Genomic DNA, 72,089 nt, shown 5'->3' on the forward strand with positions numbered 1-72,089 from the left:
CGTTGCTGGTGGCAGAGAGGAACATGTGCCCTCAGGCCAGGACATTTTCATTAATGTAGTGCAAGGCACTGATGTAAAGGTGAGCTTTGTGTCCAAATGGAATAAGGATTCATATACCAGCAGTAACATCCTGAAATTTAAAGGGTAATTGTATACTGTAAATAATTAGTACAACATTTTTCATTAATTTACAGGAATCCAGACATAATAACACTCTGCTCACTTGCTTTGGAAATCAACTTGTTAGTGCAAATGCTCCCCCACTTTACCTTGTATCAAAGACAAAAGCACTGATTGATATAAAATAAATGTATGTTCAAATCCCTTCACATTGAGGATTCAATTTAAGCCACATTTCTTCATCTGTAAAGTGAAGGTCATAATTGCTCCCATCCCAGAGTTCGTCAAGAAAATGTTGATAGTAAAGGATATCACTTCAGTGTTAATGTTTGCTGACAGATTTCAAGCCCTGCTACTACTCCTTCCCCTTCTTCCTACATGTGTGGGCAAGCTGATAAGAGCACCTGAGTATTCCCTCCTTTTTTATGTCTATTTTTTATTAGTTATTATTTAGCATTTTGTGTACATGGATTATGCATTCATTGTGGAATATATTTCCCAATTCCTCCCTCTTATTACAACTTTTTTTAATACATATCAATTCTTTTTCAAATTCTTTCCCCATTTAGGTTGTAACATAACATTGAACAGTTTCCTGTGCTATACAGTAGGTCCTTGTTGGTTATCTATTTTAAATATAGCAGTGTTTACATGTCCATCCAAAACTTTTAGTCTATCTCTCCCCTATCCTTCCCCCTTGGTAAGCATAAATTCATTCTTTAAGTCTGTGAGTCTGTTTCTGTTTTGTAAATAAGTTCCTTTGTATCATTTTTTTAATATTCTGCATACAAGCAATATACAATATTTGTCTTTCTCTTTCTGACTTACTTCACTCAGTATGACAATCTCTAGGTCCATCCATATTGCTGTAAATGGCATTATTTCATTATTTTTTATTGCTGAGTAATATTCCATTGTATATATGGACTATATCATCTTAAAGAAGATTTGGGACACATATTCCCTCCTTTGATGCAAGCCAGAAGCTCAAACCATGCCAGCCTCATCCAGTGGTAGCAAAATCCCTCACTCCAGCTCCATCTCCTAGGCCCAATAAAGCCCCAAAGTCAATTTTCTTTCCATGTTCACTCAAGCCATTTTCAGATCTGCCTGCGGAGGCTGCCCCGTTCTCTCGAGAAAGCCTCAATACATGAGTAGTAATCCTGTTGTTGCTGCTGCTGCTAAGTCGCTTCAGTCGTGTTCGACTCTGTGCAACCCCATAGACGGCAGCCCACCAGGCTCCCCCGTCCCTGGGATTCTCCAGGCAAGAACACTGGAGTGGGTTGCCATTTCCTTCTCCAATGCATGCAAGTGAAAAGTGAAAGTGAAGTCGCTCAGTCATGTCTGACCCTCAGTGACGCCATGGACTGCAGCCTTCCAAGCTCTTCTGTCCGTGGGATTTGCCAGGCAAGAGTACTGGAGTGGGGTGCCATTGCCTCACTAGTGCTTTAATGCATATGTGGCATCATCAGTCTTGATATCTAAACCAAATTTGGGGTTGATCAGGATAGAGTGGACCCTGGAAGTATCTAGTAACTATTCAAAAAACAAAATATTGGATGGTGAGGAGGACAAAAAATTAAAATAGAGGTCCATAGTTTTATCCAATTTGAAATCTAAAATTTACTAAAAGAATTTTTATTCAACGAAAGATTAAATTATACTAATTGGTTTTTGTTCACAAGAAACGCTGGGCTGGAAGAAGCACAAGTTGGAATCAAGATTGCTGGGAGAAATATCAATAACCTCAGATATGCAGATGATACCACCCTTATGGCAGAAAACGAAGGAACTAAAGAGCCTCTTGATGAAAGTGAAACAGGAGAGTGAAAAAGTTGGCTTAAAGATCAACATTCAGAAAACGAAGATTATGGCATCTGGTCCCATCACTTCATGGGAAATAGATGGGGAAACAGTGGAAACAGAGTCAGACTTTATTTTTGGGGCCTCCAAAATCACTGCAGATGGTGATTCCAGCCATGAAATTAAAAGACGCTTACTCCTTGGAAGGAAAGTTATGACCAAACTAGATAGCATATTCAAAAGCAGAGACATTACTTTGCCAACAAAGGTTTGTCTAGTCAAGGCTATGGTTTTTCCAGTGGTCATGTATGGATGTGAGAGTTGGACTGTGAAGAAAGCTGAGCGCTGAAGAATTGATGCTTTTGAACTGTGGTGTTGGAGAAGACTCTTGAGAGTCCTTGGACTGCAAGGAGGTCCAACCAGTCCATCCTAAAGGAGATCAGTCCTGGGTGTTCATTGTAAGGACTGATGCTAAAGCTGAAACTCCAATACTTTGGCCACCTCATGCAAAGAGTTGACTTATTGGAAAAGAGTCTGATGCTGGGAGGGATTGGGGGCAGGAGAAGGGGACGACAGAGGATAAGATGGCTGGATGGCATGACCGACTCGATGGACATGAGTTTGAGTAGGCTCTGGGAGTTGGTGATGGACAGGGAGGCCTGGCGTGCTGACATGACTGAGTGACTGAACTGAACTGAATTGGCTTTTGTACCCTTACAATATAGGTTCTAAATTAACTTTAGGATCTGTTCATATGCACCAATTGGCAAAGCTTCATAGCCTTAATCAGCACCAGGCTTAGGAAACAGTCATACCTGGGAGTCTTCACTAAATTTTAAAAGGGAACCTATTATACTCTTAGGAGAGAGTTACCAAACACAAAAATAGAGGACAAAAACTATGCCCCACTGTAACCATCAGAACTGTTGCCTTGCATAAATTCCCCCATAGCCCATTACCCTAAAATATGCTCTGATTTAATGAAAAATAAAGTCTTTGACACAATTGGCTCTATGAAATGGAAGAACCTGAATCTTCAATCCCACATAAAATAGTTAATACAGTCCAATACGAATTAAAACAGGGTGTTGTGGATTGAATTTCCACCCCCGCCTCACCAAAATATGTGGAAATGCTGACCCTCTGTGTCTGTAATTTCCTGCCAGTTGTGTACAGTCATGTGCAAATTATAAGTTAAATGTACAAGGACATAAGTGTACCTTGCCCTGGGATCATCCTCACACACAGTTATCAGAATGAGCCATTATGCAGACCCAGAGCTCCTAGAATGCCAGGGCCACCTGAGGAAAGGAACTTTTACAGCTTTTGTGAAGCCTCCTAATGGTCTGCCCCCAAATTCAACTGAGTACATTGACTAGCAACCGTGCAATGAAAGGGAAGACAGAAGCAAAAGTTTCAGAGACTGTGGTACTAGGTGTGACCCAACAATGATGACTGGAATTAATCAGTTTGATCACATTAATTTCTTTTTAAGTAAAAGTCTAAATGCATATTTAACACAAAGGAAAATATTAGTGTTCCTTTGGTAAGTATAATCGAGTCTAATATTTCTTAAAATATTAGTTATAACTTAAAATTTTAGAACAAGCTTATTTCATATTGGAGAGATGTTGTTGCAAAGGAAAGCACTAACGAAATCAGTATCGTTCAGTCATTAGAGGATATACCTTTTGGAGATGCTTTCCAGGCATAGTAAATATTACATATGATCAATTAATTAACATGCAATTAGAAGTTTCTTACCTATTACCTTTTTCTTCTCTGCCTTCTTTACAATTGGTCTTATAGTGGATTTCACAAGGCCTGGAATATGGCCCACCCCGATCTACCTGATATTTATCTACTTAAAATCTGCATTTTTAAACAGACCTTAATCATCAAAGTAATTCCTTCTTTGATTATGCAAACTATTTGTGTTCATGGATTGAAAGATTTATTGATAGAATGACAATACTACACAAAGCAATCTATAAACTCAATATGATCTCTATCAAAATTTCAACAGCCCTTTTTGCAGAAACAGAAAAGCCAACCCTAAAATTCCTATGGAATTGCAAGACATGCCGATAATCAAAGCAACATGGAAAAGGAGGAACAATATTGGAGGACCCCCACTTTCTGATTTTTTCAAAATTTGTCATAAAGCTATAGTAATCAAATCAGTATGGTACTGGCATAAAGACAGACATATAGACAAATGAAATAAAATTGAGAGTTCAGAAACAAGCCCATACATCTACTGTCAAATGATTCTTGACAAGGGTGTCAGAATCATTCGATGAGGAAAAGTAGGCTCTTCAAAAAATAGTGTTGGGACAATTGTATATCCACATGAAAAAGTCTGAAGTTGGACCCCTACCTTACAATACAACCAAAAATTAACTCGAAATGGATCAAAGACCTAAATGCTAGAGCTAAAACATAAAAGTTCTGAGGAAAACAAAAGTCAAATCTTCATGACCTTGTGTTTGACAATGGTTTTTAGATATAGCACCAAAATTATAAGCAATTAAAGAAAAAAATAGGACTTCATGAAAGTAAAAACTTTTGTGCAAGAAAGTGATGCATTTCCCCAGAATGGGAGAAAATATTTGCAAATGACATATAGGATAAGGTTCAAGCATCCAGAATATATAAATAACTATTATTTATTATATATAGAATATATAAAAGTAACTATTACATATAATAATAGATAACAGAATATATAAATAATAAACAGAATGTATAAATAACAAACTGCAAAAAGACAAACAACTCAATTAAAAATTGGCAAAGGGCTTAAACAGACATTTCTTCAAAGAATATATACATATGGCCAACAAGCACATGAAAAGATGCTCAATTATTAGTCATTGGGGAAATCTAATCAAAACCACAATGATATGTACAACCTCACATCCACAAGAATGGCTATAATGAAAAGTAAATGGACATTAACAAGACTTGGTGAAGATGTGGAGAAATTGGAACCCTTGTACTTGGATGGTGAGAATATAAAATGGTGCATATGCTGTGGAAAACTATTTGGAGTTTGCTCAGAAAGTTAAACATACAACTACCATGTGGCCAAGAAATTCTATTCTTAGGTATATACCTAAAAGAATTGGTATTTTCAATTATTTTGAGGAGCCTGCCAGCCTCCTCTGTCTGTGGGATTCTCCAGGCAAGAATATTGGAGTGGGTAGCCATTCCTTTCTCGAGGGGATTTTCCAGACCCAGGGATCAAACCCGGGTCTCCTTCATTGCAACCTGATTCTTTACCATCTGAGCCACTAGGGAATCCCTATTTTGAAAAGAGGCATCCAAACAAATACGTGTACATGAATCTTCATATGGTACTATTCCCAATAGCCAAAAGATCAAAATACCCCTAATGCCCTTCAGTGAAAGAATGGATACAAACTATGCCTATCTATTCAATGGAATCTAATCCAGCTATAAAAAGAAATGAAGAACTGACACATGCTACAACACTGATGGACCTCAAAAAGTGGACCTCAAAAAATGCTACAGTTTAGTAGCACTTAGTACATTCACTATGCTGTCCATCCATGACATCTGTCAACTTTGAAAACACTCTCATCAACCCAAACTCCAGCCTCCTCAGCCTCTGGAAAATTTATCTGCTTTCTGTCTCTATGGGTTTACCTCTACTGGGTACTTCAAGTAAGTGGAATCATATGTGACCTTTGGTGCCTGACTTATTTAGCATATTGGTTTTTGAAGTTCATTCATATTATACATTGGAGAAGGCAATGGCACCCCACTCTAGTACTCTTGCCTGGAAAATCCCATGGACGGAGGAGCCTGGTGGGCTGCCGTCTCTGGGGTCGCACAGAGTCGGACACAACTGAACTGACTTAGCAGCAGCAGCAGCATATTATACATGTGTCAATATTTCATTCTTTTTTTGGCTAGATAATTATCCATTGAATTAAATAAAATAATTGAACTTGTAAATGAAAACATGGGAAAATATCTTCATGACCTTGGGGCAGGTGATTTCTTCACCAAGATTCCAACAGCACTAATAAAGAGGCTTATTTGGCTCCTCAAACACTTTTCACTCTGGGGTGGGGTGCCATGGTGAGGTCAGGGCAGGGGAGGGTGGTGGCAGGCTTGAGGAGAAGGGAAGGTGGGAGCGGAATACCGTCCTTTGGGTCTCCCCAGATCAGTGTTAGGAAGAAAAAGATATGAAACTAAGGATTTGGAAATAGATTATTTTATATATTTATTTTTGGTCGCAATAGGCGAACTCTTAGTTCCCTATTCAGGTATCGAATCTTCACCCCCTGCATTAGGAGTGCAGAGTCTTGACCACTGGACCACCAGGGAGGCCCCAGAAATAGATTCCTTTAAAACTATCTGTGCTCCAGTCTCCCTTGGGCAGTCTTTGGGTGCCCCCCACGCATAAGTGAACCTTGGTTTGAAGCCTGTTGGACTAAAGGACTCATCAGAGGTAGCTCCTCAGAAAGCATCTCTAAGAGGCCTCTCTGGGCCTCGAGCACCCAGGCTTCTGCTGACTGGCAGGGGCTAGGGAACTGCAGCACCCCCAACTTCTGGAGAGTGCTCTCCTTTATCAGAGGATTTTGGACCTGCCTGTGCAAGGATATTGTTGCTGTTTAGTCACTGAGCTGTGTCCGAGTCTTTGCAACCCCATGGGTTTTATCCCACCAGGCTCCTTTGTCCATGGGATTTCCCAAGCAATAATACTGGAGTGGGTTGCCATGCCCCCCTTCAGGGGATCTTCCTGACCCAGGGATCGAACCTGTGTCTCTTATGTCTCCTTCATTGGCAGGCAGATTCTTTACCACTGAGCCACCTGGGTGGCTACAACAAAACAGACCATCGCTAAAAACAAATTCCTAGTCCCATGGGAGATAGCCAAGCGATCACCTTTTGAAAGTGATGACACTTCCTGAGATGCCACTGCCAGGGTGAAGGTACTGTGATGTGTGGAGAGAGGGACCTTAGTCTCAAGGCTTGGGTCTTGGGAGATTCTATTCCAATCCCCCCTCTGTCTCAAAACCCTGGAAAGGAAACCATCTAAGCTCCAGTTTCCTATTCTGTAAAACCAGGGATTGGTCTCCCTAGCTTTTCCAAGGGCCCTTCAGCCCTAATGCACTACAAGACTTGAGGAGTCAGGGACACAGCTTTAAGTAACTGCAGCAGTAATTGTGCCTAAAGGCTCAGGGGTCACAAAGACTTTCAATAACCCCAACAAGTTACCACATAGCTTCTCAGAGAAATGCCCACATACTCAGAATTTTGAAAGTCCTTTGAACTCATCCATGGACCACAGATAAGGAAGCCTTGCTTCCCAGACTTGTCAAAGACCACTGATGGGAAGATATATTGTTTTCGTGCTGATCTATCCCGTGGGGATGCCAGCTCCCAGAGGGGCCCTGGCCAGCACAATGGGCAGAAAGGCTTTGGCAAGGGAGGGGCGAGTCTTTGTACAAGGACCATTAGGAGCCTGGGCCCGGGTAGGCCTGTGTCCACCGAGCCTGAAGACCTGAGAATTTTTTCCCTTGTGAATTTTCAGAAAGCTTTCACCCGCTGTCAGGATCTGTGGGAGTAAGGGCTGGACAAAGCAGAATATGAGCCACATAGACTGCCCCCTGCTGTTACATTTCTCTCAGCTCACATACCTGCTTACCTGTTTTAAGAAAGGCCTTTTTTTAACTTTTGTTTTGGGGTATAGTTCCAGGTGCATAGCCCAGGGACTCAGCCATATGTATACACATGTATCTATTCTCCCCCAAACTTCCCTGCCATCCAGGCTGCCACACAACATTGAGTAGAGTTCCCTGTGCTCTACAGTTGGTTATCCATTTTAAATACAGCAGTGTGTACATGTCCATCCCAAACTCCCTATTTCTTAAAAGCAAACAATAGACAGAGTTAAGATGGCTATTTTTCAGTCTTCTAAGGGATTAGATGTTTCCCTTTAGGTTTACTTTTCACATACACACACACAATGAGCAGACAGCTTGTGCCTGTACCACCTCAACTTTATGTGAGAACCTGCACTGGCTCCAGCATGGGGAATGCCCAAAAAATACGGTGCTGACACTTCAGTGAGTGGGGCATAAGGTTAAGAAGAAAACCCACAATAACACCCATTAGGGAAGCTAAGGGCCTCCCCAAGGGAGGCCTGGGGATGGCAGATATATGGGTACTACCTGAAAAGAGAACACTCTCAGCCATGAGATCTGTCACCAAACTCAAGTTCCTCTGAGGTGTCTGCAGCCCAGAGGTTGGAGTCAGTTCTTTCCTGTCACCCCCGGTCACACATCAGAGCCTAAGGATGGATGAGGGAAACCTCTCTTGGCGTTTCCTGGCTCTTTCTCTCTGCTGCTGCTGCTAAGTCACTTCAGTCGTGTCCGACTCTGTGCAACCCCATAGACAGCAGCCCACCAGGCTCCCTCATCCCTGGGATTCTCCAGGCAAGAACACTGGAGTGGGTTGCCATTTCCTTCTTTGTCTTTCTCTCTACTTCACCTGAAATGCCAACCCTGGAGCAGAACTGCTTCCCAGAGCTGGCCTGGCCTTCTCCCTCCCTCCTTCCCCCAGGTGGTCTGGAAGATCAAGAGGTGACAGGTGCTCACCACCACTCCTCCTCACGTGCTCATGACTGTTGATCCTCAGTAGGATGGCCCTCCCTCCCCTTCACTTTGTCCACAGCTACATCCCTCGCCTGGCCTATGACGGTAGGAAGGAGCAGGTGGCACAGAGGGAGGGAAGAAGGCAAAGACAGTGACAGGAATGGACGGCCTTCACAGCCACTATGTCTGGCCACTCAGCCTGGGACAGGATTTTGTAGGGAATCCCCTCCCTATTAGGAGTAGCTTCCCTCCATCCCACCCCAACAGGGTCATCATGATGACCAACAACCTAACATCTCATGTTTTTCAAAAACTAGAGGGAAGAGGTAGCAAAGAGAGCATTTGAATCTGACAACGACAAGACCATAATTTCATTTTTCTTTTCTCCCTGCCCATTCTCAGTCACTGTGCCCATTCCCCTGGGGACAGAGGGACAGTTTACACTCACAATTGGTGGTGGCTGAAGCGGGCATGGCCATGGCCAAGGGAGCAAGGCAGTGATGGAGGAAGAGGCTGCTGGGATGGGAGAAGGGCTGGAAAGGACGCCCCACAGGCTCTTTGGTAGCAGCCATGTCACTGTTTTCTGGGCAGAAGTTGAAGAGACATGTCTTGCATGAACTGGCCTGCACGTGAGGACAGGTGGTGGTACCTTGGTCACAGTGGGCAGTGGCACTCTGCTCCCTGAGCCCTTGACTCCCAACCTCAGGCATCACAGAGATTGGAGGGCAAAAGACCACTGCCTGCTGCTCTCCTGGCTCCATTCTCAGCCCATCTTTTCCCTGATATCCTTCACTTGCTGTGAGTCGGAGCACAGTGGTGGGAAGAGAGGAGCCCACAGCCCTCACCCCTGGCTCTGGTCATCTTTCGTCTCTTCAGTGCCATCTCTGCCTGTGGGATCTTAAGTGGCCTCTCCATTTTGTCCCCTGAATGAATATCCAGCCTGCATCTCCAGTCCCCTGGATTTTGTATGATGTCTCCGTTGTCCTCAGAAAAGCATCGGAGTTCTTGCCTCTTTAGCCACATGCCAGGGAGGTGGCTAGCGAGTATGAAGCAGAATCTCTCTCCTTCATTTCATCCTGCCATTTCTTCCCTTAGTGCCCACTTCTGAGATGGTGAGGGCTGATATGAGTGGTCAAGATGCATGGGGAAGGGGGCCCTGTGAGGCCATGGCAGAGGGTTGAAAGGGAAGAACAGGTACTAATGAGTCAGCCAGGAGACCCAACTACTACATTGTTTCACTACAAGAATGTCCTTTCTTCCCGGAGCAGTGGAGTATCTGAACTTGGAACCAGGCATTCCCAATACTTTTCCTGTTTCTCTTTACATCTAAAAGGTCTTCCTGCCATTTATGCCTTAAAAAAAAAAAAAAAAACTCGATCTCTATAGCAGGTGAGAAGTTGCTGTTCTGTATAGCATCCGTGATGCTGTATAGCATCACAGGCAGGTGCTCTGTGATAACCTAGAGGGGAGGGATTGGGGAGGGGATGGAAGCTCAAGAGGGAGGTGAAATATGTATACTTATGGCTGATTTGCATTGTTGTACAGCTGAAACCAATATAACATTGTAAAGCAATTTTCCTCCAATTAAAAAAAAAATCTCTAAAAGAAGACCCATGTTTCCTGTTTTTAACCTCTCCTGGGAATGTCAGTATAGATGAGAACTTGCAGAACTCTGAAGCTACAAGTGTTGTGAGTGGGGACAGCAGCTTTGGGAAGATGGAGTGCCCCTTTGCCAACCTGTTCTCAGGAACTTTGGTGAATGGGCAATAACTACTGGCTCCATCTGCACAATACTTCCTTCAATTTTTGAGTCCATCTGTTCTTTCTAAATGCTACACATGGATTCTCCTGGCTGTCCAGTGGTTAGGACTCCATGCTTCTACTGCAGGGGGCACAGGTTTGATCCCTGGTCCGGGAACTAAAATCCCAACATGAACAAACCAGTTTCTGTCTGACCTGGCTTTCACTTTTAAGTCACAGGCCTTACCCTGCTCTGACTGCACATTCCCTCCTAGCATCCAATGTTCACTGAGTCTACAAGACCATGAGGCCACAGGACTCTCCTTACCATTCTGAATAAATCAGTTTGCAAAATCTCCAGATCTTCCTGCAAAGCATCCATACATATGAAGCAATGCCTGAACAGCCATACAAGTTGGCCTCCTGTTAGGTCCTGGAGCAGGGTGGCATCAACGTGAAAGTCTTCTAGTCCATATAATGAAAGTTTAAAAAAAAAAAAAAAGGCCACTCACATGCCCTATGCCTTCTACAGAGATAAGTACTCAGATGAGAGCCCAGGCTGCCTCCTTCATCATTTCAGTCTAAATACCTAAGTGTCGAAGGCTCAGCAGGAAGAAAGGTACCAAGTGCTTCCAAGGCCCCTAGGCCTTTGCTTAATGCTAGAATTCCTTGACAGAAAACACTGCAGTAGTGGGTGCTCAGGGGAGAGGCAACTAGAATGGGGGTACTTCTCCCAGGGCAAACACTGAAACTTCTCTTCCTGTTTCAGGATACAGTTCTCTGAACCCTGGGCTTAGGTTGTTCATGTAGATAGGGTGATAGCCACAGATACTGCCTCAAACTTAGTAATTCATTCTGAGCTCCCTTCAGAGAAACTGTATACTCTTATGATCCATCTCTCATGAGAAAGAATAGGAGTAGGATTCCTCACCATCATATATTTACTGAGTATTTGATACCTGAAGAATTTAGATCATGGAGGATGGGGAGGCTGAGTAACCAGACAGATACAAACAGGTAACTTCAGATATAAAAGAATGATTCCACTCTTTTATTTATAAAGAATTTTCCAGGTATTGCTGGTAGGCACTGAAAATACAAAGCTAAAAGATACAAGCATAAAACAGAGAGTTTAGATTCCTTTTTGTGAAACATCCCATGTGCCCCTCCTAAAAACACTGTTACTGGCCATCTCAACATTATGCACTCTCATCACATCCAGGATCTAGCTCTAAATGGTGACTTTCCTCAGACTGGAGACACTGGACATGATTCCCTTCTCTTGTGGAGTTTCTGGTGTCTAAGAAGGCTTGAACGCCTGCTAAAATTTCTGTTGCATATGCTACAGGTATAAGGCTGCTCACCTGTGTGGGTTCTCTGGTGTTTAATAAGGTGGGAGTTCTGAATGAATCTTTTCCCACATTCATAACATTTAAAGGGCTTCTCTCCAGTGTGAATTCTTAGGTGTGTGTGTAGATTTGTGTTATGACTAAAGCTTTTTCCACACCATGAGCATCTATATGGTTTAATTCCTTGGTGTGCCATTAAGTGCTTATTAAGATCTGAACTCCATCTAAACTGCTTATCACATTGTTCACATTTATAGGGTCTCTCTTCGGTATGAACCCTCTGATGTTTAATAAGGTCAGAGCTAACTCTGAAGCTTTTTCCACATTCCTGACATTTAAAAGGTTTCTCTCCCTCACAGCCTTTCCCATGAACATCAACAGGTTTTGGAAGCTCTTGTTTACAAGTTTTAAGTTTCTTTCTTTTCCTTCCTGGAAAAGCACGAGGTCGTTTCCATACCCTGCATGTACCACCATGATTTACATCGCCCATTGTTGTCTCAGCATCTTTCATTGTGGCCTTTCTTAATACTTCGCATCCTGATGGTTGTATCTCTAATGTAGGAAGAGATACAGGTGGGTCATTTCCAGTGTCATTTTTGAGCTTTAACCCTGTTGGAATAAACAGAAGAATCAACCATCTGTTTCCCAGAACAAGAAAACTGTAGGCATGGAAGAAAAATCAATACTGACAGCTTTTTAAAAATACAGAACAAGGGATTTTTGGTCCAATCTGGACAAAATGGCACAGACCCATTTTTCCCTGGTCTTCCTTTCTGGGCACAACTACAAATCCGTTCAAGAATGCAAGATACAATGAACAGAGAATTCTATAAAGTGGTAAGAGGAAGGCAAAATGGTTTGGGACTCCAGGACTAGAAGAGTAACACAGTAGGTATCTTACATCCCCACATCCCAAAATGTAGGCAACCCAGATCTCGTGTTTTCCAAATCTCAACCGAGCAACAGAAGGCTACCTGAATAGGCTCAGTCCATCCGCAATCGGAAACGGGAAACCGTCTGACAACATCAGAACTCCAATCGGAGACGTAAGATTGGTCATGCAGAACTAGCAAGATGGACCTAGCTAACCAGCCACTAGCAGCCGGCCCCAGGAAGCCTCTTCATCCCTACGGGTCAGAGATTCCCACTGAGAGACACTCTAGCCTAAGTAAAGATTTTCCTCATTCCTCACTCTCGGGCAGCATGAGCAGGAGCACATGGGAATCCCAGCAGTACCACATAAATCGAGGAGACCAAAATAATACCATAAAGGCTCTGAAAATTAAGCTGTCACTAGACACATATTCCACAAAGTAGAAAAGAACTTACATGCTAAACTAAAACAGAGTGACTGCCCATTAAAATATTTAAATAGGACTCAGACTCTCCTAACATAATAGACAAAATGATCAGGATACAAAAAAATAAATCACACGGCACACGTAGAACCAAACAAAAACAAAAACAAAAAAAACACAACTTGAGTGTGAAAAGGCAATCTGACGAAAATGGAATCAGATTGGTAATCAAAACCAGAAAGGCAACAGAAAAATTTTAAATATATGGGAACAAATGGAAATATACTTCTAAATAATCCATGATTCAAAGAGAAAGTCTCAAGGGAAATTTAAAAATACATACTTAAATGAAAATGAAATTATATAATATAATCAAAATATGTGGAATGCAGCTATAGGAATGCTCAGAGGAAAATGTATAGCCCTAAAGGCACACAACAGAAAAGAGGAAAGCTCTCAAATAAATAATCTATGTTTCTACCTCAAGAAACTAGAATAAAAGGAAAATAAAAATTGAAGGAATAATAAAGATCACAGCAAAAATTAAACAAAAAACTTGCTCCTCAAAAAATTAATAGAACTGATAAACCTGTATTAACTTAGGCAAAAATGAAAGAAGATGCAAACCATCCATATCAGGAAGGAACTGGGTCTATCACTACACGTTCTGCAGCAATTAAAGAGATAATAAGGGAATACTATCAGCAACTTATGTTCACAAATGTTAAAAGTTAGGGGAAAATGGGTAAATTTCTCAAAATCTACAAACTACCAGAATTCAACCAGTGTGAAATAGATAATCTGAACAGCAGTCTGAAAATTAAAACTTGAATTCATAATTAAAAAGCTGCCAAAACAGACATCTCCAGATTCATATAGTGTTACTGGAGCATTCTACAAAATATCTATACAATTAACACCACTTTTATATCATCTCTTCCAGAAAACAAGAACTATTACCCAAATCATTTCATAAGGCCAGTAATTACCCTGATAACAAAATCACACAAAGACAGTACTCAGAAGGAAAACTACAGACTAACATCTCCCATGAACTTCAACACGAAAATCCTCAACAAAATACTGGCAAGCTGAATGTAACAATATGTAAGCATTATATACCGTGATCAAGTAGGATTTCCATATTTGAAATCAACCAACATAACCCACCATATATCAACAAGCTTTGAAAGATCATAATCCCATTGACTGACACGGAAAAGTATTTGACAAACCCTACATCCATTAATGATAAAAAAAACTCAAGAGGGACTTCCCTGGTGGACCAGTGGCGAAGACTCCACATTCCCAATACAAGCGGCCCAGGTTCAATTCCTGGTCAGGGAACTAGATACCGAAAGGACGCAATGAAGAATTTGTATGCCACAACTAAGTGTTCACACACTTCAACTAAAGAGATCCCGAGTGCTGCAATGAAGACCCAGCACAGCCAAAAATAAATAAATAAAACCCTAGGAAAGTTAGGAATTATTATCAACCTGATAAAGTATCAATAAAAACCCTGCACTAACATCATATGTAAAGGTGAAAGACATAACGTTTCCATGATAAAATTGGGAAGAAGGCCAGGATGTTTGCTCTCACCATTTGTATTCAACATTGTACCAGAAGTTGGACCTACTGCAACAAGGCAACAAATAAAGAAAGAAATAAAAAAGCACTGTAGATCATGTGACTATGTATAAAAACCCCAAGAAATTTACCAAAAAAAACCTTCTTAGAACTCATGAGCAAGTTCAGTAGGGTCACAGGATAAAAGAAGAAAACATAAAATTAGAGGCAGACCTATGTAAAAACACTGAACATTTGTTTTAACAAAAATTTAAAATAATACTATTTACAGTTGTGCCAAGGAAAATTAAATGCTCCTGCATATACTTGGCAAACATGTAGAGGATCTGCACACTGAAAATTATAAAAAGTAGATGAACAACTATACTCCAACAAAAACATAGATAAAATAAATTTTTTTCTCTATCAAAAAGCTGGTGATGGGACTTCCCTGGTGGTCCAGTGGTTAAGAATCCACCTTCCAATGCAGGGGACTCAGGTCTGATCCCTGGTTGGGGAACTAAAATCCCACATGCCCCAAGGCAATGAAGCTAGCACCCTGAAACTAGAGAGAGCCCTCGAGCTCTAACTAGGGAAGCCTGCACACCACAGTAAAGACCCAGTGTAGCCAAAATAGATAAGTAGATAACATTTTTTAAATGATGAAAGAAATCAAAAAAACTTGAAAAACATACTGTGTTCATTGTTTGGAAAAATCAACACAGTAAAGAGATCATTCCTCCTCAAACTCACATATAGTTTAATGTTATTTCTAGCAAAATTCCAAAAAAGTTTCTTATAGATAAGCGTATTCTAAACTTTACATGTAAAGGCACAGGCCCTAGCATAGCTTAAAATAAAATTTAACTTGACAAAAGAATAAAGTGGGAAGAAAGACTATTTGATTTGGGCTTTCTATATTGTATAGCTACAGTAATCAAGACAGTGCAATATTGGCAGAGGGATAGACACATAACTCGATGGAACAAAACAGATACACAAGTATGCCCAACTGATTTTGACCAAAGTGCAAAAGCAATTCAATGGAGGAAGGCTTTTTCAATAAACAAGGCTGAAGCAACTGGACCTACACAAGCAAAAACACAAATGAGCTTCAATCTAAATTTCGTATCTTATATAGAATCTACTCAATATGAATCACAGACTTAAATGCAAACTTAAAAAACTTTTAGGAAAAACATAGAAAATTTTAGGGATCCATGGCTAGCCCTGATAGCAAAGATACAACCGGTAAAAAGAAAAGTGAAAAACTGGGCATCAAAATAAAAAACTTACTCTGTGGAAACCCATGGGAAGAGGATAAAAGGAAAAATATACAGACTTGGGGAAACTACTTGCAAACCATATACGCTAGAAAGCACTACAATCTATACAAGAACTCTCAAAATTCAACAGTTAAAAAACAACCAAATGAAAACCATGGCAAAGGCCATTTCACTGAAGATAATATAAAGATGGCAAATAAGCACATGAAAAACTACATCATCATCAGCTATTAGCGAAATGCAAGTCCAAGCCACAATGAGATAACATTACATACTTAACAGAAAGCCAAAAAATTTTTAAGTGGTAATACTATTAAACAATGGCAAGAATGTGGAGAAACGATCGCATCCATTGCTGGCTAGGAAGGTCAAATGATGCAGCCACTCTGAAAACCAGTTTAGCATTCAACATCTGATTACCATATGAAACGGCAATTTCACTCTTTCACTCTCTATCCCAGAGAAACGAAAACTTATCATCTCTACACAAAATTCTGTACAGGAATGTTCATGGCAGCTTTATTCACAATAGCCCAAGACTGAAGACAGCAAAAATATCTTTCAATGGTTTATCAATATTACGGAACACTTCTCAGCAGTAAAAATGAATGAACTACTGATACACACAATAACTTAGATGAATTTCCAGGGAATTATTGTGAAGGAGAAAAGTTAATCTCCCAAAGCGGTATTTTTGAAAGGACAAAATTTTTAAAAACTGTAAGCAGATCAGTGGTTGGCACAGGTTGGTGACGAGGTAGGGTGTGGGAGGGAAGGGTGTGTTGTTGTATTGATAAAAGGGCAACAGGAAAGATCCTTGTGGTAATGGATCTGCATTGGGGTGGTGAATATACAAACCTCCACGTGATCAAATCTTATATAACTAAATACATACACACCCACCAATGAATACAAGAAAAATGAAAATATGAATAAGGTCAGTGGACTGTACCCACTTTATTATCCTGGTTGTGACATCATGTACGTTTGCAAAAGTTATCACTGAGGAAAATGGGTAAAGTGTATATGGGTTCTTTGTGTTACGTTTTAAATATGCATGTGAATCTACAAGTCAGTCAATAAAGAGGTTAATTTTTAAAAATATAGAGGAACAAAATCTTAAAATTGTTAAGCCTTTATAAAGGCTCCTATTAAGGAATTTTCTCCTCTTCCTATATGTACGTTTACCTCAAAGAGACTCTCCAAGAATGTCCTCGAACTCTTAGGGACGTTGGGTCTATGGTTCTTGCCCTTGTGCTAAACAGATCACTTTAAGTTTAGGGTGCAATGATAACACTCTGAGAATAAAACTTGGAGGTCATGGACTGCCATCTAAATTCCAGACTATTTTCAGAAAAAGTGAATAACTCTCTATACTTTTATTTACTCTAAACATTTAAATGGGCAGAATCTTAAACTCAGTATCTTCTTTATATTCTACCGTGGCTGTGGCTGGATGTGCAATGAGGAAGCTAGGAACTAACCCTAAGGACACATGGAAACGTCGTGGGACAGGAGTCTTGTGGTATTCCAGCAGACCTGGTTAGAGATGAGGCGGCGGAGACCAGGATGGTAAGAGCAGAAGAGGTTGAGACATGGTTGTATTCAGGACCTATTTTGAAGACAGAGTTAAGAGTACTTGCTCCCTGATTGGCTGGGGGGTAGGGATAACCAAAGGACTAGAAAAAAGGATAACTGAGAGTTTTGGGGCCTGAACAACTGGGTAAACTGTGCTTTCTACTGACATGGAAAAGATCTGGCAAGAGTGGGCTTGCAGGGTAGGGCAAGAGTATGATAGATCAAGCAGTCTACTTAGGAGAAAGAGGTGTATTTGTAAAAAGCTCTCCAGGTGATCTGGATCTGCCTTCCCTCTCCCCTCACACCATCAAGCTGAGAACCAACCCACTGCTGGGACACTCTCACAGGTGTGCATTTTCCATGACCTGAGGATGTAACAGATTGCTCAATTGCTGTACAAAGGAAAGGAAGACTCTTTACCTACAGAGGCGACATCCTCATAGAGTTCCTGCATTACATCAAGGTAGAGGGTCTTCTCATCAGGGGTCATTATTTTCCATTCTTCCTTGGAAAAATACAAGGCCACATCTTCAAATGTCAATGGACTCTAGAGAAGAGAGTAAGTTGTAGTTCAGTACTCGCTACAACAGAAGCCGTCCTATCACTCATTTCTGAATTACATGGGAGGCCAGTTACCAAAAAAGTTAAGAGAAGATTCAAGGGAAAAGGAGTGAGATGACAGGAAAGGTGCCCAAGAGATCAGTACACAGCTTGGGAGGTGCCCAATCCCACAGTGCCAATCCTAGTTGCCTAGGGAACACCCGGGGCTAATGTGCCTCAGAGAATCTGTTGTGTAAGGCAGGATCATGGGCAGCAGAGAAAAGCAGACAAGGCCACATTCAGGCTGCCTGAAAATACTTGTAAAGTACAGCTCACCAGGGACTGAGGCCAGGTGAGCTCAGATGCCATGTTCCAGCTTGGGGTGATTTTCTGTTTAGAAAAAGTTGGACTCTCTTCAGCAGGCACAGCTGTGGGGAAGAAGCCAGAAAAAAATATATATTTTCTGTTTATGAATACCCCAAACCAACTTCTACAGTTTAGGACTCCCTCAGTAAAGACAGCTCACCTTCACATGTGTGTGTGCACACGCAAGCTGACACATGTGCACCACAAGTGGCCTTCTCATAAATTAGAACCAAAAAGCCACCACTCCATAGAACTGGTTCCCAGTTTTCATTAAATGAAAGGAAATCCACTGCTTTTCCTCTCATTAAAGAAAATGTTCACTGAGCTAGGCAAGCATTAGAGGTGTTTGAAAATTAAAACCTTGGTGGGAAACATGGGAGATTTCTTTTATCACTTTTTTCCTGGTGTACAATTCTCTTCCCATTCTGCCACTGACAGCCCACTTCTGATCCCAATTTCTCCTCTAACTTCTAATGGTGAGATGACCCCACCCCACCCCCCGGCCTTGTCCCTGCTCTACCTTCTTCTCCCCTCTCAAATTTCTGTAGAGAAAGGTCCACATTGTGAATACCAGGGTTCTGTGGTTTGGATGCTTCTGTACCCCAGAATGGCCTTCACCTTCACCCACCACGGACCTACTGTACTCCCACTAGACAGTCATCCTAACTGAAAGCATGACTGGGCACCTGGAAAATTCCCATGGAATGCTCCCTGAACCAATTACTATCACAGCTCCCAGGAGAAGATAATTATGATGAAACTCCTCACCTCCTTCATCCACAGGCTGGCTTTCTTTGTGAGTATTCCAGCCCAGCTCCTGCAGTACCTGGTATATGTTCGAACATTCTTCCTGGAACACACCCATTGGTTGGGGCTCTGCTGGCTTCCACTTAAAGCCTGGGGCCACTGCTGTTCCTCCCAAGAGCGCTGTGTCATTTCCCAGTTCACGGGCTGTGACCTAAAAATAACCCATCCTCATTAGAAAAGAGCTTTTGTTTTTGGGGTGGTGATGGAAGAACAAACAAGAGTAGAGTCCAGGTTTGGGGAGTGTGTAAGGAAATTTTTAAAAATGAAGAGATATTGCGCCATGATTTTCTCACAAGGAACTGTACACATGATCTGGGAAAATCAGATTAAAATGAGAGAAGCTATGACTTGCTTGCCTCCACACCTCCTTGGACAGCCACAGCTCAGGCCAAGAGCAGGGTAGGGGTAGGCTGCCTGTTCTCTCACTGCCTCCAATCTCTTGCTTTCTAGATTTGGATCCTTGCTTTAGTGGACTTTTATTTTCTAGTTTCCTCTAAAGAACAACAAAATGAATAAAAGAGGGTTTTCTGTCAGTTGGATTTTCCAATCCTCCCACGTCCAGGAACAATTTCATGGAGAAAGGGGATGCAGCGCAGGAAAAAATGGAGGAAGAGCTGGATTCAACTTTCCGCCATACACTTCAGGTGTATAAGACACTTGTGCTCCTCAAGGCGGGGCTCTCAAGGAGAAGTAGGCTGCCATCTCCCCAGGGCAGACCTGGTTACCTACTCACCAGCAAAGCCAAGGCAAAGCATGAAGGCAGGCCACGGAGACACTTTTCTCCTGGCCCTGAGATGTGTGTTCCCAGCCCAGAGAGCACCACACCTCAGCATTCAGATTTTCTCCATTTTACTGTTAGCTTTTTTCTTCTTTCTGATCCTTGTTTCCCTTTTCTCCTTCCATTTCTTCTCTTTCTTTGCAGTCTCCCCAGAAAGGTTTGATTTATACTTTGGCTGCTACCCTCTCCTGCCTTTGAGCTTTAAAATCCTGCATTCGGAGGTTTTTTTCTCCCTTCCTAGCATTTTCTTGCCTTTTATTTCTTGGCTGCTAAGTCCTGTCTCCTTGGCCATGCTAGGCCAGGCCCACCACCTTCAATTCACCCTGGCCCTAAAGAGGGCAAAGTGCATTTCTTTTTCTAAGGCCAGGAAAAGACTCTCAGGAACTCCCCAACCTGGAAGCTGTCACTGCAAGCCTGTGATTTCAGATTGCACTTAGTTATTCTAAAGGAACAACAGAAGAGTGACTTAATCCATCTCATTCTCCAATTATTGACCCCACTTTCACCCTCTTTCACAGTGACATGTAAGGAATCTTTCTGCTCACCTCATTGCTTATTCCACCAGATTCTCTCTGAAAGCGGTCTACCAGGGCCACAGCCTCTTTGACGTTCTGTGGATGATACTTCTGCACCCAGTTCTGGATATGACTGGGCAGAACGTCCAGGAACTGCTCCAGCACCAGCAACTCCAAGATTTGCTCTTTTGAGTGGATCTCTGGCCTCAGCCACTGAGAGCATAATTCCTGCAGGTGGCTGACAGCCTCATACGGTCCAGGTGTGTCATGGTAACAGAATCTCCGGAAGTGCTGGCGAGCACTCTCAGGATGAAGACTGCCCATCTGTGGGCTGGATTTCTTACTCTTATTGGAACTCTCTTTCACAGACCTCTTAGTCCCCTGTAAAACCTCCACATGTGGGTACAAGCATGCAGGCGCCTTCACAGGGCTCATCATTATTTGCTCTGGGAACAGCTTTTCTCCTACTTGTGACATCCTCCTGGGCCACCTGATAACTGAGGCCTTGTCAGCTTTGGTACAAAACCAATGAGTGGATCTTCTCCCCAAGGGCACTGAGAGAGGGGAGGAAAAAAAAAGTACACATCAAGAAGAAAGCCACATGACGCACATTTACTTACTTATCAGAGAAGAAGAACAGAAAGTTATCAGAAAAGGAGGAACAGAAAGTAACCGTTCTGCCTCCTCTTTAAAATTAACTGCCACTCGTGAAGGCTCAAGACTCAGGACATGTTTTCAACCTTTCCTCTGTTACCCAACTTTGAAACAAATATACAACTCTGGAAAGACAAATGTTAGTTCATCACTTTTTCTTTAAGGTTGAGGAATAAAAAACTTACATGCATTTGCTAAAAGGAGCTTTGATGTTATCCAATACTTAATCTGTGCACTTCCTGTCCCACCTTTATAAACAGGGGTATTTGACTTTCTCTACATTTTAATAGATCATTCCAGTTTCTTATCCTCACTGAGATGAGGGACAACTGCTCTGTCCCTTCATCTTCTTATGCAGACTGATTCCTTTGCTTCATGGAACATCTAGATTATCTTTTTCAGCATATTAATACTTGAAGGGAAACTGAGACACCCAGATCAGAAAAAAATTAGAGAAAGTGTAACCTTATTCCTATCAGCAAGTTTCGCACACTAAGCTATTAGATGGCATTAACACTGCTTCTTTGGCACCTCCTGGGAACACATATGAATGTCACTGTACCCCTTTTTCAGAGAAGGCAAAGGCACCCCACTCCAGTACTCTTGCCTGGAGAATCCCAGGGAGTGGGGAGCTTGGTGGGTTGCCATCTATGGGGTCGCACAGAGTTGGACACGACTGAAGCGACTTAGCAGCAGCAGCCCCTTTCTACCTATGTATGAAAATTTCTGCTCACTTTACCAGAAAAACTGACAGCTGGCTTTGTTTACAAGATATCCAAACGTCACACTCTTAAAAAAAACAAACAAACAAACGGAGAAACAGTGACGATTAAGGTTCTTCGGAAACAAGAAAGGTCCTAGAAAAGGTAACCCTTGTCTTGACTTGACATTTCCTCAGGGTCATAGAGATTTTTAAGCAAGGCTGACGATGGCCTTGAGAGTCTGATTTTCTCAGAGGGGACCCAAGAGAAACAACAACAAAGCTCTTTCAAGGAACCCACAGGTATTCTAAGAAATGGTTGGTTCTTGATGCCTATCTAGGTCGAGAAGTACAGGGACACTTCCTGCATTTCTCTGTCAGCAGAAACTAATGTCTTGGAGGCTGAAATGACATCTTTCTCGGAGCTTCCCTGATAGCTCAGTTTTAGTAAAGAATCCGCCTGCAATGCAGGAGACCCCAGTTGGATTCCTAGGCCGGGAAGATCTGCTGGAGAAGGGATAGGCTACCCACTCCAGTATTCTTGGACTTCCCTTGTGGCTCAGGTGGTAAAGAATCTGCCCACAATGTGGGAGACCTAGGTTCGACCCCTGGGTTGGGAAGATCCCCTGGAGACGGGAAACGCTATCCACTCCAGTATTCTGGCCTGGAGAATTCCATGGACTGTATTCGAAAAGAGTTGGACGCAACTGAGCGACTTTCAAATTCACCAGTAATATGCTCATAAGCCAGCAGAAACGGGCAAGTTTCGCTGGGTGCACTGGTAGGCCTTTCCGCCCTATGGCCCACCTACACCTTCTGGGTCCAAAGTACCAAAAGCTCTCCACACACCAGCAGCCTCTGAGTCTACTTCAGCAGCAACCCTGGGTTTGTCTCCACACAGTGTACAAAAGTTTGCTTCCGGAGGTTAGGTATGACTGTAGGTGCCTGCCTGAGTACCGGCCTCCTCGAGAAGAGGTATCGCCGGGTCTCAGACCCGCCCGCCGCCCGGCAAAGAAGCCACAGCGAAAACGAAAAGGCCGAGCCCCGGCTAACTTCCGCCCTTCCCCCCACCCCCGCTCACCGCAACCCAGCTGGCTCGTGAGGTATCTCTAAGGGTATGGCTCGTTATTTCTCGAGGGTCTCCTGACCAAACCCCCAAGGAAAATCAGCTTCCTGATTACCTCCACCCAGCTCTGACTTCCGTGGACGCCACTTCCCTCTTCCTGGGCTCGGCTATGATGTCACCACACCTCACGCCGTCGTGGGGAGGCAGGGAGGTCCGGGTTCCTGCGCCCCCGGGGGCGGTGCTGGGAAGACGCGAGGCCCCGGGAGCGCACGGACCTTCGAAGTTCAGTCCCCGGCGCGACCCCTCTAACGTCTGGAGGCCGTACCCCGGCTCGCCATTTCGGGGTCTCGTGCTGTGGGCCGGGCGCCGACCGGAAAAGAGAGGATGGCTTCCGGTGGCTGCGTGATATCCACGCCCATCACCGCCCTCCCCAGACCTGTGTGTTCGCGCCCGCGCGAGTCCGGAAGTGTCCCGCAGGTCCGCCCCATCCTGGGGTCAGCCCCGGATGCAGACAGTTCAGGTCAGCGTGTCTCGGGCTCACGGGAGTCCTAGCGGCGCCGCGAAGGAGGCTGTCTTCTGCGAGCGTCCCCGATCTCAGACCCTCCGACTTGCCGCGTGTCTTGCGTCCAGATTGTTACAGAATCACGTTCCAACAGCCGGTGGCTTTTTCTACCGGGAAGTTCGCCTGGTTAGGACCCCTATCTCCGAAAGTCATCACTAGAATTGTCCCGGACTCGAGTTAAGAGGCTTTTGGTCCTCCTGGCCAGACCCCTCGCTGGATCAGGAGCAGCAGTCCCTGATATTTTAAAAATCCTTTTCTGGTTTGCAGGCACGTGCTTCCCAACTATTATTGTTTATTCTTATTAGATAGGTTTTAACCTCATGGTGTCCCATTTATATTTCTCTTTGACATATAAAGAAATTCAGATACAGGACGGGGCGTCCGCAGAGTCACGTGGATTACAGGTGGCAGATTTTAGACCAATGTAGGTCTCCTGTTGTCATACCCCATGCTTTTGCTACTATATTATGCATCCCTGAAGGACAGGACTCTTGTTTCATCTTACACGTCCTGTAGTGCTTAGAATAGTTCTTTGGAGAAGGCATCTTTCTAAGAACCCGGATATCTCAGGTTGTCAGTGTCTCCAAATTTTCATTGTTTACCCAGTATTGAGCCATTTGGTGGAGAAGGCAATGGCACCCCACTCCAGTACTCTTGCCTGGAAAATCCCATGGATGGAGGAGCCTGGTAGGCTGCAGTCCATTGCGTCGCTAAGAGTCGGACACGACTGAGCGACTTCACTTTCACTTTTCACTTTCACGCACTGGAGAAGGAAATGGCAACCCACTCCAGTATTCTTGCCTGGAGAATCCCAGGAACGGGGGAGCCTATTGGGCTGCCGTCTATGGGGTCGCACAGAGTCAGACACGACTGAAGCGACTTAGCAGCAGCAGAGCCATTTGGACAAAAGTTATCTATAGGAATCGAAGAGGAGAAAGTATGTGTAGCTCAGTGGTACAGTGAAGATGAAACTGACGTCAGTGTGAAAAATCAGTGTGAGAAACTCCTCTGGCAAGGATACCAGAGATCTACATGCCAAGGAGGAAAATAAACAAGGAGTGCCTGTCTGCCTTTTCACATGCAAACTAAGATTACACTCAGAAGATAAGGTTAATCCTTATTTATAGAGCAAAGCTGCCCAAAAGTGTGAGAGGACACCGTGCATTATCTGTGATGTAAAACTAGTAAACATGTTTGCTTCACCAGGGAGTCGTTTTCAGAATGATTCTTTCAAAGCTGTGTTCCTGAGGTCAGGCATTTTCAACCGAATGTTTTATGACAATAGAAGAAAAGTCAGAGCATTGTTGCTTCTGGATAATTCCCAGGCTTACCTTTCAGCTGGGTCACTAACCAGTGAGGATGGTCAGATAAAGGCATTTTCTTTTTCCTCTTTTTTAAATAGTGGGATTTGTAAACCATGTGAAATTTAATATTAATCTGCTCAAAGTTATTCCTTATAATTGTCTTCAATAGAAATTAGATTATACAGTTAGCCATTTAGAATGAATATGGAAATAAGTATAATGATCTCTTCAGTTTTCCTTATAACCTACTATGGCTTATATGCTTCAAAGAAAAGAAAAAAAAAGTTTAAATGACTAGAGACTCCAGGAAGACAGGTTGTAATTCACTTAAATTTCATTACATATTATTAATATGATTAGTGGTTTAAGCATACATTGACCCGTTTTAAAACGTTTTTCCGTTATAAAACTCTGCATAATTAAAGGTTTATAGTTTACTTATAATTTAAATCCATAACGCCCAGATCCCTTCCATACTTATGTTTTGTCTAATATGTTTGAAACACTAAGTAAAAAAGAGAAACTATGTAAAATCTGTGTAAAAAGGATTTTCTTTCCTCTAAACACTTCAACTTTGAGTCACCCAAGGAATCAAGATGAGATCCTGAGCAGCAAACAACTTTATAGGTGGATGGAAGAATACTGGAGTGGGTTACCATGTCCTCTTCCAGGGGATCTTCTTGACCCAGGGATGGAACCCGTGTCTCTTACATCTCCTGCATTGGCAGATGGGTTCTTTACCACTAGTGAAAGCTTACCAGAAGAGGGGCTGAATTGGAGACTAGGTGAAGACCCCTGTTGGAATGCCTTTTTAGTGCCTAAGAGCAATTATATGGGCCTCCTCTTTGCTCCGGCGTCAAGGGAAACATTCCAAGTAGGAGCAACATCAGTTTGGTGACATCATAAGATCTGTATGGGGGCTATAACAGTGGCTGCAGTGGGGAGAGGGTAAATCCTTATGAGACTTACCATTCACATCAATTACCATCTTACCCAGACAGAACTGCATGCTCACTGGTTCCGGTTTTGTTCCCTGTGACTTCTGCACTGATGTTCTGCAGAACCGTGCTGGTCACCCTAACTTTGCCTCACTCTACCAGGAACTGCCCAACACCCCACAATATCTGAACATGTATTGTGGCTCTCATGTAGTAGGCAAAAGGATCACTTCACATAGGAAGGTGTCAGATTACCTACCACCTTTCTTACCTTAACCAGGGGAGAACTTCAATTCCGGCCTGGAGACCCCTCCCCCTGCCACCCACCACCTCTCATCAATGCCCAGATTACGGAGCCCAGAGTCCCACTCGGTACCTGGTGTGATGCACACCCAGAGCCATATGTTCATCGATCACGCTTGTAGTCATCACAAATAATAACATCTACAAGTGGGAGCTTTTTCAACATACATATCTTACTGAAAAACGTAAGCATTTTACAAATGCTTCTGCCAGCTGGGTTTGTCTCCTCCAAAACACTTGGGAAAGGGCTTGCATGTATCTTTTCAAGCTAGCATTTTTCTTTTTCTTTTGTGATACGTACCCAGGAGTGGAATTGCTGGATCATATGGTAGCTCTATTTTTTTGTTTGTTTGTTTCTGAAGAACATCCATATTGTTTTCCATAGTGGCTGCACCAATTTACATTTCCACCAGTGGTGTAGGAAGATTCATATTTCTTCACATTTTTGTCAATACTTGTTACAGCTCTTCTTTTTCATAATGGCCATTCTAACAAGTGTGATGTGATATCACATTATCATTTTGATTTGCATTTCCCTGATGGTTAACAGCATAGTGCATCTTTTTTTTCTATTTATTTTTTAATTAAAAGATAATTGCTTTCCAGAATTTTGTTGTTTTCAGTCAAACCTCAAAATGAATCAGCCATAGGTATATATATGTCCCTTACTTCTTGAACCTCCCTCCTATCTTCCTTCCCATCCCATCCGTCTACTCTAGGTTGTGGGTCTCAAACAGAGACCCTGTTTGATTTCCCTGAAACATACAGCAAATTCCCACTGCCTATCTATTTTACATATGGTAATTTAAGTTTCCATGTTACTCTCTACATACATTTCACCCTCTTCTCCCCTCTCCCTGTGTCCATTAGTCTGTTCTCTATGTCTGTTTCTCCACTGCTGTCCTGCAAATAAATTCTTTGTTACCATCGTTCTAGATTTCAGGTATATGCATTCAGTCAGTCGCTCAGTCGTGTCCGACTGTTTGCCATCCCATGGACTGCAGCATGCCAGGCTTCCCTGTCCATCACCAACTCCCGGAGTTTACTCAAATTCATGTCCACTGAGTCGGTGATGCCATCCAACCATCTCATCCTCTGTCATCCCCTTCTCCTCCCGCCTTCAATCTTTCCCAGCATCAGGGTGTTTTCCAATGAGTCAGTTCTTTGCATCGGGTGGCCAAAGTATTGGAGTTTCAGCATCAGCATCAGTCAATGAATATTCATGACTGACTTCCTTTAGGAGTGACTGGTTAGATCTCCTTCCAGTCCAAGAGACTCTGAAGAGTCTCCTCCAACACCACAGTTCAAAAGCATCAATTCTTCAGTGCTCAGCTTTCTTTATAGTCCAACTCTCACATCCATACACGACTACTGGAAAAACCATAACTTTGACTAGATGGACCTTTGTTGGCAAAGAAATGTCTCTGCTTTTTAACATGCTGTCTAGGTTGGTCATAGCTTTTCTTCCAAGGAACAAGCGTGTTTTAATTTCATGGCTGCAATCACCATCTGCAGTGATTTTGGAGCCCAAGAAAATAAAGTCTGTCGCTGTGTCCATTATTTCCCCATCTATTTGCCATGAAGTGATGGGACCAGATGCCATGAGCTTAGTTTCCTGAATGTTGAGTTTTAAGCCAGCTTTTTCTTCCTCCTCTTTAACTTTTACCAAGAGGCTCTTTAGTTCTTCCTCGCTCTCCGCCATAAAGGTGGTGTCATCTGCATATCTGAGGTTATTGAGATTTCTCCCGGCAATCTTGACTCTAGCTTGTGCTTCATCCAGCCTGGCATTTCTCATGATGTGCTCTGCATAGAAGTTAAATAAGCAGGGTGACGATATACAGCCTTGACATGCTCCTTTCCTGCTTTGGATCCAGTCTATTGTTCCATGTACAGTTCTAACTGTTGCTTCTTGACCTTGACCTTCTTGATATATGCATTAGTGTACGACCTTTATTTTTCTCTTTCTATTTACTTCACTCTGATAGGTTCTAGTTTCATCCACCTCATTAGAACGGACTCAAATGCATTCCTTTTATGGCTGAGTAATATTCCATTGTGTATATGTACCACAACTTCTTTATCCATTCATCTGTCAATGGACATCTAGGTTGCTTCCATGTTCTAGCTATTGTAAATAGTGCTGCAATGAACAGTGGAGTACATGTGTCTTTTTCTTTTTTTTTTTTCAGGTTAGCTTTCTGTCGTTTGTAGTTTTATTAAAAATTCTCAATAATTCTAATGTGTAAATAAAGGGAAATCACCAATGAAATTTTAAACACAGCCTCAGCTTTTAAAAAAAGATAAAATTCTAAGCCAAATATCCTCACCACCACGTTGTTAGTAACATTCACACTCAAATGGCTTACTTTTTGTTATAAATTTTTTTAGAATGGAAACCTACTAGTGCTGGGTTTTGAACATGGAGGAAAAGCAAGTGCTAGCGTGGCTGTTGGCCCCTGGGCTTTAGTGGCCTCCCCCACCCCACCTGTCAAACCAACATTCACATTCTCTTCTTACTAATCCCTTCTTAAAGCTAAATTCAACTCCCCCTTATCCAGGGCAAAGATTCAGAGTGAGAGGGAAAATGAGGACATTACTAACCCCAGCTAGTAAACTGCAGCATTATTCTACTGCTTCTATGAGCGGGGCCATCACTGTCAGTGCCTCTTCTTCTTCCTGGTTCTTGTTCCCTGTCTTCTCCAATCACCACCATTGAACGTAAACATTGACATTAATGAACACATCAGTGAGACTGGAGAAACATTCCACCAGGACAATAGCAGGCAAATGGAAGCATGGCTTGAGTGGTTACTTTGCCAAAAACTGCTCAGTGAGCTACCAAAAATTAGATACTAATTTTCACCCATGAAAAGAGTCAGTGGCAGAGTCGAGTTAGGACTGATTAGTTGAAATTTAATAGCAGACATCTGGTGCTGGAGTCTTTCTTTTAATGAAGGGTCTTTCCAAGGAAGACATCTGAGCAATCACAGTTTCTCATATCAAACAGAACCCCAAAATAGACGGAAATGTCTACAGTAGCTCCGGATCCTGGTGTGCCCATGTTCCTCCTTGAAAGCATCTATTTACTTTCTTAAATTGTGGATGCCAGTGGAGAGGAACCAGGTGTACATTCCAGATACTTAGACAACATACACAGGCTGAGCCGTCTGCCTGTTGAGTACACAGCTCCGGGTTGAGGAATTTCTAGGGTTGTTAGAAGAATACAGAAGACTTCAGAGGGAGCAGGCTCTGAGGTGGACGCGAATACCTAAATCCACGTGGCCGCACTTCTAGGCGCTCCAGCACGGTGATAAACCCCAAACACACACACACACACCAGAGCCTCAGCCGCCCTCCACGCCCGCACCTCGGTCTCCAGGCAGGCGGGCACTCGCGCGCGCCCCTGGGCACACTCGCCACCCACCCGCATCCCGCTACGCCGCACGGCCGCGCCCGGCGGTCCCCACGTCCCCCTGCCCGCCCGCCAGGGAAGCGGTGGCTCCCGGGCTGGGGGCAGGGCCGGGGGCGGGGAGGGGAGGCCGGGCCTCGGCGCCTGGGGAGGGGAAGAGGGGCGGGCCCGGGCCTGTCTTTTTCAATTTTGGTTTCCTCAGGGTATATGCCTCTGAGTGGGATTGCTGGGTCATACGGTGGTTTTATTCCTGGTCTTTTAAGTAATCTCCATACCATCTTCCATAGTGGCTGTATCAATTTACATTCCCACCAACAGCACAGGAGGGTTCCTTTTTCTCCACGTTTATTGTTTGTAGACTTTTTGATGAGGGCCATTCTGACTAGTGTGAGGTGATATCTCATTGTAGTTTTGACTTGCATTTCTCTAATACTAAGTGATTTTGAGCATCTTCTCATGTACTTGTTAGCCATCTGTATGTCTTTGGAGAAATGTCTGTTTAGGTCTTCTCCCCACTTTTTGATTGGGTTGTTTGTTTTTCTGGTATTGAGTTGTATGAGCTGCTTATATATTTTGCAAATTAATCCTCTGTCAGTTGTTTCATTTGCTATTATTTTCTCCCATTCTGAGGGTTGTCTTTTCACCTTGTTTATAGTTTCCTTTGCTGTGCCAAAGCTTTTAAGTTTAATTAGGTCCCATTTGTTTACTCTTGTTTTTATTTCTATTACTCTAGGTGATGGATCATAGAGGATCTTGCTTTGATTTATGTCATCAAGTGTTCTGCCTGTGTTTTCCTCTAAGAGTTTTATAGTTTCTGGTCTTACATGTATGTCTTTAATCCTTTTTGAGTTTATCTTTGTGTGTGGTGTTAGGAAGTGTTCTAATTTCATTCTGTACATGTAGCTGTCCAGTTTTCCCAGCACCACTTATTGAAGAGGCTATCTTTGCCCCATTGTATATTCTTACCTGCTTTGTCAAAAATAAAGTATGGATAGACGCATGAATTTATTTCTGGATCTTTTTCCATTGGTCTATATTTCTGTTTTTGTGCCAGTACCATGCTGTCTTGATGACTGTAGCTTTGTAGTATTATCTGAAGTCAGGAAGGGTGATTCCTCCAGCTCCATTCTTCTTTCTCAAGATTGCTTTGGCTACTCGGGGTCTTTTGTGTTTCCAAATGAATTGTGAAGTTTTAGTTCTAGTTCTGTGAAAAATGCCATTGGTAATTCGATAGGGATCACATTGAATCTGTATATTGCTTCTGGTAGTATAGTCATTTTCACAATATTGATTCTTCCTACCCAGGAACATGGACTATCTCTCCACCTGTTTTTTTAATCTTTGATTTCTTTCATCAGTGTCTTATAATTTTCTGTATACAGGATACAGTTCTTTTGTCTCCTTGGGTAGGTTTATTCCTATATATTTTATTCTTTTTGTTGCAATGGTCAATAGGATTGATTCCTTAATTTCTTTTCCTGCTTTTTCATTGTTAGTGTATAGGGATGCAAGTGATTTCTGTGTATTGATTTTGTATCCTGCAACATTGCTAAATTCACGGATTGTCTCTAGTAATTTTCGGATAGTATCTTTAGGGTTTTCTATGTATAGTATCATGTCATCTGCACACAGTGAGAGCTTTACTTCTTTTCCAGTCTGGATTCCTTTTATTTCTTTTTCTTCTCTGATTGCTGTAGCTAGCACTTCCAAAACTATGTTGAATAATAGTGGTGAGAGCATCTTTTAATGTACCTGTTGGCCATCTGGGCTTCCCTGGTAGCTCAGAAGTAAAGAATCTGCCTGCGATGTGAGAGACCTGGGTTTGATCCTTAGGTTGGGAAGATTCACTGGAGAAGGGAATAGCAACCCACTCCAGTATTCTTGCCTGGAGAAGTCCATGGACAGAGAAGCCTGGCCAGCTACAGTCCATGGAGCCTGCAAAGAGTCAGACACAAGTGAGTGAGTAACACTGGTCATCTGTATGTCTTTGGGAAAATTTCTATTCGGATCCTCTGCCCAGTTTTAATGGCACTATTCACTTTTCTGCTCTTGAGTTGTATGAGGTTTTTACATATTCTATTTCTTCCTTCAGGTGATCTTCCCTACCCAGGGGTAAAACCTGGGTCTCCTGAGTTGCAGGCAGATTCTTTACCATCTGAGCCACCAGGGAAGTTCCCATATTTTTTTTGGATATTAGCCCCTTATCAGATACATGACATGCAAGTGTTTTGACCCATTTAATAGTTGCCTTTTCATTTCATTGATGGTTTCCTTTGCTGGGCAGAGGCCTTTTAGTTTAATATAGCCCTGCTTGCTTATTTTTTGCTTTTGTTCCTTTGATTTTGGTGTCAGAACCTCCTGACTTCTTCTGTGACCATGCATAGGAGCATACCAATCACTCTAATTCTGCCTTACCTTAGCAGGGTCAGGAGATTTCCTTAAACATTCTTATAGTCCTCAAATATGTATGTGTGGCCTTTGTGTTGTGGCCCAAAGGATAATTTCTCATAGGGATCTATTTATTTACCTACTCTCTTTCTTTCCTTAATGAATTGTTAAGCCTCAGAAATCACCAGTTACGCAGGGCAGTTTGAGAGATCTGGTATCTCACAGTGGGGCATTTAGTCATCTAGTATCAGGGAGGCAAGGAAAAGATGAAGAGAGCATGCGGTTCCTCTAGTATGTGCCAGGAAGACTCTCATCTATTGGCTTGACATAGGCTTCTTACAGCCACCTGATATGCCCTACAGCACCATCACACAGCACACCACATGGCCTAGTACACTCACTTGCATTGGCTGGAGTCACCTGCAAAAGTTTCTTTTCCTATAAGGCTGTGTATTGTTCATGGACCTAGAAACTGAAAACATTATTCCTGCATCGGGGATGTCTCAATTATCTTACAAGCCAATAAAATGGAGGAATACAACAGATCCAAAAATTGCTTATTTAGTGTTATTCATAAGGCCTTCCAGTTCACCTTTGAAAGCAATTTCCTGCACATACTCATATAGGGTTGATTTTGAATTAATTGCATGGTGGTAGGAAAGAGACAGAGAAGGCAATGGAACCCCACTCCAGTGTTCTTGCCTGGAAAATCCCAGGGTCAGGGGAGCCTGGTGGGCTGCAGTCCATGGGGTCGCTGAGGGTCGGGCACAACTGAGCGACTTCACTTTCACTTTTCACTTTCCTGCATTGGAGAAGGAAATGGCAACCCACTCCAGTGTTCTTGCCTGGAGAATCCCAGGGACGGGGAGCCTGGTGGGCTGCCGTCTGTGGGGTCACACAGAGTCGGACAGGACTAAAGTGACTTAGCAGCAGCAGCAGGAAAGAGAAGGGGGCAGAGATCGATTCTGATTGTGTATGGGTTGATACTTATTGCTCATAGATGATGAGAACATGCAGTATCTCTGTATTATTTTTCAACTTCCATGTGTTTTGATCATTGTCATGAAGTTTGTGAAATGCAATCTGTTTGGTGAGAAGCTACAAGTTCAGGCCCTGGTGCACATGAAGTGCTCTTTTAGCTCATTAGTCTCTGGAGAGCAAGAAAACAAACCTCACAGTGCACAATGTGCCTCAGTGAGATGGGGTCAGAGGTGCTCTGGAGATGCAGTTTCATCCTAAACTTTGGGATTTGTTGAAAGATATTGAGAGAAGAATGGGATGGCTATATTTATGAACCACATTATCTAGGAGAAGGAGGGTGAACTTGGCATTGGTTGGGGTGGGGCTGAAAACCTGGGAATGGGTAGACAGTGACAGGAATCTTGTAGAGAGTCAACAGCAACATAAGTTGTATCTAAACCAAAGCAAGGCTAATGGGGGATGGATTCAAGAAACAACAGGAAGTGGAGTCTTACTTACTGGATACATGAGGGAGAAGGACACAGCCAGTAAAGAGACGACTCCTGATTTTGGAGTGGATGGTGCTGACACCACACAAGATAGGGAACTGAAAAAGAAAAGAAGGGTATTTTGGGTTTTTAGAAAAGACAAATTCAATTTGGAACAGTTTGACTATGAACACTTGAGTGTGCCAAAAGCAGCTAGATCTCTGATGAGAATCTGCTTGGTTACCACTAAGGGTTGGTTCTTGATATTGCAGGGTAATGAACTCATTTTTGCAAGAGTCAAAAATTAAGATATACTCACCAGAGACTGATCTACAAGCTAGAATGCCAATCAGAACTACAGTGGGAACTATAATGGTCAGGGTAAAATACCAACACGAATTAGAAAGCAGAAAGTATTCTTGAGGGAAAGTGATGCCAGAACAGATGTATTTTAACTGGGGACCTCAGAAGCCCCAGGTGAAAAATAATAGTCTGCAGTTCCATAAATCTTCCAGAGGAAAACAATGTGGTTGACTTTGCAGGTTTAAGTCCTCTGTGGCATAAAAGGCTGAGCAAATCCGTATGCTCCATGGAGCACACAGATGATGGAAAAGCATAGATAGGGATTGGTGGAGGCAGAGGGCAGAACCGAGGGAGGGCAGGAATCTAGTGGAGCTCTCAGCCTTCAGTTGCCCTCCCAGCGGCCCCCCTCCCCGAACGCAGAAGGAGAGGCAGTAGTACCAACTGGCTTGCTCCTGTGGCTGCGGGAGGCCAAAGCTTCAGGTACACCAAAGAGACAGCAGGGGGAGGCTGTGAGGGGGTTTCAGCTGTAGTACACCCTGAAAGTCGCAGGGTGGCTTTGTCTTTCCCAAATCCAGGGAAGGTTGATGAATAGAATCCCTTCCATTTCCTGTGTTCTTTTTTCTTCCTTTGGATCTCGGCTACCCACTCTGTGCAGCTGAGGGCAAGCAGATGAGAACTGGGTGAAGGAACTACAGATGAGGCGGAAGGAGTGAGTTGTTTCCGGATGGTGCACAGTGGAGGCGCCCCCGCAGCCGGGTTGACACAGAAGCTGCCACCCACCGAACCCGTCCCAGGATGAGCCAGGCCCTTACCCATACTCGTGGCCACACTGGACCCATGACAGTCGCCAGGTGGGTGCTACCCACGCCAATTTGACCAGTCACGAAGCTGCGGCTCAGAAAGGCCGAGTGGCCTGCCCTGGTTAAGTGGTAGAGCTGCTGTGTCTAAATAGAGAGTTTATGCCCTTGACCCTGACGCGGTGCTCCGTTTTGACGTCCTGAGACTAAGCAGCTCTTCTGACCAGCTCAGAATCAAGCTGATCACTAACGAAGACGGGTCCTCATGGATAGACCGCTTCTGCGTGTCAGCCACTGTGCTCAGTGTCCACTAATTGATGTGATGTGAATTGCCAACACAACACCCCCAGGTTTTCTGATATAATTCAAAGAATCCACCAGTAGATGGCGCAGCTCCACTGGGTTTTCGAGTTATAGGAGGCTCTGCACACTCACGTTGACATATATTACTCCCACTCCCTTCGTGTGTCCCAAGGCCTCTCTTCTCTTTCTTATCTTGCCCTTATCAAAACTGGCTGTGCACGGATGACTGTCCCTGTCGCTGAAGGCCTTGGCAACACAACACCTTTAGGGCTTTCTGATGTAGTTCGGGGGATCAACAAGCAGATGGCGATGCTCCACTCAGAAATCAGAAGAATGTAATGGATTCCTGCTGCTGCTGCTGCTGCTGCTAAGTCGCTTCAGTTGTGTCCGACTCTGTGCGACCCCATAGATGGCAGCCCACCAGGCCCAGCCGTCCCTGGGATTCTCTAGGCAAGAACACTGGAGTGGGTTGCCATTTCCTCCTCCAATGCATGACAGTGAAAAGTGAAAGTGAAGTCGCTCAGTCGTGTCCGACTCTTAGCGACCCCATGGACTGCAGCCTACCAGGCTCCTCCGTCCATGGGATTTTCCAGGCAAGAGTACTGGTGTGGGGTGCCATTGCGGTTCCTAAGTTATTTATTTTGGCTGTGCTGGGTCTTTTCTCTGGCTACAGCGAGCCAGGGCTACTCTTGGTTTCAGTACGTGGGCTTTTCATTGCCGTGGCTTCTCTTGTTTCGAAGCACAGGCTCTAGGGCCAGAAGGCTTCAACGGTTGTGGCTACCTGGCTTCGTTGCTCTGTGGCAAGTGGGATCTTCCTGGACCAGAGATGGAAGCCTTGTGCAGTGAACTGGCAGGATAATTCTCAACCACTGAACCATCAAGGGAGCACTGGAAGGTGAAATCTTAACTGCTGGATAACCAAGGAAGTCTCACAAGTCATGGATTTAGATGCAAGGACATATGACAGGGGCTTGGTTGCAGAAACAAGACATGAACTTGTCCCCTGGGACCAGAGGGGAATCTGCCACAGGGTACAACTGATCAGAATCGTGCAGAAAAGCCTGAGCTGAAAGTCAGGAGACCTGGATGCTAATCATGGCTCTCCCACCCATTAGTTTTGTGGTTTTGGGTACATCACTGTAAGTCCTTTTTTAGTTCATTTAAACTACAGTTTACTTATGTCAACCTTTCGACTCTCAAGATATCAGGGAGTAGTGCTTTTCAAACTCTAATGTGCACGGGAATCACCAGTTATTATGAAAGTGTAAGTCCTAATTCAATAGGCCTGTGGTGGAGGCCTCAGAGTGACAAGTTCCCAGGTGATACTGATGCTGCTGGTCCCTGGACCACACTTTGACTAGCAGGCAAGCGTCCACTACAGAAGTGGCTCAAGGGCGCTCTCTGCTGGTGTGGAGGCCAGAGGCAGGACTCTAGTCACCAGCCCCTCCCCAGCTTCAGCAAGAGCAGCTTGTCTTTTGATGTCCTGAGACTGAGCAGCTCTTCTGACCAGCTCTGAATCGAGGTGATCATAACAAAGATGGGGTCTTGTGTACAGACCACTTCCACGAGTCAGTCACCGTGCTCACTGTTCAGTGATTGATGTGTACTGGTTCACATGTTCCTCAGAGAACCATGGAATTACTCACCATCTCGCAGATGAAGTGAACGACAGAGAATCTGAATGTGCTCAGTCGCTCAGTCCTGTCTTACCCTTTATGACCCCCATGGAACATAGCCCGCCAGGCTCCTCTGTCCTTGAAATTCTCCAGGCAAGAATGCTGGAGTGGGTAGCCATTCCCTTCTCCAGGGGATTTTCCTGACCCAGGGATCGAACCCACCTCTCAAGTGGGTTTCAAGCAGATTCTTTACCACTCAGCCACCAGGGAAGCCCAGAGAGTCTGAAGGACCTGGCCAAAGTGACTCCAGTCAAGAGTCTGGGTTCGAACCCAGCTAGTTTCCCCTCCCAAGTCTGCTCCAAGCACCACGTGCCTGGTGTATAAGAGGTAATGACAATTTCCAGTACTGCTGGTGTTCTGAAAAGTCCCTGGTGACTTAAGGGGGTACCCTGCATCCCAGATGTATTTGCAAATCTTGTGGTGTGCATAGAAATCTGAAGCACATAGTCAGTTCATAGATTCTTATTTGCTCAAGATCTTGCACCTCCTAGAACTTGAAAACCTGTATATCTCGTCCTCATGGTTTGTTCATTACAGAAAGCAAATTCTGCCAAAACTTGGTGAAGGCTCCATGCTCCAGTCCAAGGCTGGCCAGAGCTGGTGGATCCCTTGAACTATATCAGAAAACCCTGTGGGTATTGGGTGACCAAGAACTTCATTGACAGAAGCAGTCATGCATATACAGTCAGCTTTGTTTTTTAAATTGTAGTACAGCTGATATACAATATTGTGTTAGTTTTAGGAGCACAGCAAAGTGATTCGGTTTTATATATGTATATTCTTCTTAAAACTTTTCTGAGTTATTAGAAAATAGTGAATATCGTTCCCTATGCTTTACAGTAAGTCCTTGTTTATTTTATATATAGTAGTGTGTATACTGGAGAAGGCGATGGAACCCCACTCCAGTACTCTTGCCTGGAAAATCCCATGGACAGAGGAGCCTAGTAGGCTGCAGTCCATGGGGTCACGAAGAGTTGGACACGACTGAGCGACTTCGCTTTCACTTTTCACTGTCATGCATTGGAGAAGGAAATGGCAACCCACTCCAGTGTTCTTGCCTAGAGAATCCCAGGGACGGCAGGGCCTGGTGGGCTGCCATCTATGGGGTCGCACAGAGTCGGACACGACTGAAGTGACTTAGCAGCAGCAGCAGTGTGTATACGTTAATACCATACTCCTAATTTATCAAGGGTTTAATTTCCAAAATATACAAACAAATCAGGAAACTCAATATAAGAAAATGAAAAAAATGGGCAGAAAAGCTAAACAGACATTTCTAAAAAAAAGACATAGATGCTAAGGGGATGAGAAGAGAGGTCTTGGGGCACAGAAAGGGAGTGGGAGGAATGGTGCCAAGATGAGGTTGTAGAGCCTCTGCTTTAGCCATATAACTGGGATTCCCAGGGTGACAGAGACTGGCTTTCTGTTAAATTTGACCTTGCAGAAAGGGCGCCCGGCAAGGCAAAGTCAAACTGCAGTATTTTGCAGGTGGCATGTACATGGAGATTTGCCATCATCATGAAGTCATAGAAAATGAGAAAACAGAAACATAGAGAAAATAGTCTACTGGTCTCAAAACATCAAAGAGAACTGAGAAGTTGCTTCCCTGGGGCCTGCACTACTGTGCCTGTAGGCCAGGAAACGGGTGCAGGGAGGCACGGTGCCATGCCCACATGCCCAGAGCTGGTGATCTGTGGAGCTGGAACCCACCCGGCCTTTCATTCCTGGACTGGGGCTCTGCCCTCTGTACTCCTGAGTGCAAAACCCTGTTGTAGAGAGAGGTAGGAAAAGCAGGATGGAGAACACTCCACGGGGTCTGGGTTAAGGATGTGCACAACATCTGAATAAAAAATGCTTTAAAAAGTGCTCCGATCTGCCGTGGTATTCACCTGGAAACAACTTTCGATAAGACTTTCCAGAACAATTGCCTCGAGAACATCGATGGAATTACCTTCCAGTTGTGTCTGGGGCATTCATTGGAATTCCTGCCACATGTGTCCTGACATTTCTTTTTAATCTACACCATGTAAAAATGCAATCTTTGGCTGCCAGTCTCTGGGAACTGGGAAAGTCACCTATGGCTCTGCTGCTCCGGGTGGCCAGGCTGCTCTGAGTTAACCTTGGACCTGGAGCTGGCCGTAGCAACGACACCCCAGATTACTTCCTGGGTACACGAGGGGTCGCATTCCTCCTGACTGAACCCTCCCATGAGCCCTGCACCTATTATGCTCTCACATGGTCTGTGTGGGCTCCTCTGTCTGGTCCATGGGTTCGGTGCTCAGGGCCTACTTTGGGGTCGGGCATGGAGAGGAGCCCAGGAAATATGTCTTGCCAAATGAGCGGCTGAGGGTCTCTGAAGAATCGCCTTCCCTGAGGCCCTCTGGGTGCCACTGTGACCCCATTATCAGGGTGAATGTTAATGAGCTACAGGGGATGTGTGGCATAAATTGGGGTGTGGGAGACAGGGGAAGGAGGGATTCCTGAGGAGACCTCGGATTTCTGGGTAAGGGGTGTTGTGGGTGGATGAGCAGTGGCGGCTGCTGCAGATGGACCCTGTGGTGGCCACAGAGAGGGAGGGCTGTCATGGCAGCCACTGAGGGAAGCCTCGAGAAGGGCTTGGTGACCAGGCAAGGGAGAAGCTGGCCTGAGGTAGCCTTGGGGACTGCTCTGCAGAAGAGGCAGAGGCTCCCAGGTTCAGCCTGGTTCCCAGTGCTGCGGTGGAACACAGCCTCAAGATAATCAGGAGCTTCTGCCACTGTCAGTGGGGCAGTGGGGAGTGAGATTGTCTCTGAGTGCACAGGGTTGGGGGGGGGGATACCCAGTGCCTTGGTGGGGAGCTGTGGCCCATGGAGGCCTACTGTTTGTGGAGGTTGGGAAAGTCGGTCATAGGCCCCAGGAGGCGCTCTGGCCAGAGGGGAAGCCCCACCATGCTGGCTTTCATGGGTAGGCACTGTCTGGGCGTCTTCCTCCTGCCTGGTTGGGTGTGGGGGGCAGCAGAAGGGCTGGAATGGGCCTCCCTGGAGGGGCTGGGCAAGTGGGTGCAGGGAGCTGAGAGCTGGACGGGGTGCAGGGTGCAGGCTCAGAAGCAGCCTCAGGCCCAGGACAATCATGGGTGCCAAGAAGGAGACCCAGAGGCAGCGAGAACACTGGACCAGAAGCCACAGGCTGTGCCTGGGCCCAGATCCTGAGTCAGCCCTTAGCTCAGGGTAGTGGAAGTGAAGGAGCAGAGCAGGAGATGGCAGGAAAGACACAGCAGGAGAGGTCTGGCTGAGACCAGAGGCTGAAGCTAAGGAGGGAGAGCAGACAATCATCTCTTGGGGGCGCCGAGGGTGCCCAGATAAGGGCTGGGGAGGCTGTGTGCTCTTCCTCCCTGCCTGGGTAGGTGAATGCAGGTGTGGAGGTAGGGTCTGAGCTGGATCCTGGTCTAAGGGTGGGCAGAGTCAGGAGGCAGACAGGGAGGATGGGGAGCAGAGAATGAGTCCCTCCAGTGGGGTGACAGGACCCTCAGGGAATGTCAGGGCCAGGCCTTAAGATCTGCCAGTAGCTCAGAGCCTTGGTCCTGTCGTGGGACTCTGCTTAAGCACAGGTCTCAGCCACCCCACGACCTGACGTTTCTGTTTCTGTGCGCAGAAGAGGGCCCTACCTTCCTCCCTCTGAGGTGGGTGCTGTGCTTCTCTGCAGGCCTCCCTCCCACAGCCTCTGACCACCACCCCCGCTCCCTCTGCAGCAGTCTCGGAGTCCCCACCCCGGGCCCTGTGATGGGACAGCTTGAGTCTAAGGTGGAGGGAAGGGAAGCTGGTCTCTGGTCCCCAACGTTGATCTTCTTCAAACCTGGGCACCAACCTGGCTGCCAGGGAAGCGATGGGTCCCTGCCACCTGCTGCTGCAGAGGGGCCTCTGGGTGACACAAAATGATCTGCAGACGGTCCATTTCACCTCACCTACCCCAGCCCATCCTTGGGGTTCAACTGAATTAAGTGCTTTCTCACACCAGGCTTTAAAATAAAGAAAACACTTAGCTGTCTGGTTATTCAAATAGTTTGTGAATGGGACAAACTGGGACACTCGCTACATCTTAGGCCAGGCCTGTGCTGCTGACTTCTCATCATGGGAGCAGCGCTCCAAGTCAAGTCCTGTCTCAGAGCATCTTCTGAACAGGCCACCATCCCTGCCATGACCCCACCCACTTATAGCCCTCAGGATGCTCCCCTGCCCCAGCTTCTGGCCACCAGAGTAGGGTGAGCTCACCCCTAGCCCCTCTCCTCCAAGGGGGCACCACACCAGAAACAAGAGGCCTCCAGTTTTTATTTTATTCAATTCAAAGAATATTTTTTATTAACTTAGACAGACACAAGATGTGACAACACTGGAAACAAGAACATTTCTCTGATCAGACTGCGCTGACTGGTGCAGAGTTCATCACACACAGAAAAGGAGCAGTGGTCTTATTCAAGTCAGTGATTGTGTGTAAGCTACACTGCCTGAAAAACAGACTGCAAATAAAGTGCAAAGAGAGCAGCAGGGGCCCAGTCGGGAGATGAGGAAGAGACGGGAGAGCAGAAGCAGTGAACGACTCGAGATCAAAACGGTAAGAAGAGCAGTGGCAGGAGCACGTGCTGAGGACGTGTCCCCGCCCCTCCCACGGCCAACATCTTTGGGGGCGGACAGCCCCAGCCAGAGCCCAACAAGAAGCGGGGATTCTCTGCAGGTGACGAGGGGTCTCTGAGCCCGGGGCCCCTGAATCTCCAACATACTTTCTCCACTTTGGGAAGCAGCCTCCCAGGGCCCAGGCAGCTTCAACAGAGCCACGAGCCCGGGAAGGACAGGGAGCCCGTCCTGCACTGCACACCAGCTAAACAGCTCTGCACCCTCTGCAGCGCATAGTCACTTGTGTGTGCACAAGCAATCACACACTTGTGCACAGACACACACCCATTCACAAATGCACACTGACACGTGTATTCACACACACACACACTCACATCCGCACATTCACACACAAACATCTGTGCATTCATGCATCTGTACTCATACCCACACACTCATCCACACACCCCCTCACACACTCACACACTCAAGCCCTCATGCATGTGCATACATACTCGCACATACATGCCCACACACACCCCACACTCACACATGCACTCAACATGCACACTCACACACACATTCACACACAGGCACGCACATATTAAGTAAAGACCCTCCCTAGTGCCCTCCTCAGGTCCTCTCAGGCTGGCCCAGGAAGAGGCTGCGGCTGGGGATCCAGTCACCCAGAGGGTGAGATCCGAACTTGAAAAGGGCACATTTACGCATCAGCCCCAAGGAGGCCCCTGGTCCTCCGCTCCTCTCCTCCCCTGCAGCCCATGTCACAGTCTCTCAGAACTCCAGGGATGCAGTCCAAAGGCTGGCAGTCTCCCGGAAGTGGTCCTGGAGGGACACAGTTGGGGTGGAGGAGGGGCCACCAGGACCAGGGGTTTCCAGGCAACTTGGCACAAGGGAGGAAGCCATCAGCGCCCTTCCGTCTGTGGGAATCTGCGGGGGGCATGTAGTAGCCTGGGTGCAGCCTCAGGCCTCGGGGTGAGGCAGGCAGAGCTCCTCAGCCGGGCCCTGGGTGGCTGAGAAGGGCACATGGTGTGAGGCTCAGCCCCTGTGTCCCAGGGGCAACCAGGCTGCTGTGGTTCTTAGTCCGAGGAACTGAGGACCAGGACCGCGAGCAATCAGTGAGGGGGCAGATGTGGATGTGGGATGGGGGTGAGGGCCAGGGCCTCTCCCGGCTCCCCTCAGTGCCGCTCCTGGTGCACCAGTCAGCAGCACAGCCAGGACCGCTGCAGGCCCATCCAGAGCAGATGCTCCTGTGTGATCCTAGCAGGAGGGACAGCCTGGAGACAGAGATATGGGGTCATGCGTGGGTCTCAGCTCCACCCCACCCACTTGTATCCCTTCCCTCCTATTACACTTGGCCCCAGGAGCCAGCCAACACTCCTACCCAAACTGACAGGCCTGTGCCACTCAACACCAAGGAACCCCTGGTTAAGCCTTGGGTGGGGCTTGGGTTGGGGTGGGGAGGCCTGACTGTGTGTGAATACCTTGCTCCCCAGGGGTTCTGGGACTCATCTCTCCTGTGAACATCTCAGCTTAGACTGTCCCCTGGTTCTTCCCTGTGACTTGCCATACACCCCACCTTCCCTGCCACGGGCCTTTCTCTCTAGGTCCCTTGGGAGCCTGTGCTCCCTTCCCCCATCCCACTGTGCCAGGTCTCCCAGAGACTGGGGGGCAGGTGGGGAATTCAGGCCCAGAGGCAGGTTCAGCTCCCCCACTTCTGATCTATGTGACAAGGGCAAATGTCTCCCTTCCCAGAGCCCAGCAGGTGGGGAGAACAGAGCTCCACCAGAGTGTCTCTAGCACCATCCTTCCTCCCTCATGCCAGTACTGGATCACCAGGCCACCCCTCCCCTTGGGCTCTCCACCTGGAAGGCCCTGCCTCTCCTCGAGGGGTCAGTCCCTTCTCTCGGGCGCTCCCCAGGCAACTCTAGGGGCAGGGGTGCCCAGGCAGGGATTTGATTCTTTTGACCACAAAAGGGGCAGTTCACCTTCTATAACACCAGTTTTTACAAGAAAAACATTGGGACTTGAGAGTTGCCTCCTCACCCAAAGACATCCCTGTCTCCCCAACTGTCGCCTACCCTACAAGCCTCTTCTCCATCTGCTCTCCCATCCCAGCCTGACAGCTGCCCTCCACTCAAGGAGACCCCCACTTTCCCAAATCCTTTGGGACACAGGGGCTGCTTGAGGCTGTCCAGGACTGGAGCAGTGCATTCTGTGGCACCAGGAGGGCACTGATAGGAGGTGGAGGCAGCGTGGCTGAGATGGGGCAGGGCTGGGAGGAACACGTCTTTCCCACTCTTCCCTGTCCCCTGATGCAAAGCTTTGGAGGGTGGAGAGGAGCAAGATAGACAGCAGGAGCAGGCAGAGAGCAGTCCCAGAGACCCGCCAGGAGGAAGTCTTGTGAAGGGCTGAGAAAGAGACAGACCTGGGCTTGGGCCAAGAACACAACCATCCGTCCAGGCTGCCTCTCGAGGGGTGGAGGACAAGGGGGCCAGCATCCGCTCTCTTCCAGGGCTTTCTCAGGGCCTCTCCAGGGCCATTTCCCTCTATTCCCCTGTGTTCAGGTGACACTACCGGGGCCGTGGGCCGAGGTGATGGGCTGACCCTCGGAGATGCCCAGGCAGCTGCCCCTCATCCCCATCTTGGATATATGACAAGGGAGTCCAGAGGGCCTGCATGCACCCTGCCTTGCCTGCTCTCGGCCAGGCAGCTTTCCAGGCTGGTTTCCTCAGGTCCCTTCCTCGTCTCCCCAAGCCACCCGGCAGCCTGGACATCTAGATGTCATGGCCACCACCTCCCTCCAGCCCGCAAGGCCAACCTCTGGCCTCCTACCTTTTCGGTCGGGGTCAGTCATTCATGTTCCTACTGAAGAATTTCTTCCTTCTGCTCCCCGCTTCGGCCAAAGTGAGGCAACAGGTCGGCTGCACTCAGATAATTTTCTCGAGTTCGATTCAAAGGGCCCGTTTTAAGAGTTTCAGTGCAGTTCGTCACCGGCCGCGAAGTGGCTGGCCAGAGCCGGGGCTCGGTGGCTGCGTCCTCGGCGGAGGTCTAGGGCCCGGAGGCCTGATCCGCTCCTTCCTCGTCCCCCGGAGCGTCCCGGCGGCCCCCGGCCCAGTGATCCTTCATGCTGATGCCCCTGCCGTCGCGGCCGGGCGGAGGTGGTAGCGGGCGTTCACTCGATCCTCACCTGCAGGCGCACGTTGAGCATCACCGAGGCCACGATGTAGAAATAGGGGAAGTTCATGCGCAGACGCCAGGCCAGGTCGAAGAAGGTGATCAAGGTGCGCGTTGAGCCCCTTGAAGAAGGCACCGTACGAGCCGCGGATCGCGGTTGAACGCGCCAGCCGCACTGCCACGCCCGACAGGGCCGCTGCTGCCGCCGCCGCAGACAGAGCCCCCGACGCCGCCATGGGCCCGGGCCGGCGCGGGCCCCGCGGACCGACCGCAGCACGAGCTGGCGGACAGGTGGACGCGAGGCCTGGAGCCGCTGGCCAACAGCAGTCGCGTCCCACCCCGCCCTGTTCCGCCGCGCCCCGCCTTCAGTCTCCCCTCAGGGGCTGGGCTCCCGATGACTCCTCCGCCACAGCCAAGGCCCCACCTGAGCTGCCTAGGGACAGCTCCGCCCCCTCGCCTGCACGCACATTGGCGACCGCCTGCGCAGCTCCGCCCCTAGCATGGCCCTGCCCCTTGTCGGGTACCACAGAGCTGCGGCCAACGACTCAGCCCCACCCCCGGTACCTGCCCCTCCGAGAAGCCCCGCCTCCTCCCAGACTCCTAAGAGAGCCGGAGGGCCTGAAAGCTTTTTTTGTCAAGTGCTGCGCTCCTGGGATCCTTTTGCAGAATGCGCTATTCTGCAAGGAAGGCCCACCCGGAGCTCTTTACCCGTTTACACCATCCCCTTTCCCTCACTGTCTCCGCAGAAAATCTGGCCAGCTAGCCACTGTACTTTTAATTCATGTTTTTTTCTGGTAACTCTGCACTGTGGAATTTCACCAAACCTACATGCTCATTTTTCCCCCGTTCATGTGTATTTCGTGAATGCTCCTTTACCCCCATTGTCCTTACCTTTCATCCCATGGTGATTTCTATGCACTCCTCTTAGTCTGTCTTTGCCCTGGAAGCTGCGCAAGGTCTTCTCAGCTATACATTTGCCCTCATTCGTTGCTTTTTATCTGCTCTTGGGTTTTAAAGCCCTTTCGTGGTTTCACCTAACTTTTTCTAAACCAAATCCAATTCAAAGTCCATGACATTTTCAGAATTACTGAAATGTGCTTGCTTCATTGTAGTCAGGACTTTTAAAAAGCCGTCTGCAAAAGTTGATTCATGAAGATTTCATCCCAGTTTTCACAAGGAGGGCTGGCCTAAGTTAATACCTTACTAATTCCTCTCAGAATGCCTGTTCACAGTCATACTGAATATCTCTGTGACATCTGTATAAATGTTTAAGAAACCCAGCAGATTCATATACACTGATTGAGCAGTTGTCCTGGAGATGAGAGAGTTTGAGAGGCACTAGGTTATTGGATCACAACAATATAACCATGCATGAATATGAATGCATAAAAAAATCAGGGTAGATAAATGTCACATTATTGAACATCATTTACTCTGGTTAAGGAAGTAGGAAGAAAGACATACCTTTTGTTTTTCGTGTATATGTATGTATATCCATTTGTGTATCTGTAACTATTACTTGTATAATACAACAAAAATATTTGAAAAAGAGGGGGCCACATGAATATAGACTTAAGCTACATAGAAACCTTTTTTTTTTTTCCTAGACTGGATCCTGCCTCATTCATGTGCAGAGCCTGTTCCCTCCAATCATTTCTGAAACCTCTTCTTGGCCACATCTCATTTATCTTTAGCATTTTATTTTGAAATAATTATAGACTCAGGGAAGTTGCACAAATAGCACAAAAAAGACCTTGTGCCTTTTACCCACGTACCCCAATGGTGACATGTTCTGTAGATGCAGTATAATATTAAAACTAGGAAACTGACACTGGTATATTACTCTTGACTAGACTACAGGCCCAATTCGGGTTTCTCCATTTTTCTAACCTGCATTAATTTGTGTGTATGTGTGCCTGTATCGCTCTAGCAATTTTATCCCATGTCAGGATTCATGCAACCACCACTATGATCAAGATACAAAAATATTCCAACACCACAAAAGAACTGATTTGAGCCACCTCTTTGTACTTACTCAGCAACCCTATACATATTTTGTTAGAGTTTCATCTATTTCATTTCCTTTAGAATGGCTGTAAATGGTACTGTGTGCTTAATTTTGGTTTCCACATGTTCACTTTTCATATACAGAATGCAATTATTTTTAAAATTTATTTATTTGGCTGCACCAAGGTCTTAGTTGTGGCACACAGGATCTTCCGTCTTCGTTGTGGCATGTGGGATCTAATTCCCTACCCAGGGATAGAACCTGAGTCCCCCTGCGCTGGGAGATCAGGGTCTTAGCTACTGAACCACCAGGGAAGTCCCTGCAATTGAATTTTTAATGAAACTTTTTATTTAGAGGTAACTGTAGATTTACATACAGTTGCAAGAAAAAAATAGATCCCATGTACATTGGGTAATTTTCCACATCTTTCAAAACTGCAGTATGGTGCAATATCAAAATCAGGACATTGACACAATCTACCGATCTTGTTCAGATTTCCCCAATTTACTTTTTCGTTTGTGTGTGTGTGTTTGTGAATTGTTCTATGCAGTTTTATCACATATGTGCATTCATGCATCCACCATCACAGTCAAGATACAGAATAGTTTCATAACTATAAGGATCCCTCATGTTGCCCTTTTTTTTGAGCACACCCACTTCTCTCCTGTTCACCTGCCTTAATGCTTCACAACCACTAATCTGCTGTCTATTTCTATAATTTAGTCTTTTTGAGAATGTTGTAAAAATGGAATCTTATAGGATGTAACTTTTGGGGATTGGGTTTTTTTTTTTTCTTTCTTTTACTTTGGAGATTGGCTTTTTCACTCAGTCTGGGATTTTTTTTTCTCATTCTTCTTTGGAGAGTCATCCAAGTTGCTGGAAATGTCAAGTGTCAATAGTTCACTGCTTTTATTTTTATTTTTTTTTTTTTTTACTAAGTATAAACTTTTATTTATTTATTTATTTTTTTATTCTTCCAATTTTATTTTATTTTTAAACTTTACATAATTGTATTAGTATATACCATCCCTCTGGGCCGTCCCAGTGGACCAGCCCCAAGCATCCAGCATCATGCATCGAACCTGGACTGGCAACTCGTTTCCTACATGATATTTTACATGTTTCATTGCCATTCTCCCACATCTTCCCACCCTCTCCCTCTCCCACAGAGTCCATAACACTGTTCTATACATCAGTGTCTCTTTTGCTGTCTCGTACACCGGGTTATTGTTACCATCTTTCTAAATTCCATATATATGCGTTAGTATACTGTATTTATGTTTTTCCTTCTGGCTTACTTCACTCTGTATAATAGGCTCCAGTTTCATCCACCTCATTAGAACTGATTCAAATGTATTCTTTTTAATGGCAGAGTAATACTCCATTGTGTATATGTACCACAGCTTTCTTATCCATTCATCTGCTGATGGACATCTAGGTTGCTTCCACGTCTTGGCTATTATAAACAGTGCTGCGATGAACATTGGGGTACACGTGTCTCTTTCCCTTCTGGTTTCCTCAGTGTGTATGCCCAGCAGTGGGGTTGCTGGATCATAAGGCAGTTCTATTTCCAGTTTTTTAAGGAATCTCCACACTGTTCTCCATAGTGGCTGGACTAGTTTGCATTCCCACCAACAGTGTAAGAGGGTTCCCTTTTCTCCACACCCTCTCCAGCATTTATTATTTGTAGACTTTTGGATCGCAGCCATTCTGACTGGTGTGAAATGGTACCTCATAGTGGTTTTGATTTGCATTTCTCTGATAATGAGTGATGTTGAGCATCTTTTCATGTGTTTGTTAGCCATCTGTATGTCTTTTTTGGAGAAATGTCTATTTAGTTCTTTGGCTGTAGGAGTTGCTTGTATATTTTGAGATTAGTTGTTTGTCGGTTGCTTCATTTGCTATTATTTTCTCCCATTCTGAAGGCTGTCTTTTCACCTTGCTAATAGTTTCCTTTGATGTGCAGAAGCTTTTAAGGTTAATTAGGTCCCATTTGTTTACTGCTTTTATTGCTAAGTTAGTATTCCTTCGCATGGTTGCACCAGAATTTGTATCCCTCCTACCCAAGAAGGACACCAGGGCTTCCAGTTTGGAACTACTAGGGATAAAGCTGCTGTGAATATTTGTTCACTGATTATTGTGTGAACAAAATTTTCTCTTTATCTGGGATAAATGCCCAAGAGTACAATTTCTAAGCTGTATGGTAAGTGCCTGTTTAGTTTCATAAGACTCAGTTAAAATTTCCAATGTGGCTGTAACATTTTACACTCTGGGTCAGCAATTTCTGAATATATTGTTTCTCTACATCCTTGTCAGCCTTTGATGTTATCACTATTTTTAAAAATTTTAGCCCTTATGATAGGTGTATTGTGATATCTTATTGTGGTTTTAATTTATATTGGGGTTAGCCTAAAAGTTAATTGAAACTTTTTGGCTAACCCAATATTTCCCTTATGGCTAATAATGGCGAAAATCTGTTTATGTGCTTATTTTCTATCTGTATATTGTCTGTGCATGCACGCTAAGTCGCTTCAGTTGTGTCTGACTCTTTACGACCCTATGGACTGTAGCCTGCCAGGCTCCTCTGTCCATGGGATTCTCCTGGCAAGAATACTGGAGTGGGTTGCCATGCCCTCCTCCAGGGAATCCATGGATCAAACCCGCATCTCTTATGTCTCCTGCATTGGCAAGTGGGTTCTTTAAAACTAGCGCCACCTGGGAAACCCCATATATCCTCCTTAGCTAAATGTCTTGTCATGTTCTAATTGAACTGCTTGTTTTTATTATTAAGTTTCGTGAGTTCTATATAATATATTCTAGATATGACTCTTTTGTTGGATAGATGGTTTGCAAATATTTTTCCACCCAATCTGTAGCTTGTATTTTCATTCTGTTAACAAGGGCTTTCTCACAGCACAATTTTTGATTTGATGAGGTCCAATTTATTTATGGATCATGGCTCTGGTATTATATGTCAGAACTTTTTACCAGGCCTTAGGTCTCAAAGATATTCTCCTATGTTTTCTTTTAAATTTTTTAAAGTTTTATTTCACATTTAAGTCTGTAGTCCATTTTGAGTCCATATTTATGTAGGGTTTGGAGGTTTAAATCCAGGTTCAATTTTTGACTAAAAATGCCCAATTGCTAGAGCACAGTTTGTTTAAAAAAGCTATCCCTCCTCCCTTGAATTTTTTTTCTTTCATCTTTGTCAAAAACCAGTGGAGCATATTTCTGTGGGTCTATTTTGATGTTCTCTCTTCTGTTGCTTTGGTCTATGTGTCTATCCATCCTCTCTCCAATATCACACTATTTTGATTACTGTAGCTATAGAGTATATGTTACTATTGGTTAGAGTGATTCCTCACACTTTATTTTTCTTCTTCAACATTTATTTAGCTATTCTAGGGCTGGTGTTCATCTGTACAAATTTTAGGATAAACTTGTCTATGGGTACAAAATGCTTGCTAGCAAGTGTTAAACTTACAGATCAGTTTGGGTGAGAATGGACATCATTTATATGTTTAATATTTCAGTCCATGAACACAGTTGTTATTGTTGCTGTTCAGTCGCTAAGTCATGTCCAGCTCTTTGCAACTCCATGAACTGCAGCAGGCCAGGTTCCCTGTCCTTCACCATCTCCCAGAGTTTTCTCAAACTCAAGTCCATTGCATCGGTGATGCCATCCAACCATCTGATCCTCTGTCATCCCCTTCTCGTCCTGCCTTAAATCTTTTCAAGTAACAGGGTCTTTTCCAAATAAGTCAGCTCTTCGCATCAGGTAGCCAAAGTATTGGAGCTTCAGCTTCAGCATCAGTCCTTCCAATGAGTATTCAGGATTGATTTCCTTTAGGATTGACTTGTTTGATATCCTTGCAGTCCAAGGGACTTTCAAGAGTCTTCTCCAGAATCATAGTTCGAAAGCATCAGTTCTTTGGCTCTCAGCCTTTTTTATGGTCCAACTCTCACATCTGTACATGACTACTGAAAAACCACAGCGTTGACTATGTGGACCTCTATCGGCAAAGCAATGTCTCTGCTTTTTAGTATGTTGTTTAGGTTTGTCAATAGCTTTTCTTCCAAGGAGCAAGTATCTTTTAATTTTGTGTCTGCAGTCACTGTTTGCAGTGATTTTGGAACCCAAGAAAACAAAATCTGTCACTGTTGCAATTTTTTCCCCATCTATTTGCCATGAAGTGACGGGACCAGATGCCATGATCTTGGTTTTTTGAATGTTGAGTTTTAAGCCAGCTTTTTCACTCTCCTCTTTGACCTTCACCAAGAGGCTCTTTAGTTCCTCATTGCTTTCTGCCATTAGGGTGGTGTCATCTGCATATCTGAGGTTGTCAATATTTCTTCTTGCAATCTTGATTCCAGCTTATGACTCATTTGGCATTTCCCATGAGTATATCTCTTTATTTATTTATTTAGATCCTTGATTTCTTTCACCAAAATTTGTATAATTTTCTGCATTCAGATCCTGTACATGTTTAATAAATTTCCCCAAAATTTGTATAATTTTCTGCATTCGATCCTGTATGTGTTTAATAAATATGTTCTTAGGTATTCATTTTCTTTGAAGCAATTATAAATTATATATATATATTAGTTTACATTTTTACATGCTCATTGTTTCCATATAGAAATTATGGAGAATTAATTAGAAGTGTGGTTTTTTTTCAACACATTTGAAGACTTTCTTGCTATCCTTCTGTTATTAATTTCTAGTTTGATCCCATTGTGGTCAGAAATTAAACTCTGTATACTTTCAATGCTTTTAAATACTTAAAGATTTGTTTTAAGACTTTAAGAAAAGCATTCTTCTGGAGTGTTTCCAGAGGAAGGCAATGTGGGTGATAAAAGAGCTGGATCCATGTCTTGTGATGAATGGATGAAAGAAACATTTGTGGTTTAGAGCAGCAGAGAATTGGTTGCCAACAGACCTTTTTGGCACCAAGGACTGATTCTGTGGAAGACAATGTTTCCATGGAACAGTGTTGGGGGGTGGTTTCAGGATGATTCAAATGCATTGCATTTATTGTGCACTTTATTCCTATTATTGTCACATCAGCTCCACCTCAGATCATTAAGCATTAGATCCCGGAGGTGGGGGACACCTGGTTTAGAGAACAAAGACTTGGAAAGGACATATGACAGCATGTTCAAATACTTGAAAGTTTACCAGGCCCAAGAGAAATGAAATTACCACTGTACTATTGCATGGTTTGGAATTAAGACCGGAGGGCTGCAACCGTCCTTGGTCAACCTAGGGAATGGATAGACTTGAGGGGTAGTGAGATGACTGCCATCTTAAGTATACTAGCATCACCTAGAAATTAATTGTTGGTCTAGGATATTGTTAAACTAAGTTTTCCATGATGAGGCCATTAAACTAGATGGCACAAAAGATCCTTCTCAGTTCCAGGCTTGGTTGCTTTCAAGTTCACCATTGTTTATGTTATAAAATAAAGTAATTTTACTTTGTTGTGTGTAAGAAGCATAAAACTATGCTTAGAATGAATAAATCTTTAAAACACCATGAAAATTTGAAGTGAGGTTCTTGTGTACAGCATAGAATTTGGTGGTGTTTTTAAAAAATCTACTCTGCTAATTTCTTTTAATTGTTATTCCTACACCATTTACATTTAAAGTAATTATGTCATATTTAAGCTTAAGTCTGCTGCTTTATTATTTGTTTTCTGTTTCTCATTCCTCTGTTTTCCTTTTCTTGCTTTCTTGTAGGACACCTAAGCATTTTTTGGAAATTCCATTTTTATTTACGTATAGTGCTTTTGAATATAGCTCTTCATATAGTTTATTTCATTGTTTTATTTTATAGTTTTCAATGCAATATACATGTGTACATATCCCGGTTTACTGGTATCATCATTTCAATCACTTCATCAAGTAGAAAAATTTTGCTTCCATTTTGGTTCCTCTATCCTCCCACATTTAAATAGAAATAACTTAAGTATTTCCTCTGTGCACATTGAACTCACATCACATGATGGTACAGTTTTTGCTTTAGCGATGAAACATGATCTTAAAAAATTCATGAGGAGTATTCTATTTGCCTTAACTTTTACTCACTTTATCGCTCTTCTTTCCTAAAGACCCATCCTTGTTGTGTTATAATTTCCTTTCTGGTTAATGAATTTCCTTTAGCCATTCTTTAAAGGTAGATCTGTTGGCAACCAACTCTCTTAGATTTCCTTCATCTGAGAATATATTTATTTCACTTTCATTCCCGAAGGTTGTATTTGCTAGATACAGAATTGGCTGTTGACATAGAAAGGAATGAAATGTGCTATTTGAAGAAACATGGATGGATCTAGACACTGTCATACAGAGTGAAGCAAGTCAGAACGAGAAAAACAAATACTGTATATCACTTATATGTGGAATCTAGAAAACTGATGCAGATGAACTTATTTGCAAAGCAGAAATAGAGACACAGATATAGAGAACAAACATATGGATACAAAGAGGGGAAGGGGGTGGGATGAATTGGGAGATTGAGATGGACATATATACTCTACTATGTATAAAATAGATAACTAATGAGAACCTACTTGTATAGCACAGGGAACTCTACTCAATGCTCTGTGGTAACCTAAATGGGAAGGAAACCCAAATCCAAAAAAGTTATATGTATATGTATTGGAGATGGAAATGGCAACCAACTTCAGTATTCTTGCCTGGGAAATCCCATGGACAGAGGAGCTAGGCAGGCTACAGTCCATGGGGTTGCAAAAGAGTTGGACATGAATTAGGGACTAAACAACAGCAACATTTATATGTACAGCTGATTCATTTTGCTGCACACTGAGAAACTAACAAAACATTGTAAAGCAACCATACTCCAATAAAATTAATTAAAAAATAAAAGCTAAAAACTAATAATAATTGGCTACTGACAGTGGGTAGAAAAGCAAAGGATTGATTAGTCCTGCCCTCTTATTTTCATGAGGAGGTTGAAGCGGGTATTGAAGACCAGCTCCCCACCCAGCCCTGCTGAAACTGCAGAAAAGAGACTTGGAGGAAGGTGACTATTGGCAAAAAGGTGCCCTGCTCTGTTAGGCCACCTTTTCCCAGTCCCTTGGTTACGGGGAAGAGCTTTTCTTGGAGCTTTTCTTTGTTGATGGTTCTGGATTGCAGGCTCCTCCAGTGCCCTTTTGGGGATATGTGAGAGGCAAAATAACACCCAGGGAGTTCACTGCCAGGCCTTTCCTTAAGCCCAAGGGTCCTGATGGAGTCCCTACTTCCACCTTTTCCTGTGTTTGAGGCATAATTAACATACAATGAAATGCAATGCTAATAAGAACACATTTTGATGAGTTCTGTTAAAAGTATTCATTCCCCTGTGTAGCTATTGCCACAATCAAGATACCGAATATTTCCATCACAGCAGAAAGTTCCTTTCTACAGACAACGCCTTCTCTTCATGCCCAGTCCACCCTTGATCTGTTTTCTGTCATTCTACATTTGTTTTTGCTATTATAGATTTGTTATTCTGTTTCACAGAAATGGAATTATACACTATGAAATCTAGCCACCTGTGCTAAGCATATTATTTTTTGTTGTTTTGTTTTTTAATCTTCTTAATTTGAACTAAAAAGCGTCTTGATGAAAGTGAAAGAGGAGAGTGAAAAGTTGGCTTAAAGCTCAACATTCAGAAAACTAAGATCATGGCATCTGGTCCCATTACTTCATGGGACATAAATGGGAAAACAGTGGAAACAGTGTCAGACTTTATTTTTGGGCTCCAAAATCACTGCAGATGGTGATTGCAGCCATGAAATTAAAAGACGCTTACTCCTTGGAAGAAAAGTTATGTCCAACCTAGATAGCATATTGAAAAGCAGAGACATTACTTTGCCAACAAAGGTCCGTCTAGTCAAGGCTATGGCTTTTCCAGTGGTCATGTATGGATGTGAGAGTTGGACTGTGAAGAAAGCTGAGCGCCGAAGAATTGATGCTTTTGAACTGTGGTGTTGGAGAAGACTCTTGAGAGTCCTTGGACTGCAAGGAGATCCAACCAGTCCATCCTAAAGGAAATCAGTCCTGGGTGTTCATTGGATGGACTGATGCTAAAGCTGAAACTCTAATACTTTGGTCACCTCATGCAAAGAGTTGACTTATTGGAAAAGACTCTGATGCTGGGAGGGATTGGGGGCAGGAGGAGAAGGGGACGACAGAGGATGAGATGGATGGATGGCATCACTGACTTGATGAACATGAGTTTGAGTGAACTCTGGGAGTTGGTGATGGACAGGGAGGCCTGGTGTGCTGCGATTCATGGGGTCACAAAGAGTCGGACATGACTGAGCAACTGAACCGAACTGATAAGTTGATTTACAATATTATGTTAGTTTCCGGTGTACAGCAAGGTGATTCAGTTATAGATACACATGTATTTTTTCCCCAAATTCTTTTCCCATTTAGGTTGTTACATAATATTGAGCAGAATTCTCTGTACTATACTGTAGGTCCTTGTTTTCTTACCCATTTTAAATATAGTAGTGTGCATATAAGCATATTATTTTTGAGATTCATCCTTGTTGTTGCAAGTAAATACTTAATTCCTTTTTATTGCTAAGTAGTTTTCTATTATATAGATATGTCACTAATCACTGAGCAATTCACGTATGGTAATCAGCCTTTAAGACTGCACCCAGTGATCCCAGCTGCTTGGTATTCACTCCCTTGGACAATTGCAGTCTTGAATGTAGGCTTGACCTACTGACATACATTTAATAGCAACCCTTGGCAGTTTGATTCTTTTTTGAAAAATTAATTTTTTTTAATTGGAGGCTAATTACTTTACAATATTGTGGTGGTTTTTACCATACATTGACATGCATCAGCCATGGGTGTACACATGTTCCCCAACCCTGAACCCCGTCCCATCTCCCTCCCCAGCCCGTCTGAAGTGAAAAGTTGCTCAGTTGTGTCCGCTCAGTTGTGTCCGACTCTTTGTGACCCCCTGGACTATACAGTCCATGGAATTCTCCAGGCCAGATTACTAGAGTGGGTAGCCTTTCCCATCTCCAGAGGATCTTCCCAACCCAGGGATTGAACCCAGGTCTCCCGCATTGCAGGCAGATTCTTTACAGGCTGAGCCACAAGGGAAGCCCAAGAATACTGGAGTGGGTAGCCTATCCCTTCTCCAGTGGATCTTCCTGACTCAAAAATCGAACCAGGTCTCCTACATTGCAGGTGGATTCTTTACCAACTGAACTATCAGGGAAGCCCTTACATATGGTAATAAACATGTTTCAGTGCTGTTCTCTCAAATCATCCCGCCCTCATGTACTGATATTTCACTGTGGATTTCTTTTGCATTTCCCTTACAAGTAATGATGCTGAGTATCTTTTCATGTGCGTGTTTGCCATTCAGTATCTATTTTCTTGTAGGGTATCCATTCAAATCTTTTACTCCTTTAACAAATTAGCTTGTTTACTTATTATTGAGTTGTAAGAGGGCTTTATGGGTTTCACTGGTCGCTCAGTGGTAAAGAATCTGCCTGCCAATGCTGGAGACATGGGTTTGATCCCTGGGTCAAGAAGATTCCCTGGAGGAAGGCATGGCAACCCACTCCAGTATTCTTGCCTGGGAAATCTAATGGACGAGGAGCCTGGCAGGCTATAGTCTGTGCGTTAGCAAAAGAATCGATCATGACTTAGCAACTAAACAACAACAATAAGAGGGCTTTATATTGATATATTCTAGATATCAAGCATTTGAGGGATATATGTTTTGAAAGTACTTTTTCCCACTCTGTGGCTTGCTGTTAAGTATCACAAAGTATTTCAAAGATGACTTTTCTTTCAAATTTTGATGAAATTTATCAGTGTTTTCTTTATGGTTCATGGTTTTTGATGCTATGTAAGAAATCTGTGCATGTTACAAAGTTGCCAAGACCTCCTAAGCCTTGTTTTTGAGTTCTTTTAGTTTTACACTTTGATCTGTTACACACTTCAAAATAATTTTTGGTTTCCCCTGCCCTGCTGCAGTGGTGGCTGGGCACTTCTCGCTCATGGTGCAAAGGACTGCCAAGAGAGTAGGCAGGTGGGCCCTCTGGAGTTGTCTGCACACAGGAGAGAATTTGCCTGGTCTGGCCAAAAAATGTGTGCATATGGCATGAGATAAAAGAGAATGTTCATTTTATTTTTTTAGACACTTTTATTGAAGTAAAATTGACTCACAACATAAGGAATATATTTAAAGTATATGATTTAATAACTATTTAAGTATGTATGCCCACTTGAAACTATCAATCAGTACAATCAAGTGAATGTATCCATCACCCACAGGTCTTCTCAGGCCCCTTTGTAATTTCTTCCTCCTGTCCTTTCCTGCTTCCCACTTCTCATCAACCACCGATCTAGTTTCTGTCATTACAGATTCATAGAGGAAGGGGCACTCACCAGCAGCCACAATTGCGGAGGGACACAGCCACTGCGAGAGACACAGTGGAACTGAGTAGGACCCTATGGGGCCATACCTCTCCCCCATATCCTTTACTTTAGTTTCTCTCTGAAGTACCTAGATGATTCTATGTGATGCAAATTTCCTGAGTTTTTCCGATGCTAAACCCACCAAAATCAAATGGAAGAAATTAACTACTTGAGGATCATGATCACTAGTCCCTAGACCTTCTGGCGCCTAAGAATTGATCACCACCAGCCAAGCAGAGAATTGTGCACAAGCTGATCATAGGCCCTGACACATGCCTCCCTCACTTGGCCTTTGAAAATGCTATGCTGCAACCTTCTGGGGAATTCAGGGTTTTAAAGTAGGATGCACTTGTCATCCTTGTATTGGAACCCTTAGGAAAAATGCTGCATTTTCCTTCACCACAACCTGGTGTTAGTATTCTGGCTTGACTGCCTGTGGATGAATGGACCCAAGTTTGGTCTGGTGACAATAATGACAATTCAGGTTTGTGGTAGGGATTAAACACTTTGGCCTCTCCCCTCCCCCATCCTTGGAATTCATGAAGTTGCTTACCGTTGACCAAACCCAACCACCAGCCAGAGGCTGAGGGAACCCAGTCTGTGAGTTCCAGTCTTCTGGTACACATAGCACACAGCGATAGTTATGTGTACAGAGCATGCACAATAGTCAATTTTTCAGGACGTGTTGTTGGAAAAATTCAATACTGGTTAGCCTAGGGACTTGTGAAGAAAGTGGAGCCAGACCTAATTGTCAAGACCAGCCAGAAAAGTAGTACATCTCTATTTAGGGAGGTAGGAGTACTGGCAGAGGCAGCAATTCTCTCCTATCCTCTGTGCCATCACTAAAGTTGGTGCTGAAATGCATTCCCTGGGTCTCTAGAGACAGGAACTAACAGTAGGGGTAGGGTCACTCCAGGGCATTGCTGATTTGCTCCATAGTAGAGACAACCTACTCCTCTCACTGGTCAGTAGCATCTTTTTCCAGTCTATTTGTGTTCCTCTGTTCACTGTGGGTGCTGCTGTAACAAACAGATTGAGCTTATTAGACGGTTCTCATTTAAAATTAATCTAACTTTGACCTTCTCAGCACCAAAGTTCTGGTCTTTATTCTTCTAAGCACCAAAGTTCTGGTCTTTATTATTATGATTTACTAAAGAAAAAAAAAAAAGCCTTATCTTACTTGAGATAAATGCTCCAAGTGGTGTTATCAGAATGTCTTCCATCTCCCTGGTATTGATTAGCCAGTATGTAGCAGGGCTCTGGTAACTGGATCTGAGGACTTGTTTTTGCATTTTTTATCCTCTCAGCTTTGAATGTGTTCAGTTACTACTCAGTTCGTGGTTTGGGAGGAAATATAATTAAGACAGTTAGCTAGCTATTCAATTTAAAAACACACAACCCATGTGATGTGTCATCATCTTATAATCAGTAATCCCATGTGGGGAAAACTATTTCCACTCCTTGCATGTAAAAAATAATTTAACCTTTGATGTTAAAACACGTGGCATAACACAGAAAGCATCTGCAATGAATGAAAGATACTTTCAATAAAACATAATTTACACACAAAAAAGAAAGCCTCACCATAGTAGGAAGCAGCAGGAAGATGGACTGGACAGGAGTGTACAATAGGAGGACTCCTCTGGTGGCTTTGAGGAAGCTCACAGGTTGCTCAGTGGTAAAGAATCTGCCTATTGTGTAGGAGATGCAGGTTCGATCCCTGGGTGAAGAAGATCCCTTGGAGGAGGAAATGGCAACTCACTCCAGTGTTCTTGCCTGGGGAATCCCATGGACAGAGGAGCCTTGGGTCTACAGTCCATGGGGTCACAAAGGGTTGGACAAGACTGACTGAATGTGAATGGCTCAGGTGCCTTTGTCCCTGGGGTGAGGATGTAGATCTAAATATTATTTATTTCATGAATTTTTTGTGGGGGGAGGTCCCAAGGCGGCAGAGGAATAGGCCAGGGAGACTACTTTATTCCCCTCAAATTCCTCAAAAGATCATTTGAATGTTGAGCAACTTCTACAAAACAACTTCTGAACACTGGTGGAGGACACCAGGCACCCAGAAAGGCAGCCCAATCTTTTCAAAAGGAGGTAGGACAAAATATAAAAGACAAAAACAGAAACAAAGGATTTAGGAACAGAGACCCATCCTGGGGAGGGAAGGCTGAAGAAGAAGAAGTTTACACACAACAGAAAACCCTCTCATGGGCACGTCAGTGGGGAGCTTTGGGATCTCAGAGGGCAACATAATTGAAAAAAAAAAAAAAACCCATAGAATACGTGCCTAACCACGAATATTTGTGGAGAAGCAGCTCAGAAGTTCACATCTGGCAGCAGTGAGTGGGGCCTGGGCAGGGAAGCATGGGCTGATTCATCGGTCCTTAGGGTAAGGACCAGACTTGAATGCCTTGAGGACAATCTGAGGGAGTTAATGCGACATAACAACCCAAACCTTGGGATTGCGAATGAGACAAGAAAAAAAAAAAAGGACCTTTCCTACGAAGGCTCTAATGCCATATGGTGACCCCTGGCATGCTCAGAGAACAAAGGGTTGTGCCCTAGAGAACAAGGAGAACAAGCCCGTTGCTGTTTAGGGCCTTCCCTCCCCAGAGCCAGAGAGGCAGCTGTGTGACAGCCAGAGCCAGAGGGCAAGGGGCTGCTGCCCTCTTGGCCCCAGAGACTGCAGCTTCCACCAAACTGTGAGCAGGCTCCCAGTTGCTAACCGTGTCTTCCTGGGATCCTGGGCAGTTCACATCTGCCAGGAGTGTCACGGCCTGAGATCAGCTCCCCAGAGGAGTCACACAGCACACCTGGAACTGTACCCTCACCTGGGAAACCAAGCAGCCAGACCGGGGAAGTGCATAAAATTCATGGCCCACCGGGTGCTCGCCAAGCACCCAGTATCCTGAGTGGGTTGGACCAGGGAAGGGCACAAAACTCACAGCCCTTCTGGGTCTGTGGCCTTGTGGAGCACCTGAGGACCTGAGTGGCTTAGACCTGGGAAGTGAATAAAACACAGGGCCCACTTGGGACAATGCCCTTGCAGAGCACCCTGGAGCCTGAGCAGGGTGGACCCAGGAAGGACACGCCACCTTGGGCTGTGGCAAACCCAGTGTGGTCCCTCCACTGCAAGCACTCCCCACACATGCCAGTGGTATTTGTTTGCAGTGTCCCTCCCTCCCCACAACACAGCTAAACAAGTGAGCCTAAATAAGGGGCCACCTTCGCCCCCTTGTATCAGGGCAGAAATTAGACATGGAAGAGACTTGCAAACAGAGGAAGCCAAAATAAACAAAGGGGGAACCACTCTGGAAGTGACAGGTGCAACAGATTAAAACCCTGCAGTTAATGCCGAGACTGTGCACTTGAGAGGCACCTATAGACCTTTTGAGAACAAGTACAAGCCAGAATAAGGGATTATCTGACACTGAACTGACCCCACACTGCCCACAACAGTTCTAGAGAAATACCTAGATATATTTTTACTATTATCATGTTTAGAGTTTTAAAAATTTTGATTCTTTATTACTCCTTTAACTTTCATTTTATAGCCTATAACCTTTCTTTAAAAAAACCCTATTTTTAAAGACAATCTCTTCAACAAGTGGTGCTGGGAAAACTGGTCAACCACTTGTAAAAGAATGAAACTAGAACACTTTCTAACACCATACACAAAAATAAACTCAAAATGGATTAAAGATTCAAATGCAGGACTAGAAACTATAACATTCCTAGAGGAGAACATATTCAAAGCACTCCCTTACATAAATCACAGTAGGATCCTCTATGACACACCTCCCAGAGTAATGGAAATAAAAGCAAAAATAAACAAATGGGACCTAATTAAAATTAAAAGCTTCTGTACAATAAAGGAAACTATAAGCAAGGTGAAAAGACAGCCTTCAAAATGGCAGAAAATAATAGCAAATAAAGCAACTGACAAAGAATTAATCTCAAAAATATACAAGCAACTCCTGCAGCTCAGTTCCAGAAAAATAAATGACCCAATCAAAAAGTGGGCCAAAGAACTAAATAGACATTTCTCCAAAGAAGACATACAGATGGCTAACAAACACGTGAAAAGATGCTCAACATCATTCATTATCAGAGAAATGCAAATCCAACCACAATGAGGTACCATTTCACGCCAGTCAGAATGGCTGCTATCGAAAAGTCTACAAGCAATAAATGCTGGAGAGGATGTAGAGAAAAGGGAACCCTCTTACACTGTTGGTGGAAATGCAAACTAGTACAGCCACTATGGAGAACAGTGTGGAGATTCCTTAAAATAGAAATAGAACTGCCATACGACCCAGCAATCCCACTGCTGGGCAAAACCAGAATTGAAAGAGACACGTGTACCCCCAATGTTCATCGCAGCACTGTTTATAATAGCCAGGACATGGAAGCAACCTAGATGTCCATCAGCAGATGAATGGATAAGAAAGCTGTGGTCGGGGGATGAGCTAAGATGGCGGAGGAGTAGGACGGGGAGAATACTCTCTCCCCCACAAATTCATCAGAAGAACATTTAAACGCTGAGTGAATTCCACAAAACAACTTCTGAATGCCGGCAGAGGACATCAGGCACCCAGAAAAGCACCCCAAGTCTTCGAAAGGAGGTAGGAAAAAATATAAAAGACAAAAAAAGGGACAAAAGAGGGAGGGATGGAGTTCCGTCCTGGGAAGGGAGTCTTAAAAAGAGAGAAGTTTCCAAACACCAGGAAACCTTCTCACTGCCGAATCTGTGCCGAGCCTTGGAAGCACAGAGGGCAACATAACAGGGAGGAAAAATAAATAAACAATTAAAACCCGCACATTGCGAGCCCTACGCTAACTCCCCCAGCGGAGAAGCAGCTCAGACGCCTGCATCCGCCATTAGCAAGCGGGGGCTGGACAGGGAGGTGTGGCGCGGCTGCATCGCAAGAATCTGGCCTGAATACCCCGAGCGCTATCTGAGCGAAATAATTTGGGCTAGCAAACCAGACTGTGGGATATCTACCACGCGAAAAGCCAGCCCTAACCTATGACACCGCCAGGCCCGCGCACGGAACAAAGGACTGAACAGAGATAGCTGGCGGCAGACCATCCCCCTCCAGTGATAGGCAGCCAGAGCCAGAAGGGGACAATCCCAGCCCCAGAGAGACATTATCTACAAAACTGTAAGCAGGCTTATTTGCTAACTAAAACTTCTTGGGGGTCTGGACGGTCAACATCTGCCTGAGAAGGTGTGCTTGTACACACCTAGATAACCGAGCGGCGGGGAGGCGATAAGTCACAGCAGTTGGTGCGTGCCAAACACCTCATCACCTGAGCTGCTCGGATCTGGGAAGGGCACAAAACACAGGCCCAACCGAGAGTCTGCGCCTCTGAGGACTACCCGAGTGCCTGAACCTGAGCGGCTTGGACCTGGGAAGTACAGGCAGCCCAGGGCCGGCCATGGATGGTTCCCGGAGAAGCAACCTAGAGCCTGAGCAGCGTGGGCAGAGAGGCTACACGCACCGTGAACGGGGGGCAGACCCAGTGTGGCTGAGGCACTGCGAGCACACGCCAGTGTTATTTGTTTGCAGCATCCCTCCCTACCTCCCCACCTCCCCTCAGTGGGACTGAACAAGTGAGCCTAAAAAAAAAAAAAAAAGTGTCCTCCACCGTCCCCTTTGTGTCAGGGCAGAAACCAGACACTGAAGAGACCAGCAAACAGAAGAAGTTATAACAGAGGGAACCGCCTTGGAAGCTACAGGCAATAGATTAAAACCCTGTGGTTACTACCAACTACATAGGAAGGGGCCTATAGATCTTGAGAAATATAAGTCAGACCAAGGAACTAGCCAAAAATGAACTGAACCCACAATACTCACAACAAAACCGGAGAAAGTCCTAGATATATTTTTACTATTTGTACGATCATTCTTTCTTTCTTTTTTTTTTTAAATTTTTTTTAATTAAAAAAAAATTTAAGTCCTCTATTATTCCTTTAATTTCCACTTTTATAACCGATTACTTTGCAAAAAAAAAAGACCCTATTTTTTTAAAGCAAACTTCATATACATATATATATATATTTTATAATTTTTTGACCTTTTTTTTTCCTTCTTTTCTCTAACATTGTATTTTTGAAATTCCAAACTCTACTCTAGATTTTTAATTTTAGCTTTTTGGTATTTGTTATCAATTTTGTACCTATAGTTTTTTTTTTAATAATTTCTGTGACCCTTTTTTACTTTTTATTTTTCTTTTTCTCTGTTTCTTTCTCTTCTTCTTTTAAATAACATTGTATATCTGAAATTCCAAACTCTACTCTAGATTTTTAATTTATGCTTTTTGGTATTTGTTATCAATTTTGTACCTGTATTTTTTTTTATAATTTATGCGACTTTGTTGGTTCTTGTTTTTGTTTTTTTTCTCTCTCTTTTTCTTCTTCTTTTTTTAACATTGTATTTTTGAAATTCCAAACTCTACTCTAGATTTTTAACTTTTGCTTTTTGGTATTAGTTATCAATTTTGTACCTATATTTTCTTTATAATTTTCACGACCTTGTTTGTTTTTGTTTGTTCGTTTTTTCTCTCTTTCTTTTCCTTCTTCTTTTCTTTAACATCGTATTTTTAAAATTCCAAACTCTACTCTAGATTTTTAATTTTTGCTTTTATGTATTTGTTACCAATTTTGTACCTTTAAGAACCCAATCTTCAGTACCCATTTTTCACTAGGGAGCGAGATTACTGGCTTAACTTCTCTCTCTCCCTTTGGACTCTCCTTTTCTCCACCAGGTCGCCTGTGTCTCCTCCCTAACCCCTCTCTACTCTACCCAACTCTGTGAATTTCTGTGTGTTCCAGATGGTAGAGAACACTTATGGAACTGATTACTGGCTGGATCTGTCTCCCTCCTTTTCATTCCCCCCATTTATCCTCCTGGCCACCTCTGCCACCTTCCTCCTTCTTCTCTTCTCTATATAACTCTGTGAACAACTCTGACCAGTCCAGTGGTGGAGTGCACATAAGGAAGAGATTACTGAACAGCCCACTCTCTCCTCTATTGATTCCACCTCATCTCATTCGGGTCACCTCTAACTCCCTCCTCACTCTTCTCTTCTCCATATAACGCTGTAAACCTCTCTGGGTGAAACAAGTTTCAGGGCAAGACATACCAAGCAAATTCTTCAGCAGCAAGGAACACAGCCCTGAGCTCCAAGATACAGGCAGCCCAAAGTCACCCCAAAACCATAGACATCCCATAACTCATTACTGGACATTTCATTGCACTCCAGAGAGAAGAAATACAGCTCCACCCACCAGAACACCGACACAAGCTTCCCTAACCAAGAAATCTTGACAAGCCACCTGTACAAACCCACACAGAGTGAGGAAACGCCACAATAAACAGAACTCCACAAACTGCCAGAGTACAGAAAGGACACCCCAAACTCAGCAATTTAAACAAGATGAAGAGACAGAGGAATACCCAGCAGATAAAGGAACAGGATAAATGCCCACCAAACCAAACAAAAGTGGAAGAGATAGGGAATCTACCTGATAAAGAATTCCGAATAATGATAGTGAAATTGATCCAAAATCTTGAAATCAAAATGGAATCACAGATAAATAGCTTGGAGACAAAGATTGAGAAGATGCAAGAAAGGTTTAACAAGGACCTAGAAGAAATAAAAAAGAGTCAATATATAATGAATAATGCAATAAATGAAATTAAAAACACTCTGGAGGCAACAAATAGTAGAATAACAGAGGCAGAAGATAGGATTAGTGAATTAGAAGATAGAATGGTAGAAATAAATGAATCAGAGAGGATAAAAGAAAATTGAATTAAAAGAAATGAGGACAATCTCAGAGACCTCCAGGACAATATTAAACGCTACAACATTCGAATCATAGGGGTCCCAGAAGAAGAAGACAAAAAGAAAGACCACGAGAAAATACTTGAAGAGATAATAGTTGAAAACTTCCCTAAAATGGGGAAGGAAATAATCACCCAAGTCCAAGAAACCCAGAGAGTCCCAAACAGGATAAACCCAAGGCGAAACACCCCAAGACACATATTAATCAAATTAACAAAGATCAAACACAAAGAACAAATATTAAAAGCAGCAAGGGAAAAACAACAAATAACACCCAAGGGGATTCCCATAAGGATAACAGCTGATCTTTCAATAGAAACTCTTCAAGCCAGGAGGGAATGGCAAGACATACTTAAAGTGATGAAAGAAAATAACCTACAGCCCAGATTATTGTACCCAGCAAGGATCTCATTCAAATATGAAGGAGAAATCAAAAGCTTCTCAGACAAGCAAAAGCTGAGAGAATTCAGCACCACCAAACCAGCTCTCCAACAAATACTAAAGGATATTCTCTAGACAGGAAACACAAAAACGGTGTATAAACTCTAACCCAAAACAATAAAGTAAATGGCAATGGCATCATACTTATCAGTAATTACCTTAAACGTAAATGGGTTGAATGCCCCAACCAAAAGACAAAGACTGGCTGAATGGATACAAAAACAAGACCCCTACATATGTTGTCTACAAGAGACCCACCTCAAAACAGGGGACACATACAGACTGAAAGTGAAGGGCTGGAAGAAGATTTTCCATGCAAATAGGGACCAAAAGAAAGCAGGAGTAGCAATACTTATATCAGATAAAATAGACTTTAAAACAAAGGCTGTGAAAAGAGAAAAAGATGGTCACTACATAATGATCAAAGGATCAATCCAAGAAGAAGATATAACAATTATAAATATATATGCACCCAACACGGGAGCGCCGCAATATGTAAGACAAATGCTAACAAGTATGAAAGGAGAAACTAACAATAACACAATAATAGTGGGAGACTTTAATACCCCACTCACACCTATGGATAGATCAACTAAACAGAAAATTAACAAGGAAACACAAACGTTAAATGATACAATAGACCAGTTAGACCTAATTGATATCTATAGGACATTTCATCCCAAAACAATGAATTTCACCTTTTTCTCAAGCGCACATGGAACCTTCTCCAGGATAGATCACATCCTGGGCCATAAATCTAGCCTTGGTAAATTCAAAAAAATAGAAATCATTCCAAGCATCTTTTCTGACCACAATGCAGTAAGATTAGATCTCAATTACAGGAGAAAAACTATTAAAAATGCCAACATATGGAGGCTGAACAACATGCTGCTGAATAACCAACAAATCACAGAAGAAATCAAAAAAGAAATCAAAATTTGCATAGAAACGAATGAAAATGAAAACACAACAACTCAAAACCTGTGGGACACTTTAAAAGCAGTCTTAAGGGGAAAGTTCATAGCAATACAGGCATATCTCAAGAAACAAGAAAAAAGTCAAATAAATAACCTAACCCTACACCTAAAGCAACTAGAAAAGGAAGAAATGAAGAACCCCAGGGTTAGTAGAAGGAAAGAAATCTTAAAAATTAGGGCATAAATAAATGCAAAAGAAACAAAAGAGACCATAGCAAAAATTAACAAAGCCAAAAGCTGGTTCTTTGAAAGGATAAATAAAATTGACAAACCATTAGCCAGACTCATCAAGAAACAAAGGGAGAAAAATCAAATCAATAAAATTAGAAATGAAAATGGAGAGATCACAATAGACAACACAGAAATACAAAGGATCATAAAGACTACTATCAATAATTATATGCCAATAAAATGGACAACGTGGAAGAAATGGACAAATTCTTAGAAAAGTACAACTTTCCAAAACTGGACCAGGAAGAAATAGAAAATCTTAACAGACCCATCACAAGCACGGAAATTGAAACTGTAATCAAAAATCTTCCAGCAAACAAAAGCCCAGGTCCAGATGGCTTCACAGCTGAATTCTACCAAAAATTTAGAGAAGAGCTAACACCTATCCTGCTCAAACTCTTCCAGAAAATTGCAGAGGAAGGTAAACTTCCAAACTCATTCTATGAGGCCACCATCACCCTAATACCAAAACCTGACAAAGATCCCACAAAAAAAGAAAACTACAGGCCAATATCACTGATGAACATAGATGCAAAAATCCTTAACAAAATTCTAGCAATCAGAATCCAACAACACATTAAAAAGATCATACACCATGACCAAGTGGGCTTTATCCCAGGGATGCAAGGATTCTTCAATATCTGCAAATCAATCAATGTTATACACCACATTAACAAATTGAAAAATAAAAACCATATGATTATCTCAATAGATGCAGAGAAAGCCTTTGACAAAATTCAACATCCATTTATGATAAGAACTCTCCAGAAAGCAGGAATAGAAGGAACATATCTCAACATAATAAAAGCTATATATGACAAACCCACAGTAAACATTATCCTCAATGGTGAAAAATTGAAAGCATTTCCTCTAAAGTCAGGAACAAGACAAGGGTGCCCACTTTCACCATTACTATTCAACATAGTTTTGGAAGTTTTGGCCACAGCAATCAGAGCAGAAAAAGAAATAAAAGGAATCCAAATTGGAAAAGAAGAAGTAAAACTCTCACTATTTGCAGATGACATGATCCTCTATATAGAAAACCCTAAAGACTCCACCAGAAAATTACTATAAATAATCAATGATTATAGTAAAGTTGCAGGATATAAAATCAACACACAGAAATCCCTTGCATTCCTATACATTAATAATGAGAAAACTGAAAGAGAAATTAAGGAAACAATTCCATTCACCATTGCAATGGAAAGAATAAAATACTTAGGAATATATCTACCTAAAGAAACTAAAGACCTCTATATAGAAAACTATAAAACGCTGGTGAAAGAAATCAAAGACGACACTAATAGGTGGAGAAATATACCATGTTCATGGATTGGAAGAATCAATATAATGAAACTGAGTATACTACCCAAAGCAATTTATAGATTCAATGCAATCCCTATCAAGCTACCAACGGTATTCTTCACAGAGCTAGAACAAATAATTTCACAATTTGTATGGAAATACAAAAAAACTCGAATAGCCAAAGCTATCTTGAGAAAGAAGAATAGAACTGGAGGAATCAACCTACCTGACCTCAGGCTCTATTACAAAGCCACAGTTATCAAGACAGTATGGTACTGGCACAAAGACAGAAATATTGATCAATGGAACAAAATAGAAAGCCCAGAGATAAATCCACGCACATATGGGCACCTTATCTTTGACAAAAGAGGCAAGAATATACAATGGATTAAAGACAATCTCTTTAACAAGTGGTGCTGGGAAAACTGGTCAACCACTTGTAAAAGAATGAAACTAGAACACTTTCTAACACCATACACAAAAATAAACTCAAAATGGATTAAAGATCTCAACGTAAGACCAGAAACTATAAAACTCCTAGAGGAGAACATAGGCAAAACACTCTCCGACATACATCACAGCAGGATCCTCTATGACCCACCTCCCAGAATATTGGAAATAAAAGCAAAAATAAACAAATGGGACCTAATTAAACTTAAAAGCTTCTGCGCAACAAAGAAAACTATTTTTTTTTTCAAAGGAAACTATTAGCAAGGTGAAAAGGCAGCCTTCAGAATGGGAGAAAATAATAGCAAATGAAACAACTGACAAACAACTAATCTCAAAAATATACAAGCAACTCCTACAGCTCAACTCCAGAAAAATAAATGACCCAATCAAAAAATGGGCCAAAGAACTAAACAGACATTTCTCCAAAGAAGACATACAGATGGCTAACAAACACATGAAAAGATGCTCAACATCACTCATTATCAGAGAAATGCAAATCAAAACCACTATGAGGTACCATTTCACGTCAGTCAGAATGGCTGCGATCCATAAGTCTACAAACAATAAATGCTGGAGAGGGTGTGGAGAAAAGGGAACTCTCTTACACTGTTGGTGGAAATGCAAACTAGTACAGCCACTATGGAGAACAGTGTGGAGATTCCTTAAAAAACTGGAAATAGAACTGCCTTATGATCCAGCAATCCCACTGCTGGGCATACACACTGAGGAAACCAGAAGGGAAAGAGGCATGTGTACCCCAATGTTCATCGCAGCACTGTTTATAATAGCCAGGACATGGAAGCAACCTAGATGTCCATCAGCAGATGAATGGATAAGAAAGCAGTGGTGGGGGAGGAGCCAAGATGGCGGAGGAGTAGGACGGGGAGAACACTTTCTCCCCCACAAATTCATCAAAAGAGCATTTAAACGTCGAGTAAATTCCACAAAACAACTTCTGAATGCTGGCAGAGGACATCAGGCACCCAGAAAAGCAACCCAACTCTTCGAAAGGAGGTAGGAAAAAAATATTAAAAACAAAAAAAAAAGAGACAAAGAGGGAGGGACGGAGTTCCGTCCCGGGAAGGGAATCTTAAAAAGAGAGAAGTTTCCAAACATCAGGAAACCTTCTCACTGCCGAATCTGTGCCGAGCTTTGGAAGCACAGAGGGCAACATAACAGGGAGAAAAAATAGATAAACAATTTAAAACTCGCAGATTGCGAGCCCTACGGTAACTCCCCCAGCAGAGAAGCAGCGCAGACGCCTGCATCCGCCATTAGCGAATCGGGGCTGGGCAGGGAGGCGCGGCGTGGGCTGCATCGCTGAGAGTAAGAATCTGGCCTGAATACCCTGAGCGCTATCTGAGCGAAATAATTTGGGCTAGCAAACCAGACTGTGGGATACCTACCACGCGAAAAGCCAGCCCTAACCTAAGACCGCCAGGCCCGCGCACGGAACAAAGGACTGAACAGAGATAGCCGGCTGCAGATCTTCCCCCTCCGGTGACAGGCAGCCAGAGCCGGAAGGGGGCAATCGCAGCCCCAGAGAGACATTATCTATAAAATTGTAAGCAGGCTTCTTTGCTAACTAAAACTTCTTGGGGGTCTGGACGGTCAACATCTGCCTGAGAAGGTGCGCCGGTTTTACATCCAGATAACCGAGTGGCGGGGAGGCGATAAGTCGCAGCATTGGCGCTCGCCTGGGAAGAGCAAATTGGCGCTCGGACCTGGGAAGAGTACAAAACGCAGGCCCAACTGAGTCTGCGCCTCTGAGGACTACCCGAGTGCCTGAACCTGAGCGGCTTGGACCTGGGAGGTGCATGCAGCCCAGGGCCAGCCTCGGACTGTTCCCGGCGGAACAACCTAGAGTCCGAGCAGTGTGGACAGGGAGGCTACACGCGCCGTGAGCGGGGGCAGACCCAGGGTGGCTGAGGCACTGCGAGCCCACGCCAGTGTTATTTGTTTGCACCCTCCCTCCCTCCCTCCCCACAGCGCGACTGAACAAGTAAGCCTAAAAAAAAAAAAAAAAGTGTCCTCCACTGTGCCCTTTGAGTCAGGGCGGAAACTAGATACTGAAGAGACTAGCAAACAGAAGAAGATATAACAGAGGGAAACGCCTTGGAAGCTACAGGCAATAGATCAAAACCCTGTGGTTACTACGGACTACATAGGAAGGGGCCTATAGATCTTGAGAAATATAAATCTGACCAAGGAACTAGCCAAAAATGAACTGAACCCACAACACCCACAAAAAAAGAAACAAAAAAGTCCTAGATATATTTTTATTATTTTTACGATCATTCTTTCTTTTTTTTTTTTAATTAAAAAAAAAAAAATTTTAAGTCCCCTATTGTTCCTTTAATTTTCACTTTTATAACCTATTACTCTGCAAAAAAAAAAAAAAAAAAAGACCCTATTTTTTTCTTCTTCAGCAAACTTCATATATATATATTCTATAATTTTTTGACCTTGTTGGTTTTTTTTGTTGTTGTTGGTTTTTGTTTTTTTCTTCTTTTCTTCAACATTGTATTTTTGAAATTCCAAACTCTACTCTAGATTTTTAATTTTCGCTTTTTGGTATATGTTATCAATTTTGTACCTATAGTTTTTTTTTATATAATTTCTGTGATTTTTTTTTTTTCTTCTTCTCTGTTTCTTTCTCTTCTTCTTTTATATAACATTGTATATCTGAAATTCCAAACTTTACTCTAGATTTTCAATTTATGCTTTTTGGTATTTGATATCAATTTTGTACCTGTATTTTCTTTATAATTTTTGTGACATTGTTCGTATTTGTTTGTTTGTTTTCTCTCTTTATTTTTCTTCTTCTTCTTTTTTTTTTTTTTTTTTAACATTGTATTTTTGAAATTCCAAACTCTACTCTAGATTTTTAATTTTTGCTTTCTGGTATTAGTTATCAATTTTGTACCTGTACTTTCTTTATAATTTTCGCGACCTTGTTTGTTTTTGTTTGTTCATTTTTTCTCTCTTTCTTTTCCTTCTTCTTTTCTTTAACATCGTATTTTTGAAATTCCAAACTCTACTCTAGATTTTTAATTTTCGCTCTCTGGTATTAGTTATCAATTTTGTACCTGTACTTTCTTTATAATTTTCGCGACCTTGTTTGTTTTTGTTTGTTCGTTCTTTCTCTCTTTCTTTTCCTTCTTCTTTTCTTTAACATCGTATTTTTGAAATTCCAAACTCTACTCTAGATTTTTAATTTTCGCTTTCTGGTATTAGTTATCAATTTTGTACCTGTACTTTCTTTATAATTTTCGCGACCTTGTTTGTTTTTGTTTGTTCGTTTTTTCTCTCTTTCTTTTCCTTCTTCTTTTCTTTAACATCGTATTTTTGAAATTCCAAACTCTACTCTAGATTTTTAATTTTTGCTTTTACGTATTTGTTACCAATTTTGTACCTTTAAAGACCCAATCTTCAGGACCCATTTTTCACTAGGGAGTGAGATTACTGGCTTGACTGCTCTCTCTCCCTTTGGACCCTCCTTTTTCTCCACCAGGTCGCCTGTGTCTCCTCCCTAACCCCTCTCTACTCTACCCAACTCTGTGAATTTCTGTGTGTTCCAGACGGTGGAGAACACTTAGGGAACTGATTACTGGCTGGATCTGTCTCCCTCCTTTTCATTCCCCCTTTTATCCTTCTGGCCACCTCTGTTACCTTCCTCCTTCTTCTCTTCTCTGTATAACCCCGTGAACATCTCTGAGTGGTCCAGTTGTGGAGTGCACATAAGGAAGTGACTACTGGCTAGCCCACTCTCTCCACTATTGATTCACCTCATCTCATTTGGGTCACCTCTAACTCCCTCCTCCCTCTTCTCTTCTCCATGTAACCCTGTGAACCTCTCTGAGTGACCCTCACTGTAGAGAAACTTATCATTTTTAATGTAGATGTTTTATCAATGGTGCTGTATAGAAGGAGAAGTTTTGAAACTACTGTAAAAATAAGACCGATAATCGGAAGCAGGAGACTTAAGTCCAAACCCTGACTCCAGGGAACTCCTGACTCCAAGGAACATTCATTGACAGGAGCTCATCAAATGCCTCCATACCGACACTGAAACCAAGCACCACACAAGGGCCAATAAGTTCCAGGGCAAGACATACCAAGCAAATTCTCCAGCAACAAAGGAACACAGTCCTGAGCTTCAAGATACAGGCTGCCCAAAGTCACCCCAAAACTATAGACATCTCATAACTCATTACTGGACATTTCATTGCACTCCAGAGAGAAGAAATACAGCTCCACCCACCAGAACACCGACACAAGCTTCCCTAACGAGGAAACCTTGACAAGCCACCTGTACAAACCCACACAGAGTGAGGAAACGCCAT

The 72,089-nt window shown here is 43.6% G+C and overlaps 1 protein-coding gene, 1 long non-coding RNA gene and 1 pseudogene across 9 annotated transcripts in view; all 3 read right to left on the reverse strand.

Moving 5' to 3' along the window:
* Positions 1-1,469, reverse strand: part of LOC133242323 (uncharacterized) — a 5,690-nt gene extending 4,221 nt beyond the window's left edge. The window contains exon 1 of the long non-coding RNA XR_009734841.1: positions 1-1,469. This exon is cut by the window's left edge and continues 1,229 nt beyond it. This is a non-coding gene — a long non-coding RNA (uncharacterized LOC133242323).
* Positions 1,470-11,325: 9,856 nt separating this feature from the next.
* LOC133242324 (zinc finger protein 75D-like) lies at positions 11,326-43,764 on the reverse strand. Of its 8 annotated transcripts, none has more exons than XM_061408417.1 (6): positions 43,675-43,764; positions 20,415-20,938; positions 19,053-19,242; positions 18,255-18,346; positions 17,799-17,925; positions 11,326-12,253 (listed from the first exon to the last, which is right to left on the reverse strand). In XM_061408417.1, exons 1-6 carry the CDS (start codon positions 43,694-43,696, stop codon positions 11,544-11,546), a joined length of 1,665 nt encoding a protein of 554 aa, XP_061264401.1. In that variant the 5' UTR covers positions 43,697-43,764; the 3' UTR covers positions 11,326-11,543. The 8 variants fall into 8 exon arrangements, with proteins under 8 accessions (XP_061264401.1, XP_061264406.1, XP_061264405.1 ...); XM_061408422.1 differs by lacking the exon at positions 20,415-20,938 and adding an exon at positions 33,188-33,275 and having other exon boundaries at positions 43,675-43,763; XM_061408421.1 differs by lacking the exon at positions 43,675-43,764 and adding an exon at positions 33,188-33,256.
* A 249-nt stretch (positions 43,765-44,013) lies between these two features.
* LOC133242325 (small integral membrane protein 10-like protein 2A) lies at positions 44,014-45,006 on the reverse strand (annotated as a pseudogene).
* Between the last annotated feature and the right edge of the window lie 27,083 nt (positions 45,007-72,089).

This window comes from Bos javanicus, chromosome X (assembly GCF_032452875.1).
Source record: "Bos javanicus breed banteng chromosome X, ARS-OSU_banteng_1.0, whole genome shotgun sequence".
Lineage (NCBI taxonomy): Eukaryota > Metazoa > Chordata > Mammalia > Artiodactyla > Bovidae > Bos > Bos javanicus.

Bases quoted from the DNA above. Each gene is read 5' to 3' on its own strand.
- LOC133242324 (XM_061408417.1), bottom strand. From the start codon at position 43,696: ATGACTGACCCCGACCGAAAAG. The intron at 19,243-20,414 runs GTGAGCAGAAAG...GGTTATTTTTAG, and splicing joins CTGGTGGAATAAGCAATGAG to GTCACAGCCCGTGAACTGGG. The intron at 12,254-17,798 runs GTAAAGAGTCTT...TTATTCCAACAG, and splicing joins TGAGGATGTCGCCTCTGTAG to GGTTAAAGCTCAAAAATGAC.